The sequence below is a fragment of the Saccostrea echinata genome, unplaced genomic scaffold (assembly GCF_033153115.1).
Source record: "Saccostrea echinata isolate AGI-Se365-2 ecotype Australia unplaced genomic scaffold, CSIRO_AGI_Sech_v1 ptg000002l, whole genome shotgun sequence".
NCBI lineage: Eukaryota > Metazoa > Mollusca > Bivalvia > Ostreida > Ostreidae > Saccostrea > Saccostrea echinata.
This window is the reverse complement of record NW_026889751.1, coordinates 28,069,981-28,142,069: the sequence shown is the minus strand read 5'-3', so window position 1 is coordinate 28,142,069 and position 72,089 is coordinate 28,069,981. Positions and strand designations below refer to the sequence as shown.

General features: G+C 32.9%; 4 protein-coding genes and 1 long non-coding RNA gene across 6 annotated transcripts in view; 3 read left to right on the top strand and 2 right to left on the bottom strand.

Annotated features, from left to right (window-relative positions):
• The window catches only part of LOC133178222 (uncharacterized), a 16,927-nt gene extending 3,490 nt beyond the window's left edge, over positions 1–13,437 (bottom strand). The window contains exons 1-22 of the mRNA XM_061312969.1: positions 13,347–13,437; positions 12,355–12,452; positions 11,679–11,804; positions 10,951–11,190; positions 10,211–10,667; positions 10,059–10,084; positions 9,675–9,952; positions 9,326–9,501; positions 9,144–9,196; positions 8,925–9,005; positions 6,965–7,093; positions 6,771–6,866; positions 6,302–6,391; positions 5,367–5,485; positions 5,129–5,224; positions 4,916–4,987; positions 4,598–4,708; positions 4,226–4,376; positions 3,329–3,472; positions 3,013–3,101; positions 2,238–2,320; positions 1,967–2,001 (exon numbers count right to left, since the gene is read on the bottom strand). Coding sequence (XP_061168953.1) covers positions 1,967–2,001; positions 2,238–2,320; positions 3,013–3,101; positions 3,329–3,472; positions 4,226–4,376; positions 4,598–4,708; positions 4,916–4,987; positions 5,129–5,224; positions 5,367–5,485; positions 6,302–6,391; positions 6,771–6,866; positions 6,965–7,093; positions 8,925–9,005; positions 9,144–9,196; positions 9,326–9,501; positions 9,675–9,952; positions 10,059–10,084; positions 10,211–10,667; positions 10,951–11,190; positions 11,679–11,804; positions 12,355–12,452; positions 13,347–13,360 — 2,764 coding nt within the window. The 5' untranslated portion in view covers positions 13,361–13,437. The remainder of the gene's footprint in view (positions 1–1,966; positions 2,002–2,237; positions 2,321–3,012; positions 3,102–3,328; positions 3,473–4,225; positions 4,377–4,597; positions 4,709–4,915; positions 4,988–5,128; positions 5,225–5,366; positions 5,486–6,301; positions 6,392–6,770; positions 6,867–6,964; positions 7,094–8,924; positions 9,006–9,143; positions 9,197–9,325; positions 9,502–9,674; positions 9,953–10,058; positions 10,085–10,210; positions 10,668–10,950; positions 11,191–11,678; positions 11,805–12,354; positions 12,453–13,346) is intronic.
• An 826-nt stretch (positions 13,438–14,263) lies between these two features.
• LOC133176091 (uncharacterized) lies at positions 14,264–32,244 on the top strand. Its single transcript, XM_061311262.1, has 23 exons — positions 14,264–14,373; positions 14,707–14,870; positions 15,756–15,929; positions 16,388–16,522; positions 16,611–16,889; positions 17,081–17,140; positions 17,334–17,387; positions 17,500–17,622; positions 17,722–17,844; positions 18,205–18,276; positions 18,426–18,550; positions 18,710–18,799; positions 19,370–19,459; positions 27,518–27,625; positions 27,907–28,477; positions 28,755–28,931; positions 29,614–29,666; positions 29,788–29,828; positions 29,990–30,354; positions 30,621–30,765; positions 31,676–31,749; positions 31,960–32,024; positions 32,133–32,244. The coding sequence occupies exons 2-22, from the start codon at positions 14,726–14,728 to the stop codon at positions 32,010–32,012; spliced, it is 3,057 nt and encodes a 1,018-aa protein (XP_061167246.1). The 5' UTR covers positions 14,264–14,373; positions 14,707–14,725; the 3' UTR covers positions 32,013–32,024; positions 32,133–32,244.
• Positions 20,297–24,646, top strand: LOC133202271 (uncharacterized). Its single transcript, XR_009723239.1, has 3 exons — positions 20,297–20,389; positions 22,005–22,205; positions 24,046–24,646. It is a non-coding gene; the product is annotated as an uncharacterized LOC133202271 (long non-coding RNA).
• Positions 32,245–38,907: 6,663 nt separating the features above from the next.
• LOC133176291 (nicotinamide riboside kinase 1-like) lies at positions 38,908–58,698 on the top strand. 2 transcript variants are annotated; one of them, XM_061311434.1, is made up of 7 exons: positions 38,908–39,267; positions 41,111–41,201; positions 42,175–42,232; positions 42,458–42,605; positions 43,627–43,698; positions 44,049–44,152; positions 58,583–58,698. In XM_061311434.1, exons 1-7 carry the CDS (start codon positions 39,230–39,232, stop codon positions 58,675–58,677), a joined length of 606 nt encoding a protein of 201 aa, XP_061167418.1. In that variant the 5' UTR covers positions 38,908–39,229; the 3' UTR covers positions 58,678–58,698. The 2 variants fall into 2 exon arrangements, with proteins under 2 accessions (XP_061167418.1, XP_061167412.1); XM_061311428.1 differs by lacking the exon at positions 58,583–58,698 and adding an exon at positions 44,546–44,985.
• A 6,965-nt stretch (positions 58,699–65,663) lies between these two features.
• LOC133202259 (tripartite motif-containing protein 2-like) lies at positions 65,664–66,558 on the bottom strand. Its single transcript, XM_061338060.1, has one exon. It carries the CDS (start codon positions 66,519–66,521, stop codon positions 65,670–65,672), a length of 852 nt encoding a protein of 283 aa, XP_061194044.1. The 5' UTR covers positions 66,522–66,558; the 3' UTR covers positions 65,664–65,669.
• Between the last annotated feature and the right edge of the window lie 5,531 nt (positions 66,559–72,089).

Sequence of the window (72,089 nt, the reverse complement as noted above, 5' to 3'; positions counted from 1 at the left end):
AGCCAATATGCAGACAGTGTGTGGTCTGCTCAAAGGCTGCTGTGAATGAGCAACCTAAAGGAAGGAAAAGGCCAGGAAGACAAAGTGCATACCAGTGCCTTCAGTGCAAAGTGGCGTTGTGTATTGAGCCCTGTTTTGAGCTTTATCATACCAAACAGGACTACATTCTGGCATTTAAACGAATGCACCAAAATTATGAAGAGTGATTAATGAAACAGAGTTTTTCTATCCCTTTCAGGGCTACATATTCTATCTTTACACATGTAAAATATCAGGTTAAATTATCATGACAGTAGGATTACTCTTATTCATGCAAAACATAAAATTTGTGAGTTATATATTGTTAATAATTTTACAAATGTTGAGATTAAATATTTAATTCTGGTTGTAACATGCCATTTCATTATTATCAATTAATTACGAATTATCATATGAACTGTGTTGCCAACATCGCAATGATACAAAAACAATATCAATTGGCCCAACGTTTATGAATGGTATTTTGCCCAAGCCCACCAGGTTATGCTGCATAGATTTGGTAGCTGCTTAATTCATTTTTTAAACCAGAAGTCTCTGAAGAAACTGAAGTTCTTCTGGTGTGTATTTGGTATATTTTGGTAAAGTGTACTTATATACTGAGTCTTATTGAAAATGGAACAAAACTGTAAGAGGCATAGCGTTTTGAAAGAATTTCACAGAAATTTCTATTTTTAGTAACCATGGCAACTTATTTTGTCAAAATCAAAAACTGGTAAATAGCATTTTGTATCATAGTACAGTGTACTTGTGTACCAAATCTTCTTAAAATTGGACCAAAACTGTAGGAGGAGTAATGTTTTGAAAAATTGTTTACAGATGAAAGGATAAACAGGTTGACAAACAGACAGACGGATGGACGACGGACACCCTACTCTCGTATAAGCTCTTTTTGTCTCTGACAAGTAGAACTATAAATTCCTTCAGATCATCAATTCGGTTCATTTTTTCAATGCATTTTTTGCAACAGCAATTTACAATATATAGAAACTAAGTAGTTTTATGCTTTTAAATGGTGGAAATGAGTTGTGTTTTTGCTAAGTTGCGTTGCCATGACAACAAAATTGTGGCCAATTTTGAAAAAAAAAAAATTTTAAAAATGGATGAAGTATTTGTAAGTGCTGTTTTAAATTCCAACAAATTTGGTCAAGAGTTAGTAGAAATATTTATGGTTAAATTAAATCAACTGCTATTAGCCTGAATGTTCCCAAACAACCCAGTACTGAGACTACTTGACTGCAGTAAACATGTCAGCACACAAAGAGTTAATTATATTTTATATCTGATAAATATACATACAAAGTGAATGTATTTAATTATATTTTATATCTGATAAATATACATACAAAGTGAATGTATGTACATAAGATATTTAGCATTGGTCTGTATATTACATTAATGGAAGAGTCCCCTTCTAAAGAAATCTAATTCATAATGTCATTGATGGCTATAAAATCTGGTACATGTACTAATTAGTTCAGAGTAAATCGATTGATAAACAGGAATCAGTTTTTATGAGATATCATCCAGAGTAAATCGATTGATCAACAGGAATCGTTTTTATGAGATATAATGCAGAAATAATTCAGTGAATGTAAATATTATTGGTTGTATCTCTGATTGGCTGAAAAAGTTAGTTTATATTGTATAATCTGTGATGCCTACCAAACGTCACAATATGACTTTTGATAAAAATGTATCAATCAGTATGGCATTATTCTAAAAATACATTTTTAAACCAATTTTCAGGACATATTGTCTTATTTTTTCACTTAATGGTAAAATATTCAATCATTTTTAATAAATTTTAGCATACAAACTGCCCAAACCCAGTTTAAACTCCCAAAACCTGGGTAACTTTTTAAAGTCATTTCTTCTAAGTATAAGAATGTTTCAACATTGATATACTGTAAAAGTGATAAATCATTACCAGTTAGTCCCGTCAAGTCAATGAGTGGAGGTTCCCTACAAAGAAAAAATGGTATTACATAAGGTACGAGTATCTTTCATTACTGGAAATACACATGTATTAATATGAAAAAAAATTCTCCTAAAATCCCCCCTCCCAAACACAAACAAAATATATATGTCGACTGAATAGTAAAAATATGTGAATGTAAAAGGTGAAAATAACGACCAGTGATCCGTCTCAAAAAATCTATAAACAATACAAATCTGTGAAAAGGTCATAAAACACTTACACTTTTTCTATGTCAAATCTTTCTTGATCTCCGTATCTATATACATTCAATTCATGAGCAGCTGAAGGTGAGCGCCAGCACACCTGTTGTAAGGAGAGATTTAGAGAACAAAACTGTTATCCATGTAAGAGAATGCCAAGTCACCATTACTAAAGTGTCAGGTAAATGTATGGATAATATAAAAATTGTTGATAACATTTATAATTTATTGATCAATTTACAACACAATAAATAAAGTGTACTACACTTAATACAAAATAATAAATGATGAAGTTAATTTTTTCCCAGTTTTATACCCGTAAATCAGCTTTATTCTATCAAGTTTTTAACAAACAATATGAAATTCCAGAAAAGCTATTTCTTTGCATAGAGTACAAGTATTTTAAACATGGAAAAAATTGTGAGGGTAATTTCTGCAATTTATCTACCTAACCTTCAATTTAAGGTTTTTTTGCAAAAAAATAGGTTCATCCTGCACTAATACAATAAACAGGATTATGATTTTAAAGAAAAAATTTGAATATTTCTCCATCTTTCCAATCATGACAAGGAACACATGGCAGATGTGACTGGTTGACAGGGGATGCTTACTCCTCCATGGCACCTGATTCCACTTCTTGTGTTTTTAGAGATTTGTCTTTGCACTGCTCCAAATCTGTATTGTTTCAATGGACTTTCAAGCTTGATTACTGTTCGTTATCTTTATAATTCATTTTGAGTGTCACACTTGCAAATCTTCTCTGATCGCATTTCACAGTGGTTTGATTTCCCATACCTTGACTAGTCGTCCTCCATCTTTGTTGATGATGGCAACCCCTATTTCATCTGGACCACCATCTTGGTTGTTATAATTCCAATGTCTGCCTACAAAGGTGTTTTGAATAATAAAATTACCACTGATCAATATTCAAAACCAGTGTAATGATTTTGAATTTTTTAAAATTGCTGAGAAACCCCAATTCAAAAACATATACAGACAAGTGCATCAGAATAAACCTTGTAATATAGAATTTGATGGGTTATTTTGTAAAATTTAATAATCAGTTTTAAGTGCTTAGCCACAAAACATTGAAAAATGCCCAAGAGTTTACCTCGATGGACCAGTGTTCCTACGGGTATGGCTGCATGACCCGAGTCCGGAGAGGATTTGTAGAACAGTAGTTTTTCCTGGTCAAAGGTCCAGCGGTAATATTCCTTATCTCCAGTGTCCAAAACAACAAGTACATACTTTGTCTCTGAAGGTAACAAGCCAGGAAATGATTATAAAAATTTCATCAAAATTTGATTTAGTCAACCGCAGAAAATTACATTAATACACCTCATTCAGATAATGTACATCAAATGCAACTTCAGACGCATGTGGATATCCCATGATTATATCATCTGTATTTAAGTTTGGGTAGGTATATATGATTACTTGAGAATGGATTTTCCTCTACAACTTAATTTATTCAGGATGCCAATAAGGATCTAGCACCACTCTTGGCCCACCTGGGATTAGAGCTCTGGGGCCATGTGACATGAATTAACCAACTTGGAAAATGGAATTTTATTTGTTATTACCACTCAAAGTTTATTTTGGTGTAAAGATGCATGAGGCTTGATTGCTTAAACAAAAATTTCAATCACGTACAATTTGCTATTTAGCTGATTGTTTTATATGTAGGAATAAAGATTTTTAATGATACAATAAATTAATTATTTTATTTTAACAATATTTTATTCACAGAAGTGAGTTGGATTAAGCCCTCTCCCTATAAGAGCCTCAATTTATGACATATATGTGGCCCCACCCTAGAGCTGCAACCAAGGTGACATAATTTTTAGATTTTGGGTAGAGATCTAACTGGTTTTCTCAATTTTGGAAAAGCGCTGGCTAAAAGTCATCATAACCATATATGCAAATATATATATATATTATAACCATAATTATTAAATGTAATATATATATATATATATATATATATATATATATATATAGGATATACTTGTGTCATGTTCCCCTTTCTGTCCTTTGATGTGTTGTAGGATAGTTCCTGTTGGCTGAGACTCTGTACCAGAAACCTTCACTCGTGTTCCGATGGGTGGGGGCTTTTTAAAATGTTCTGTGATGAACCATTCAACTCTATTGATCTCTTTCTGCAATTGACATCCACAAACATATAAGCCTAGCTAGGCAACAGTAATGCTTTTTTCTATTTAGCGTCTTTGTGTGTATATAGAAAAAATCTAAATAAGAACCCATTCAAGTCATGGACACACTCTTAGATTTAACATTCTTCAAGGGCAAAGTGATTACACTGATTTAACATACAAATCACAAAAAAATACCACAGTAGAGTAAGACAATAACAACTCACAGTATGCTGTTTTTTCCTGATGAGGTCCTTTTTTATTGCCTGCCAGGATTTAGCAGGAGTCTGTGGTTCTTTGGGTTCCATGATGGCTGACATCACTCTTCCTGTTAATGTCTGGGTATAAAAAATTATGTATCCATCATCATGACTGGTGGTATTTCAATTAATCACATTTAGTTTTTAAATCTGTTAGAAATATTCCATAAAATTATTTTTTTCCAAAGCTTTTCTTTACTAATTCTTTACTAAATGTCTCTCCACATGTATGTATAAAATAAATACATCATTATATATATAACCTGTATTAAAAACTAACTTTACCTCTGTTTCCATGGAATCAGAAAGAAAATCTACATCCTTAACAACTGTCACCGTGTCAAACCAGCTTGAACTCTGTTAAATATAAATAATGGTTACTGTAAAATTGTAAAAGAAATATTTTCATTTTCAGCTGGAATGAAAGGAATTTTATGATTTTGTAGCACTAATATTGAATGAATTGATGTACAGATACCCTTTACTTTCATAACTTACAGTATCTAACTTTTCTCCAATAGGAACAAAGTAGATGGGAACATGAATATTCAAAGCAGCCATCACTTCCAAAACTGATCCAAACAGGCTGTCGGTCTACAAGTGAGACACATGTAAATTATTTCATCACATCATATAACTGTTTTCCACAAAAGAAAAGTCAGAGTAGTTTTCAATGTTGTCACTTTACATTCTACAAACAAAGCTATCACCACATTTTATATAACGCCAACCTTACCTTAGAACATGGCTGTTTAGTTTCTTCACTCTCTGGGGAGCAGTCATTGAACAAACCATCTGATATAATCACTATTTTGGGATACAGTTTGTGATGATGACCAATTTCTGTTGGCTTTACTGTATACCAATGAATAATGAAATAAAAGACAAACTGACAGTATACAGCAAAATAGCTAAAAACAATATATATACATGTACAACTGAACACTGATCTCAATAATGGCAGGGCTGTCAAAGTTTTAAAAAATCTTAATGTTCAAGGTATTGAAGTTAACACTTGAATTAATAAAATGTCGCTTTCACATAACCTAGGAATCTGACATATATATCCAACATATTTCTAGTAATTGACATATGCCAGGAATTTGACATATCCCATGTATTTGACATATCCCAGGCATTTAACATATTATGTCAGGAATTTGACTTATTGCAGATAATTGACATATCCCAGGAATTTGACATATCCCAAGTATTTGACATATCCCAGGAATTTGACATATCCCAGGTATTTGACATATCCCAGGTATTTAACATATGCCAGGAATTTGACTTATTGCAGGTAATTGACATATCCCAGGTATTTGACATATGCCAGGAATTTGACTTATTGCAGGTAATTGACATATCCCAGGTATTTGACATACGCCAGACTTACTGTAGGTAATTGACATATCCTAGGTATTCAAAATATGTCTGGAATCTGAGATATGCCAGCTATTGGACATATGACAGATATTTGACATATGTGAGGAATTTGACATATGCCAGGAATTTGGCATACTCCAGGTGGTTGACATATGCCAGGATTTGACATATCCCAGTAATTTGACATTAGCCAGGTATTTGACAAATGCCAGGTATTCAAATATCCATGTTTAAGATACCAAAGTTCAATTGTTAAGTGTTCAATTCTAACTTGCTCAGTTTTACCTCTCAGCTGCAGGAGCTTAAGTGCTGTCAGAAGGCCCTGAATTACTGGGGAGCTGGTCATCTGACCGTAGGGCTGTACGTGTAAATGTTCTACAGAAAAAAGAAATAGGATTCAATTATCAAACTTAGAGCAGAGAGTATTTTGTAAGGGACAATTTGTTTTACTTACTTTTTGATTATTTCACTTGACAGAGCAAGTGATGCAGGGTTGAATATCATATAAATGAATCTTAATTACTACAAGTTCAACACCACTAGCCCATAAAACAAAGTAAAGTAAAACTCGGTTGGAGCAAAAGCATGGGGACCTGGGAATTAACTTCACTATGTTCTTATTTGTGATATTCATATAACAAATTTGCTTAAGTACATGTATATGTGGCTAAATTATCAATATACACATTTTCCTTTAAGTATGACTACTGAATAATTGTTTGTACTAAAAGAGTTACACTGTAAATGTAACTACCCAGAATTTTCTTTACTGTATCTTTGTCCTGTGTTAGATCTTGTTCCACTTTGGTCTTATCACCGATGGTAACCACAGCAATTTGACCCAAACAACCTGTAAATTATTGAAATATTAAGAACATTATCTTCAAAGTGACAAACTATGTTCTGACTAGCACTTTCTTTACAACAAATTGTTTTGTCTTGACTTACTTTGTACAATTCTCTCTGCCTCTTTCCTCTGTTGTTTTATGGGGTTTCCTGCCATGCTGTGAGACAGATCCAAACACAACACAGTACAAAACTGGTCAGAAATCTCTCCCTTATCTAGCTTCTCTGTAGCTTCAAGTAAAACAATAGGAATACAATGTACTCTATATAACTGTTCTCATGATCACAGAGGAGCTGAAGGGTGTACAGTACGCAAATTTATGTGTATTATTCATACTTTTTATCACCATACTCTTTGCAAGTCCACACTATCTTTAAATCTCTACTGGTCAAAGACCAGAAAAGCTTATGCCATATAGTAAGGTGTCTGTCAACTGTCTGTCAGCAAACAATATTTAAATTTTGCTACTCCTCCTAGGGTTTTAGTCTGCTAATTTGAAATTCATTAAAACTTAGTACACAATAAGAGAGTTTGGGTATGATTTCAATAGGACTTTGTACACAAATAGATTACATTAAGATAGCATATATTTCTGTTTACTGGGTTCTGATTTAGATACACAGTGTTGCAATATTTACTGACAAGAGGCCCACGGGCCTTATAGGTCACCTGAGTATCATGTAACAACTTTCCAACCATTGAACTTGGTTCGTATTTTAAACCAGGGGTCATGAAATTCACAATTTTGGAAGAGGCACACTTCCTCATCATAACTATGTACTTAGATCATTGGCATAATACCCAGGAGGAGAGGAGAAGATTTTCAAAGCATTAATACATTTTTAGTATATAATCATTAGAGCTCCCCCCCCCCCTTCACAGTACCCCTGACCCAGGGACCATGAAATTCATAATTTTGGAAGAGGCACTCTTCCTCATCATAACTATCTACATAGTTCATTGGTTTAATACCTATGAGTAGAGGAGGAGATTTTTATAGAATTACATGTAATGCATTTTCACTATATAATCATTAGAGCCCCGCCCTAACACCAGAACCCTTGACCCAGGGGCCATGAAATTCCCAATTTTGGAAAACACACTTCCTCATCATGATTATGTACTTAGATCATTGGCATAATACCCAGGAGCAGAGGATAAGATTTTCAAAGAATTAATGCATTTTCACTATATAATCAATAGAGCCCCACCGTAACACCAGAACCCCTGACCCAGGGGCCATGAAATTCACAATTTTGGAAGAGGCACCCTTCCTCATTATAACCATCTACATAGTTCATCGGCATAATACCCAGGAGGAGAGGAGAAGGTTTTTAAAGAAATAATGCATTTTCATTATATATTCAACAGAGCCCCGCCCCAGCATCAGAACACCTAACCCGGGGGCCATGAATTTCACGATTTTGGTAGAGGACTCAATGCTTATTACAATCATGCCAACAGTTTGACTGCTTGATGTCCAGGAGTAAAGAAGAAGATTTTTAAAGATTGCATTAATTTTAGTGGATTTTGCCCCACTTCTCAGGCCCCAGGGGGGCAGGGGCTATGAATTTCATAATTTTTGTTCCCCTTCACCCATAGATGCTATATTCCAAAATTGGTTGAAATTGGTTGAGCGGTTTCAGAGAAGAAGCTGAAAATGTTCAAATGTTAATGCACGACGCACAACAAAGGACAAAAACAGATACATGTAGCAATAGGTCACCTGAGTAAACTCAGGTGACCTAAAAACAGGATAATGTTGAAAATTCTTTCAAAATGTTAATTTCTACCCCTCTGTTTTTGTTCTGAGTTTAAAAAAACCTGGTGTAAACTATACCAAATATCATTCCATGGGAATAAACTTTCAAGCCCAGGTGCTGCATTTCTCTTTCTCTTTTATGATTAAACTAGAGCTACAGTCTCATCAGAGACTTCTGGTCTCATGTTCATTTGTAATCTGATTTTAATTTCCATTCATTCCTTTGTATACAGCTACTGTCAGGGAATGCCAAAGGAGACATTTTTATAAGCTGCTCTGGATATAGACTAATTATATACCTTGTGTAGCCATCTCCATGGAGTGTTGCACAACCTTGACCCCATCCTCTCCCCAGATTTTCATGAGTTTTTCATGGAGCCCTACAACAGTAATCGTCTTCAAATTAATTTCCTGCATAAAGGATGCTTGACTTGTCTGTTTCAATGTCAGATCGAATCACACCACCAAAATTGAATTTGTTATAAGAATTAACAATCATACATGTATACTTTATTTACCAGCTCCTTTGGTGTCAGTATATCCTTCATCTTCCTCAGATTTCTCCTCATCTCTGAAACAAAAAAGATCATTTTGGTTAAAATTCAAAACTTTTCATTCTTTTTTTTTCGAAAGGCATTCACAATATCACTTATATTGTATATAGTGAAGCAAAATTTCTTTCCCAACAGATTTGATTTACTTGTAACTCAATCCTTGTATAGCACTGAAGAAAGCTAAAAAATCTACAGGTGGTCCCCTCTGTCTGACCTTGACTTCAGGAAGGACTTGTGGAGCCTTGGACTGTACAAAACTCACCAACCGACTTATTCTCTCTGCACTCGAGAGGGCTTCATCAGTTTGATGCTGGACTGATTCCTTAGAGTGAAAATTTTAAGAAATACATTGAATCCTTTCATGGCAGAAGTACATTGTCACTATCATTGCCTTACATTTTTACTCTCAATGTAATGTATTTGTGTTTGCCCTATACAATATAAGTTTGACTGTACCTCTGATGGGTGGCGACCACTAGATGGCGCTTGTTAAGGAGAGATGCCTGAGTCCTGTAGTTTAGTAACAACATTTTCATATAACCTCTGTTGTAACCCTGGCAACAGTTCCGCTATGGCATCACGTAAAACCTGGACTTGTCTCTGACGGAACTGATCCAGCTCCTCGGTCACGCACTGCTGAACCTGAGCTCCAATCTGTCTCGTGAGCTGTTCCTGAGTCATTATCTCCCTTGCTTGGCCTGCTCGCAGACTGGTTAATTCATGGGATAAAAATGATTTCAGCTCAGAAATCTCCTTACCCATTCCACTTGATACTGATAGATATAAGAAATGGTTTTTGTTGTCATAGTTTATACTAATTATTATTCAATGTCAAGATTCTAACATTATTCATGTAATAATAACACTGTTTTATCCTACCTTTCTCACTTGATGTCTTATCCTCCCTGTAAAAAAAAAATCATTGATAAAATTAGTATTGGTACTCCAAATAATCAATATTTTTATAAATTCTTAGAAATTTAATGCATCAGCAAATTTTTATGTAAAGGGCATCATAATAAAGTGACAACCTTCTGTATAAAGTGGTGACCTCTAGGACCTCTTTGTATGATATAGCTGCTTCTTCACCTAAGACAGTCACAGAAAATCGGACATCCTCAACCAACTCTTGTACTTTCTCTGTAACAAGTAAACTCTCCAGAAACTTCTGCATTCTCTGAAGGGAATCAGAAGAGGTGGCTTTCTCTAGCTCCTCCTGACTTGTAAATAGCACCGTGAGTTGGAAACACCCCAGGGATATATCTGCCAAATGGCCCCTCATCTCCTGTAAGAGGAATGTCACCAGTTTCTGACATTTGTCACAGTCCTTGTTCACCAGGTCCTCTAGGACTGTCCTCTCCAGAGCTTGCAGGTTCTCTGTCAGTGAGGAGGTTAACTGTGCTTTTATCCTGGTCCTCAGTACCTCCTCAGTTTCCTCAATTCCTCTCCACCTCAGTGTCACCACAGAGGCACCAGTGTGAGTGTCAACTTCCAAAGAAAAAAAACATCAGCATAATACACACATTACCTACTGTACATCTTTGTGCTACATACATGTCAATTATTAATATAGGAGGAAAAATCTTACTTATAAGTTCTCACTGACAAAAATTTATTGAAGGAAGACAAAAATATCTTTTACTTAACAATATTTATTGTTATCTTTTTAAACATGCACCACATATTTTTTTTAAAAAGACATATTCTTCATTAGTGTAAGCATTTAAAATGAATAAACACATAATTATCCTAATGCTGGTAAACTTTTAACCTTCCAGTGTTCCTTCTTTCTTCAGCTTCTCCATAAGTCCATCATTAACATGCAGCTCTACAACAACACAACATTGTCCTATCTGTATGTACTTCCCCTTCTCATGGACAAAGAAGTGAAGAGTTGTGGCCCCTGATGGAGAACCCCCTGTGACACTGATGGATGGGGAGAGGGGGACAGTGTCTGTTGTAGGACTTGGGGTCTCGGGGTCAGACAGCTGCTGCTCTCTCTCAGTGACACCTAAATAAAGGACAAGACAAAAAGGATAAACATTAGGGAATTATAAAAAACAATATTTCACATTTATTACTTAATTGATAGCAATTTAAAGAATTGAGAAGTTTTTTATGCAAATAGACAAATAAATAGCCATGTAACATTTCCTAACATCGGTGATATATCTGGGTACATGTATACATGTATGTGATGATGCATAACTAATTAATCAAAGAGGAATGGTGTTACAGTATACAGAGACAGACAATACTTTAATTCCTTTTTATTTTATCTGAACATTGATATAACAAATAATTATATTGTTTTGAGATTCAAAGCTTTATCAATTTACAGAGGTAATTAGTGTTTCAGTAAATTTTTAAAAATTTTATGGTATATTTTTTCCAAAAGTTTAAAATTCATTCAGGAAAAAACAACAGGTCAGGTTATTTTCAGAAGCACTTAAACTTCAAATTTTTACTCAACAGTGAAAATACAGATGTAGGTATTACTGGAAGAAGGAGTGACATTGAGGTGGACGGCTGTTTCATGTGCACATGAGATGTCGGAGTCCAAGGCCTCAATCTGCAAATTCATGCTGCTAGACACCTGACCTGGCTGATTCTCCCCAGACACCACTTAAACAGAAATATATAGGCTATGTTCTCATCAAGTATCTCATAATCAATCATATTTACAAATACGGTAGAATTATCAATGTGCATGGGGGACCAATGTTTGAAGATTTCATAAAATAATTTTGTTGAAATCTTGGTAGAATATTTCCTTCTGGAACACTTCCTGTCAACTCAGCTATAATACATGTACTTCCTTCTGGAATATTTCCTATCAACTTTAACTTACCTAACACCTCAGATTTCTTCTCATATATTCCCTGTCTTCTCTGACACTTGAAATACAGGACTTCCTCCTGGTATATTACCTGTCACCTCTAACTCACCTGACACCTCAAGTACAGGACTTCCTCCTGGTATATTACCTGTCACCTCTAACTCACCAGACACCTCAGGTACAGGACTTCTTCTGGTATATTACCTGTCACCTCTTACTCACCTGACACCTCAGGTACAGGACTTCCTTCTTGTATATTATCTGTCACCTCTAATTCACCTGACATCTCAGGTACAGGACTTCCTTCTGGTATATTACCTGTCACCTCTAACTCACCTGACACCTCAGGTACAGGACTTCCTTCTGAGATATTTCCTGTGACTGTTCTTTGGCCTGAGGTGATGGACCCTCCATGAGCTTTAATTTGAACATTCCTAGAATTGAAACAATTACAAACACTTTAAAATCCTGAACAACTGATATCAAGATACATGTAGTTTAATGTTTTACCTTACAAAAATGTTAATAGCAAAGTTTAAAACTGTTTTGTATTGAAACTGCAAAATTGATTCATGAATGAATTTCTGCAGGATTATCAACACTGGCCTGTATAATGAATCAGTGATTTAAGGGGATGAAGGACACATGGTCACATGACTCTATTAAACTACGTCATACTCTCTGTTTATATAAGTTCAAAACGTGTAAAGCATTAGTTCTTGTACATTTCTTTGACAATTTTTTTTCTTTAATTACCATCTTATATTTAAAAAAAATAAAAAGTTTTAACATTCTTGTAAGCATTAAAAAATTCTGAAAAAGATTGATCCACTCCTCTGTTTCCCTAAACTGCACGTCCAGCAAGTGGGTGACGTCAAACAAGATCTGTTAGTACAGCAAGATCATACTCGGTGAATGCAGGCACGGTATTAATATGTAAAAACAGGTCATAATCAGTATATGATAAAATATTTTGAGAATAGGGGAACACAAAAATTATTTTTGCATGGCTGATGACAGAAATCTTATGTAGGTATATCTTATTTCACTTATTTAGCTTACTTATGACGTCATAGTTTTTCACCTACTTGAGAAATGTAAACATGACATGATTTTGTCGTGCTTATGTCCCCTTTCACGATGTCCTGTGCAATATTGAGGTCAGCTTCACCATTCGAAATTTTTATAGTTAAATTAATATGAAGGACTTAATTGCATTTCAATGTAAATTTAAAAATATTGAAAGATAGAATTTTTTTGTAAATTAAGTTTTTTGTGCCTTTGGTGTATCCTTAAGAGGCTATAATACATGTATATATAAGACTCACCTATGGTTACTCATGGTATTGTTTCATTCATTTCGACTGAAGAATATCAAGATATCCAATATCTAACAAAGGCAGAATATTCATTGCTTTCCTGAAAAAATTTACTTTTAACGTTACATAAGAAACATAAGAAATAAATGATTGGGATATCATTATGATGTAAATCCCCCCCCCCCCCCTCAAATACCAGCACTCTGTACTTTCCCACGTCTAGTAACACTATGCAGATATCTCTGCAGCAAAATTAATATTTACCTTCCTTTAATAGTATTTAAGAAGATCCTTTACTGCTTGTATGCTGAACACTCCAGTGCATTCTGGAGTACATACACTGTACCAATATGCAGCTATTTATCCAGTCTTCTGAAATTTATAATGACTGTACCTGTCAATTTACTAATTCAAAAGACGAAATATCATCCAGTAGCTCACAATTTGGCTAGATTATATACATGTATACATAACTTTTCAACTTCCTTAAAAATAAAATATTACAAACTTAAGGCTCAAAACAGATTAGACCTACCGATTGGTTTAACAGTTTAGTTTTAAAATGTTACCTTCTTACAGCATATTTGGTTGTGTGTAAAATTGTACATCAATTAGTTAATTAATGATTAATCAAATGAAATACCGCTACTATACAAATCAATAACGAACACACAGGAAAATCACCTTTCTTTGGTTTAAATAATTATCCTCCCAAAATGCCTACTGTTTATGACATCTAGCGTGAAAGGAAACCGAAAGTAGACTTGAAATATTTAGTAAAAACAAACAAGATAGACATTGCAATTCATAATTTTTGCTAACATTAAAAATATTTTTGATTACTTTCCCTCTTTTTTCTAGGATAATGAATTTCTATCAAATAATTCGGTGACATATTTAAAAATAAAAGTCTACTTTCGTTTTACATATTGACACCATAGTCTTTTGGAAATCCAAACGTCTATTGATAGAAGCACGAAAAGTTCCAAGACTAGAGGTTTGGAACTTTGAAGAAAATTTTGAGATTTGGGTAAGAGTAAAAACATTCATTTCTGATCAAAACGCTGCATTTTGACTAGATGCTAACAGTAGCAGATTAGTACAGTTGATATTTTGAGTTTCAAATTATGTTGTTGTTGAAACTGTACCAAAAGTGACATTTTTAGTGCTCTTCCTACATTGTTTATCTATCAAGGAACATTCTATTATCTTCCTGCTAAAAGTATAATTTTTACCCCTAAAAAATTATCACAAACAGCTAGCGCTAGTGTAAGTGGGAAAACTAATTTCTTACAGAAACGAATTGAATGAATTCAGGATTTTGGATGAAAAAAATTACTATAAATCATTGCTTAATTTTTTACAGCAGTGTATGTTAAAGCTATAAGATGGCTGGTCAGTCTGGAGGTAACCCTATCAGGCCAGAGGCCCTGGAGGGGATAGACACTAATGCTCTGTTTGGGAACAATCCAACGGACATCTTTGGACAAGGTGGAGAAAATGGCCTGGCAGCAATGCTTGAGAGGGGTGGAGGTAAGGTGAAGGGGTCAGAAGTCTGGTAGCATCTTAGAGAGGAGTGGAATTAGTAAAATAAAGGGGATCAAAAGTATGATCATGGCATGTCGAGAGGGAAGGGGTGTGTGTGTGTGTGTGGGGGGGGGGGGTTGATTTTCAAAAGTCTGTAGCAATCCTAGAGAGGGGAGAAGATAATTAAGGTACAGGGGTCAAAAGTCTGGCAGCAATTTTAGAGAGGGGGAGTTCAGGATATGGGGGTAAGATGCCTGACAATATAGTTCAAAAGAATCAATTAAGGATTCAGGAGGAGGCATAAAACAGGGTCAAAATTCTGGTAGCAGTTCTATAGAGAAAAGAGGATGAAGTAAAATAGACAGGCTCAGAAGTCTGGGGTACAATACTACAGAGGGTCAGAGATGAGACAGAGGGGGTCAAAAGTCTGGCAGCAATTGTAGGGAAAGAAGGAAGTAAGATACAGGGGGTCAGAAGTCTGGCAACAATTCTAGAGAGGGAAGGTGTTGGTAAGATAGAAAGGGTAAAAAAATTTATAAATTATAGTATATTTGACAATGAAGTAGATGATTGTGACCTTGGAGGCAAAACATCAAGAGTAGATACATGTACTAATTAGTAACATTTGTTATCTCAGAGCACATGCTATACATTAACTTCCTTGAAAAGCTTAGGAACTGTAAGATCAGGACTTATTAATTTTCATTTTCTGTACTTACATGTATGTAGGTCAGACTAATTCTTGTGAATGAAATTTTCAGATTTGTTTTTATTATACATGTATATATATAGATACTAAGTGCATTGGATTGTAAACTTTCTTATTCCTGAATTACATGGATCATTTTATTTATTAATTCTAAAGGACAAGATCTACTTGATTTACTGTAGTTGGAGAGGAAGGACTGGGAAATCTACAGGGTCTTTTGAATCAAGGTCGATCTGGAGGTCAAGGTCAGGGTCAAGGTAACCAGATGTTTAACCCTTCCATGGCTGGAGGTTTTGGTGGGAATTTGCCTGGTATGATGGGAGGAGGACAAAACATAGATCCTGCCATGTTACAAGGTTTGTCTCTGTCACCAAACTGAATATCAGCAGTCAAACAAGGATAACCACTGGATAGCCAAAATCACACCTCTGTATCTGTTATTTGTTTTACTTCAAGTCTATTTATAGTCACTATGGTGACTTTGATTTGACATTTTTCAGGGCAATATCAAACCATATTTATTACCCAAAGTCAGTAATTGAGAAACATCCATTCAAAATTTCATTGTTGACAAAATATGACATTTTTTATACAAGCATATGTTTGCTTAATGCATGTTTGCTGTTATGTATTGTGTAAGGTTTTCCATTCTTCAATACATGCACTGCTGGAAACACAATTAGAGTCTGTAAACAGCCACAGATACTGTGTATTTTCTTTATGTTTTTGAATTCATTCACATTAATTAATAATTTTGTATGAAATTGATAAAATGTGTACTCTAAAGACAATTACATGCTCAATATTTTTTTAGGATTAGGTTTGGGAGGGGGAGGATTAGGAGGAGCAGACCCCAACATACTGAGTAACCTTCAGGGAATGTCAGAAGAAGACCGTAAAGCTGTACTGGCCGCCATGCATGGGGATGATTCCCCTTCACAGTCTGATGGTACTTATTTTTCCACATACAGAGGTGTCATACCTTATGCTGTAAAATCTTTAGTTTCTTGATCAAATCACACATTTTTTATAAACAGGAGGAGGAATACCAAATCTTGGAGGTGGTGGGATTCCAGGACTAGGAGCAGGTGGCATGGGATTAGGAGCAGGTGGCATGGGATTAGGAGCAGGTGGCATGGGATTAGGAGCAGGTGGCATGGGACTAGGAGCAGGTGGAATGGGACTGGGAACAGGTGGAATGGGATTAGGAGCAGGTGGAATGGGATTAGGAGCAGGTGGAATGGGATTAGGAGCAGGTGGAATGGGATTAGGTGGTACTGGACTGCAAAATCTGGGATCAGGAGGACCAGGACAAGGTACACATGGAGTGTATAGTACAATATTTATGTTGGGAGGAGAAGTTTACTGTAAAAAGTTTTTTTTTGTCAAATTTGTGCTTCTTTCTCTGATCTATGGTTTTTTATTTAAATAAAGATAATTCTTCAATTCGTGCAATTGCTTTTTCAGTAAATAAGAAGTGTATATAAATTTATTTACTTGAGAACAGGAGGAAGACCTGGAACGTTTGGAGGTCAAAGACTCCCAGGAAATGTTCGACCAAGAACACGTAAGTCACCTTTGTTTCTACAGGTCAAGGTTCAAAGTTCATCAGGCCCACATGACTTCACAATAACCTCTTATTGCCATTAGTATAATATGTAGAATAAATATATTTTTAATGTCATCATTATGGAATCATTTCGGGCAAGTTTTACTTTCATATATGTACATGTTCATGTAAATCATATTTTATTTATCAGGGGTTTATCCAACAGAAGCTTTTGCACAAGAAGTTCAGCAAGAGGTTGAGAAAGGTATATGACAATAATCTTAATTTGTTCTGGACATTTTACTTCTCTGGGTATATGAATAAGAGTTAAACAGATTAAGCCATGAAATACATGAATTTTTTATATCTCTCTGCAGCCAAGGCTTGTAAAGACCCATATGTCAAAGGAATGAACACGATCATTGTTGTTGATACATCCGAGAGTATGAAGGGGGACGGCATTGTACAGGCAAAGGAAGCTATAGAGAAGCTCATGTCAGGTCAGAGGTCAAGGTCAAATATAAACTAAAGGGTTGTTTCTTTTCTGTATTACTAATTTGACTTCCCTCTAGATCAATTTTGATACAACTATTTTACAGAACTTGAGAGTATATCTATGGACTATGGTTTGGAAGAAAATTTGTGCATCATCACATGTGGAAGTGACACTCGAGTAGCACAACATCTGACCAATGACTACCAGCTTGTCAGACAAAGTTTAGGTAAACCAGTTTTTTACTGTTTTAAGATGATATTGTACTCTATGTGGACTTATTTTAACTTTTTAAAATTTAGCACAAACCTAGTTCAGGAATATTTGGCCTAGACTTATTAGGTCTAAATGTTTTATCTTCAAGTGTAATATATACATGTATAAAATCATATTTTGGTGATATTCATAGATTAGCATACAAAGGAATGTGAGATGCTAATGTATTGATATGAATCCAACTAAAATAAGTACTTACCCTGTAATTAGCTGAAGAATGATGTAATCTTAAATTAGTACATGTATTATTTGCTTAAAATAAAGAAAGAGTTTAATCAAATTAATTCTTGTCCATTCTATCAATAAATTACAGCTCAGATCCGGACAGGGGGCAGTACTCCTCTGCAGCTGGCCATATCCCTGGGTATTGGTGCACTCCAGAGAGGTAACCTTAATCCAAACTATTAATACATCCTTCATTTGACTTACAGAGAAACTTGTTTTTCCATTCACAAATTAAGGTAACATAAATAACTAGAAAGGGCAATCATTTTTTGCCAGCAATGATAACTGGTTTTAAATCTATATTTATAGTACAAGCTGAAACAGTGGGATCTCACATTCTACATCCGAGGGTGATTGTTATCTCTGACGGACACGCCACCAATCCCTCCAACCCTCAGGGTCCTGATTCTACCACAGAGGAAATCTCTCAAAAGGTTGTCATGGAAACACAATGATTTTAGAATATTACAATTTTATGGAGTGTAGATTTAAGATTGATTCTATCTGATTTCATTTTAACATTTTTTGAATTTTTATGTAATTGTTCGAGATTTTCTTTGGAGCTTGTTATGATTTTCATTATGTGTTTGTAGGAGACGCCAGGTGTTATAAACATTATTCAGAGCATGATCACCAACAAATGTCTTAGGTTTATTTACATTCCGGTTGGAACCCCCGACAGTGTAAGAAACATCTTATACAGTACATCTCTATTATTCAATCTATTTCAAAACTTGTTATATACTGTCACATTTACAGAATCACAGAAGTGGCATTATTATAATATGAATGTTTGACTGACTGTAATGTAACTCAAGAAGATTCTATTGAGTAAAACTCCCAATATCTATAAAAAAAATATTATATAGTCTATATATAGTCCTTATATTGAATTGAATTTATAGTCCTTATATAATTTATACAAGTGTAAACATTTATAAATTAAACTATATTAACCAGATCTGAAGCTAATAATACAATCAGGAATATTATGCAAGAAAAAAGATGGGGTTATTCCTAAAATTACTGGTAATTAGGCTAATTATAATCGCCCACTTTTAGAATAAAATTGCTAACTATGCTGATCCCTAAAATAACCCATTGTACATATTAAAGTACAATTACTATTACACTTTAAAGAATCCAAGTCATTCCTCAAAATATCTTTCCCATTCAGTAATAGAGTTTTTAAAAATTGCCTTAACTGGTCTACAAACTGAAGATGACTTAATGAAATTTTAAAATTTTAACAGACATTTTCCACTTTTGTGGAGTCCATGCCAGGAGCCCACATTGTATTGGCAGGTGATGTCCACAGTTTGGCTCAGTATCACATGCAGCAGGTAATATATAAAGGCAAAGTTTAATGTAACACATGTAATAAAACTCACTTATAAGGAAGTTACAGGCATCTCAAAGTCTGCTTCCTTAAAACCCTATAGGGAACATAGTGAAAATTCTTCTATGGGATTAGTAAAAAGTTCCTTATAATAATAGTATATAAACTAAAGCAGCATTGAATGCAATGGATACAGTTCAACTCGGTTATAATGAAGTCATTGGGACCTCAAAGTTTGTTTCATTATAACCGAGGTTCTTTATTTCCTTATAAGCAACAAAGTGATAAAGTTTTCTACAGAATTTGTTAAAAGTTCGTTATAAACAAGATTTCTTTATAAGTGAGTTCTTAATAACTGAGTTTTACTGTACTGTACAACTGGAAATATTTGTTTGGGTAAGTTTTGTTTATTTTGTTATAAAAACATTTATCAATGATATTAAATCCTTAAGTGATTTTTACCCAGAAAAATTTGATATCAAATGGTTTATTTTTAAGGACGTATGGTAGTGACGATTTTGAATCCACCGCGCAACTCCGAATGACGTAAATGAATCGTATGTCGTTCATCTCTTTAGTAGAGTTGGAAATAAAATTTACAATGCAACTTATTTTAAAGATATACTTGATATAAAATCATATAAAATGTGACTAAAATTTCATTGGATTCAAACTAACAACAAGTCGAGGTAATTTTACGACTTATCTTACTTTTCGGTAATGTAAACAAAGCGGATGTTTCGAAAAGAATGAAATGCGGAGAAAACGAGGATTTTCGTCAACCAAATCTATTCAGCGGCACAGCAAGGCTTCGTTGACTCAAGAAAGGCGATGATGAGCTGCGTCTGACTGAAAATTACTGTGCAAAGATTAAACCCATCATTCGAATCACAAACGCATGACAACTCTAGCCTAGCAAAAACGATCTGCCCAGGTTTGTCTCTAGTATTTGACACCATTTAACTAACATTACCTCAGAAATTCAGTAAAAGTGATTGTGGCTCAGCTAAATACCGGTATTAGATAAGATATATATATATTTATATATATATATGAGTGAACTGGGTACTTTTTTCTGAATTGGGGGCATGAGTGAACTCACAACATTATACACTGCATGATAGATCATTTTTAGCAAAAATTAGGTTAAGTGCACATAATTTAGAAATTGAAAAAGGTAGATATGTTGAAATTAATAAAAATGATAGGTTGTGTAAAGTTTGTCAAAACCTTGATATTGAGGATGAAAAACATTTCATTTTGCTCTGTCCGAAATATGAAGCACAGAGAAAAATATTCAAAATAAAATTATCTACTTTCCCTAATTTCAACCAAACAATCCATAATAATGACAATTTGTTAAAATCATTGATGAAAACCAGGTGTAAAAGGGTTCTTAAAATATTATCTTCATTTTTATGTCAAATATCTGATATTAGAAAAAAATGTTTTAGCTATAAATGAGTAACTACATTGTTATGAATCACCTAGTATCTGATGAGTACACTACATTATTTGCTACACCAATTGTTTGTATTCTAGTTGTGTTCTACTGTATTATTATACTTATTAATGTGTTCTGTATGGGCCTTTACCAATTACTGTAATTGTGTTTGTGCCAATAAAATATTTGTATTTGTATTTATAAATTAGTGACGATTCATGTTAAAGTTTTTTTCAAAAAAAAAGCAGAGATTTTGTGATTAAAAATTGTTATATTCTTCCTTAGTTGTTGTTTACAATATAGATTCAAAAAAGTGATAAAGAGCACTACACTATATTATAATAAAAACAATACCACTGGTTACCAGTGCACACATGAGGGGGTAATTTACATGATTTATACACAATTCTGTTTTGCAATTTATTTTTATATTGTGTGACATGATTGCATTCCGGAATGTTGGTGAATCAATAAAAATTCAAAAATTTATAGATGTTATTCAGGTGCGCTTGATTTTGGAAAAACATTTCGAGTTTCATGTACTCTATCATGTCTACATGTATGTATTGATGCTTTTAAATTTAGCAAACATAGAAAATATATTAAAAGAAACAATAATTTATTATAAATGTTAAGTCATATGAGACACAGTTATAACTCAATGAAATTTGAAGGTAACCAGATGCAAGGTGTTGGACACTGTCTAGACAATTTTCTTCCAAAACATACTAGATAAAAAATTCACTACACTACAACACAAATAATACTTACCACTAAATTCTTTGGCCTAAAACAGGACTTTTCTTTTTATTAAGATTATTTCTTTCCTTATTAATTTCCAAGTTATGTTGATGGTAGAGTGTCTGAATTGCAATTTTGACTATAATCATTTTTTTTAATTGAATTTTCTTCTGAGTTCATGAAAGCTAAAAGCATCAATACATATTATAGAGTATGTGAAACTCAATCATAATCATGTAGACCACACAATATGAAAATAAAATAAAACACTCGTTTATACTGCATCTACATTTACATATATGCAGTGATAGGGAAGAAATCTCAGCTATATAGATTTAGTAGTACATGTATATTATTTGAATAGGTATCCCTAATATTGTGGACATTGAACATGAAGTTGAGATGGAACAGGATCTGGAACCCTTAATATCTGCTATCTGGAAACTTGGAAGGAGGGTTATGGAACTGGGGGTGATATGACAGATGCTCTAAAATGTCCATGCCATTTCAGCAGCTCTTTCATGCTGTGGATATCCTAACTTATGGATCATCAGCTACCATTAAGGTACATTTACATTTGTCAAAATGTTAGGCTGTGGTGTTGTTAGGCAAAATTGTTTCCACTTTCACAACCCAGTGAACCCACCCTATTTTGCAGCTGACCCCAATTTTTTTTAAAATGCTTTTTCAAGAAAAATATGAATATTCATTTTAAATTCCCCAATAATAGCATGTATAAAAAAATTTCCACCATAAATAAAACACTATTTCTTTGACTTCCAGTCTATGCAAAAGACATCGGACCGTCAGACCTGACCGATGTGTAGTGCCTCTGGTCCGATGCGTCATTTTTTACACCGGACCAGAATGTCCGATGTGTCTATGTCCAGTTTTGAGCATTATTATTTTGATGGGGAGTCATGTAAATGTTCGTTATAAGTAAAAAATTTCTCACAAATCCAAATACGTAAATGAAGGTGATTAAAACCGTATGGACCATCTACAGTACTATGCGGGAGCAATCCCTTGTAAAAGAAAAGGTGTTAGGCTTACTACTCTGCATTTTCATGTTTTTCACTTTTTTACATTAGGTTTTTTGGTCCAACAAAAATTGATTCGGTCCTGTGTGTTCATTGATTACACAGGACCCAATGTCCTGTGTGGTCCAAAAAACTTTCGCATAGACTGGACATCAGTGTTACTTGGTTGTTTTATTTAAAAAAGTCCACGCAAAAAAAAAAAATTAAAAATATGCCTACCAGTACCTACCGGAACTCTAAATTTTTCAAGCATGAACATGATAAAAGTGGAAACAAAGCAGGTTTAACCAATCATTTTCCTTGGCTTTACTTACTAGATTATTTTCTTTGATAATTGGCTAGATTTCACAATTAGTAAGCAAGTAAATTGTATTTTATACATGTAGTGATATATTACAGTATGAAGAAAAACATAAAAATACATGTAATCAGTCAATCAGACCTATGTGTCACTTTTAGACAAATACATGTATATCATAGTTGATACCCATGACAAGTTTTAGATAAAGTTGAAAGTACCATATGTAGTGATGTAAAGATTAATCGATTAAATCAATTATCTAATCGAAATGGTCCCCGATTATAGATAATCGATTACTCAAAATATTAGTTAAATGCAAATTATTCCTTTAATTTTTGATTCATTCTTCTTTGAATTTAACTAAATCCTAAATAATAATCTAATAAATGAATCCAATGATACAAACTATTTCAAAAATGTATTTTGGAAATCACTCCAGAATTTCTAAACAATTTATTCTACATTTGAAATTGAAGAAATATAATATTTGAAATTAATCAATTTTTTTTTTCGATTATAGTGCATCCCATTATTCCAATAATCAATTATGAAAAAAATCCCAATTTCCCATCACTAACCATATGCAAGAATTGTTTGATGAATACTAACTGGTATATTAGGTTTGACATTAAATATTATGAATTATACATAAATACAAACATACTTAATTATTGTTTATTTATAGTATCATAGGGACATACAACTTGTATGTTTCATAGTTATTAACTTATTAAACATTTCATGTTTGAAATAAAGCCAACAGGTTTAGGTATGTGAAATCACTAACTGCCCATATACATATAACAAGTTTATTGATGCAGACCTCTAGTAAAAAAAAAAAAAAGGGGGGGTGCAACTGACATCTTAATGAAAATTTACTCTATAGCCAAATACTATTCTCAGAAAAAAGTTAGGAGGACAGACCCCCACCCCCCAACACACACAACCATTCTGTAGGCCTGTATTGACTAGATCAGGTGGACAAGATCATTTGATTGTTATTAAAATGAAAATTATTTTATCACCTGCACTAATAACTAAAACAAGATTATTGTTTCTTACAGAGAGCGGGAACATCATGATCATATAAGCAATGAGACGAGAAAAGTTTTCAACTTTTTCCACAAAGAACAATCAATAAACAGGCAGACAAAATTCCAGGTCTAAAAATAAATGGAATGAAGGTGTACAATAACAAGTGAACATAGAAGTTTCTCTTGTAACAATCAGAATTAGACTAAAGTTTTGAGTAACGACAAGAAAAGTGTAGTCACTGGATACACTATCATTTCCTATGATGTCCCAGTATTAATCGAATGCAGTTTAAAACTGGCATTGCCAACAAATTCGATATGGAGTTATTGATGGAAGATGTGAATTGAAAACTGTGTGTGACTCGTTATAAAAAGTAAAGTGGATTCTATCTCAGAATGCAGACTTTTTCAGTTGAAAGACCCCAGAGTTTTATATGAAAAGAGTCATATATCTTCAGTCTGTTTGAAATGTCCATGACATCAGTTGTGGATACAATATTGGTGTTATCAGAATTTGCCATGTCTGTAGCATCATTTTTAGATACAATGTCAGTGTTTGGTACTAAATGTAATAAGTTTTCATTAATTCAAATTTGGTCAAATTACAAATTATTTTTCTTTTTTTTTTTAATTGTAGATAGAGCAAATAAGTTTTCAATATGTTAATATATTTTGATTCTCATGAAATTTGCAATATTAAATACATTTCATTATAAAAATTATTTCATTACCTTATCATTGTATGAACAGATGCTAAATACACTGCATGTTAAAAAAAAGAGTAGAACCTGGGAAATTCATGTTCCTTATTTTTAACAAGGTTTTCCATTGGAAAAATGATGAAAATGGCACACAAGGACTGCTAATGACCCAAATGTGTGCCATGACCTTGACTCAAGATCCTTTGATCAAGTTAAATGTCATTTTAAGAAAAACATTGAATTCCTGTATTTTGTATGGAGAACATGAGATGCTCATACTGATCGTAAATATTGCATATAACCTAAGGTTACATGTATGTATTGAGTTACTGACCTTGACTCAAGGTCATTCCAGCAAGTTCAAGGCTTCTGGCAGAAAAGGTGTGTTATTTGTACCTGGTCTATTACTCTCAAATGGAGGCTAATTGGTAGTTGATACTTGACACAAAAATTGCTTATGACTCAAATCTGTGTCATAATCTGACCCAATGTCATGAATGTATAATCTCCTACAACTTTCTTGTATTAATAATCTCCCGTCCCTCATGCATATGGTTACATTGAGGAGGTAATAAGCTGCCTCACGTCATGTACTGTAAGTTTTTATCTTCATTTATAAGCTCCTGTCAGTGTGTGAGAGTTATGTCAGGTGCAGTATTACAAAGCTGCTCAAGCCCGTAGAATGCTGGGGGGACCTACTTTTTCCGAGTATAGTAGTTTGCTATAGTGATTGCCCCCCCCCCCCCCCCCCCCCCCCGTTGCTACAAGGTCAAGCACTGTCAATTTCCACAAAATGGACATTTAATAAGTTTGGTTTCTTTTTTTTTTTTTTGCCCATCAGATTATTTTGGGAAGTTGCCCCTCCCCTATTTTTGGTGAGTTTAGTTTTTTTTTTTTTTTTTTTTTTTGCTTGACAGATTTTTTTGGGGGAAGGTGCCCCCCCCCCCCCACTTTTGAAACTGTTGCTACAAGCCTACTGCTTGACTTGTAAACTTATGATACTTATTATTAGAGAAACAAAGGTTATTTTAACCATAAAAAGAAAACTAGAAAAAGATATTTAAGATAAATAGTTTAAAACCCTTCAAATTATAAAACATAAGTTCATCTATTTTAGTGAAGGACTATTTTTGTACTTTGTGGTTTTAGCTCTTAAAATTTTATCTGATTTTGTTAAATATTGCTGTTACTCTACACCATATTGTACACATGCATAGCAAAGTACAGTGTAGTATATTGTGGTGGTGTCACTATTTTACCTAGCTTCAACAGCATGTATGATGGTTTAGTCAGACTTGTAGCAACAATTTCAAAAAAAGGGGGGGGGGGGACAACTTCCCAAAAAAAATCTGATAAAGGAAAAAAAGACCAAAAAAGGGGGCAATATTTCTCAAAAATCTGACAAGCAAATATAAAAAAAACACCTAATTTCACTATCCAAATCCTGGAATTTGCTAGTGCTCGACATTGGAGACTAGCATCTAAGGAAAAATTTACAACAATATACTTTACTCAGACCCCCCCCCCCCCCCCCGCATTCTACGGACCTCGGTTTAATAGCTGATTAGTTAATAGTTACTGAATCATATCTAATCTTTCAATATTGCTCAAGATGGAAAATATTCATTCAAGACAAAGATTTATTATTAATTAAAATTAAACATGGAGACATAGAACGAATGTACAATAAGCCTCGAGCATTCTGTCTTCGTCAATTCACTTTATTTCATCCGTTCCACTAAAACGTTAGAAATTATAAGCCGGAGTTTCAAATTCTATTTTTGTTTTTGTTCAAAACAATTCATAGATAATTGTAAACACCTCCTCCAAGTCTACTTTCAACTTTGATTCCGATTCGGCATTTTGTATACGAGTTGCAAACTGGAAGTGACATGTACACGATAATGTACAAAACCAAACCGGGAAATCGGAAGATTTTCGGATTGTTCGGCAAAAATCTGGTGAAAAGCATTGCCCGCCGTGTCACAAGAGAAAAATAATAACTATAATAAAAATTTGAGTTTAAAACGACAAAATCAGGAGAGTTAGAAACTATAAGCAAGTAAATAAATTGCAATCTCATTATTTTAACATTTTATAACAGCTTTTTGAGCAGAGGAAATTCGGGTCAGGAAATTCGGGAGCACATTACTCCAAAACTACACACTAACATTATAATTTTTTATTAGCAATTTGTAAAGCAAGCAAATCACTATAAATATAGCATAAGATATCAAACTTTTAATTATTCTTTCATTATTAAAAAATACGTTGTACATATACATGAACCCATTTTCCCAATAAATTGTCATGATATAAATGAATCAAAATTAATTTGGCTTTTTGGCTTTTTTCTTGCACTATTTTGTTTTGAAATTAAAATTTCAATATTGTGGATGACATCGTTTTCAAAAAAATATTTTTATGTTGTTTTTATTGTTGTTCTCAATTTTTTAAAAATTGGTTATAAAAATATCACTTTATCATATAGAGTTACCCCCCTTATTTTAGTGCGTCATAATTTTTAATTTACTCACTAGAACCTTTTCTTATAATATTTTATGAAATATATAAAGGTACTTCTTTCATTTTATGTGGATGTTTTAGAGTTTTAATTACTCTGAAATTAGGACTTGTCAGTACCATACTCCCTTAAACAACAAAATTGAGTCATCCTTGAAATCATTTTTGTTCATTAATCAACAAAATTTTATCACTAAGATTTCTGATTCAGAATAATTTCCAATAAGATTTTCTGAAAATGAATGGAGTAATGTCAGTTCATTCTCGAAATTTTGTAGAGAGTGGTTGGAGAGGCTAAAGAAAAAAGAAAGGAGGGTCAAGTTACCAAGGAGACGGTCAAGTCCATAGTTCAGTCAAAATACCCGTCACTGGGGGAGAGAGACATTGTAGGTTTTATGATAGATTTGAAATTGTGTTGTCTTGGATATATCATCTTAAGGATAGTTATTGCATTAAAGAACATAGTCTTAGTAGTTGATACTTAATCTATTTGACTTAAGTAGTGCACCATACCTGTTTAAAATCGGATTTTCTTGCAGAACTTAAAAGTTTAATTATCACAACAAGAAAAGATACTGGTATTTTGATGAAAAATTTTAACCATGTTTTCAATCTCCAGAAGGTACCTTTCAAGAATGTAATTTTAAAACTTTCCTATTTCTTCCAGGAAGCCATCATGGTGCAGATTAATGAACCAAACAGTCAGATAGAGTTCCAGGCAATGGACCCTCAGTTACAGGCCCTGGCAGAGCTGGGGATGCCCCAGGGCCTAGGGAGAGGAACCTCAGGTGGCCCACCAACCAATCCTCTGGGAGGAGGAGGAATTCCAGGGGTCCAGCAGGGGATGACGGGGCTCAATTTAGGGGGAGGGGCTGCAGGTGCTGGTGGGGGTGGGGCAGGTACCCCAATCACTGAAGAACAGATGGCGGATGCCCAGAGGCAGATTAGAGAGAGACGGGAGGAAATACAGAGGATGAGAGAACGGGGAGAGTGGCCCCCAAAGGATGACAGTATGCCTTTTCAACTACCGGGTCTCATGGCCCGTCCCGATGGACCCGAAGCCCAAGCTGAGGAATCAGAAGAAATTACACAGGAGAAAATTAATGAGCTCCTGGAGAAATATGGGGGTGGGCCTCCAAAGAAAGACAATTTACCTATCCCACTGCATCCAGGGATTCGAGTCACTACAGGGCCAGACTGGATGTGGAGGATGAATGAAGTGGAGGTGGGCGAAAAAGGTGGGTCAAAGGTCAAAGGGGAAATGTGTCACTATATACTGGGAATTATTTAAATCTGCATTTTCTTTAAAGGGGAACATATGTTGTTCTACACCAGGGCATAAATATACATTTGCAGAAGGGCACGTTACAGAAGCAAATTTTTGCATGTCTGCTAGACACTTCTTGTCTAAATATTTATATAAGTACTATAATAGATATTTAAGTGCATCGACATTACTAATTCTTTGGTTAGTTACAATCTTTTTGAAAGATTTGTTTTTCATTTTGTTAACAGGAACAGTGGTAGAATCTAAACCTGATGAGGAGAACCCGACGGGAGAATTTGATGGGTGGATCCGAGTTAAGTGGGATAATGGTGTGGAGGAGGATTACAGATATGGACTCGACTATGAGTTTGACATCGAGCCTGAAATAGGAGGAATGGATGCTGTAGAGTGGCCACCAGGAAAACGTAACTGTTTTGTAGAGGGAAGGAAGGGGAAGGGCAGTGGGTACTGGATGAGGACGGGGAACTGAAAGTTTGATGATATTAACCAACACAAATAGTTGGATGCTATAATATGGCTGCCAGGCAAATATATTAAGTGTTCTTTTGTGTAGGAGGAGGGAGGAGGGGGGTTGGGTGAGGGGGATGGAGTAATACACTATTACTTATAATGATGGATGAGCCAATGATTTTTGTGATGAGCTAGTACAGAAAGGTTCGATTCCCTAGAATGGCTGACAATGCTACCAATTGCTAAGATGTATTCTGTTAGAAAGATTGGACAGAGACACCAATAGTGGCTAAGATATATCCTCTGACTAAAATTTTCAAATGTTTGGGAGATTAAGATTAAATAGCAATGAGGATGACAGAGAATTATTAAAGAAGTATGGTGGCTTCATTCTTTAGTAGCGGAGAGAGAGAGGGGGGAAAAGGGGTCATTTACATGGTATGATTCTCATTACTTGTGAATTAACACATGTTTTTAGTTGATAATCATTTTAAACAAGAGGATATGATTTAATGTAATATATATAATTGTAATAGTTTTTTTTTAAAACTTCAGTTGTAGCTAGCATATTCATCATATTGAAGCATAATGAATCTTAGAAAAATAATTTAATCAATATAAATGTTTATTTTTCAGAAAGAATCATTGTAGAGGAGGACCCACTATTAAATGATGATGAAGATTTCTTGGTTAGTTCAGTTCTAAATTGAAACTGATTTATTAATAAATACTTAATTTGAAAATACTAAATTTATTTCCAGTTTAGCATACGGTGGACGATTTCACTTAAGCTATTTTTTTTTATTGCAGGAAACCATGAATAAACTTATAAACAAGGGAAAACCTGCAGAGTCAGAGATTTATTCCCGGTATTCTGAAACTTCATTTTATTTATTTATTTATTTTTTAAATTGCACACAGATATTAAGAGTTGAAATATTAAGTGAAGTTGACAGTAAAATTCCTGGGAAAAGTGAAAATGAATATTCAAATACAATTGGTTTATTTTTAGAACAAATAATGCCAGCAGTCCTGCAGGGGCCTCAGGCGTAGACCCATTCAATTCAGAGTTACGAAACCCCTCTGCCCAGGGCCCTCCACCTAAGGCAGAAGATATCCCCTTCCTAAACCCCGCCCATGCTAAAGAGTACGAAAGGTTGATGCAGAACCCCAGGCCTGACCCCACACTCCCGTACCTGTCAGAGAACCAGTTGCCAAATCAGTTTGATGGACCCCAGTTCCCCCCTTACAATCCAGAAACTTTTCCAGGGAATTTTGAACAATTCCAGAATCCACCAATTCCAGACCAGACTGGTTCTAATGTGACACCATCGACCAATCAGAACACAGCTGGTGCCACCAGTAAAAAACCTTCAGGTGTCTAGTAGTGATTATGTTATAACAATTTGAATAATGCTACTGTAACTTTTTTTTTAATCTTATTCTGTACAATATAAAAAAAAAGATGATAAATTGTTTATGAAATAAAATTCCGTATTTATCATTCAGGAAACACAAATTAATGCTTACAGCAAAGTGATTTTCATTTCCTTTAGTTGTAGTCCCTGGTGCTTTGCTATAAGTGTGTTTTACTTCAATTATTTAAGACATGACAGAGTTTCATTTTGTTTTGTTTTTTTCAGACAAGGAGGTGTGTTATGTTTGGCAATACTACACAGACGAGGGGGACTGGAGGTCATACCCCCCTGACATTCAGAAAAAGGCCGAGACCGAGTATCTGAAACGACAGCAGAAGGGCAGTATTGTCATTAACATGGGAAGTGGATCGTAAGTTATATACAGTATTGTCATTGACATGGGGAGTGGATCGTAAGTTATATATAGTATTGTCATTTACAATATGGGGAGTGGATCATAAGTTATATACACTATTGTCATTTACAACATGGGGAGTGGATCATAAGTTATACAGTATTGTCTTTAACATGGGGAGTGGATTTTAAGTCATATAGTTTTGTCATTAATAACATGGGGAGTGGATCTTAAGTCATCATTAACATGGGGAGTGGATCATAAGTTATACAGTATTGTCTTTAAGATGGGGAGTGGATCATAAGTTATCAAGTATTAATTGTCATTGACATGGGGCGTGGATCATAAGTTATGAAGTATTGTCATTGACATGGGGAGTGGATCATAAGTTATACAGTATTGTCATTTTTTTTGTCATATGTATTGTCATATTTTGGTGAGGGTTTAATTGTTTTTGAGGTATGATTAATGTATGAGGAGACCCATGAAATCATGTCCACCACGAAATGTAAAATATCAGGTACATACATGTAACTACTTAACACTTCCCCAACCATGAAATTAAATCCTCCTGAATCAATATTTTTTCTTCAAACCTCAAAAATTTGACCCCACAAAAATATATAATTTTATAGTATTCCTTTATAAAATTGTAAAATAAAAAGCTAGACAATTTCTAAGCATTAAAGTGATATTTTACATGTTCTGATTAGTGGAGGAGGGGGGAGGGGGGATACTTAGAAATAATCCCATAGTTATAAAGTATAAAAAAAAAAAACATAACTGAAGGGTAAAATTTTTGTGAAAGAAACATGGGGTAAAATGTGCCAGGGTACAGTACTGGCAACTTTCGAATTTTGTATGAAAATTTATTCTCTGTTTGCACGAATGGTGTTAAGCTTCTGTTTTTTCATTAATTTGCCAGGGAAAGGATAATTTTCAAAAGCATGGAACAGAGATGTGTAGAAAAACGGAAAATCCGACCAGTTCGAAGAATTGGTAGGTTTAATCAACTCTCATTATTTGTATATTTTGAAGATTAAAATACTTTATTAAAAGTAAATAAAAACCTTTTTGACCTCAGCAGGAGATCTAGACTACAAAGTATCAGTTTTTATTTTAGAAATTTAAATCCAAAATTTTTTAGTAATAGTTCAACCTCAAGACTTTGCAGTTTATTAATGATGATTTATTTGTTTTTCCTGGCAGAGGCTGATGCTGAAAAATTAAGAGAACTCCAGGAGATGTGGTCATCTACCTGAACAGGAAGTGATATTATTACTAACTGAACAGGAAGTGATGTCATTACTAACTGAACAGGAAGTGATATCATTACTAACTGAACAGGAAGTGATATCATTACTAACTGAACAGGAAGTGATGTCATCCTTTGATATTAATGACTTTAATTTGATTTGATGATGTTTCAAAAAGTGCCATTAAGACTATCACTCTGTTTCACTCATATAATGACTCTGAACATGTTTATTTTTTTAATTTGGAACACTTATTAACATCATTATTAATTGTTTTTAAAAACAGATTGTTTTTAAGGTGTTATTGCTCATTTTGATGATCAAATGTAAATATTCTTGTTTTTGCTTGTGTTACGAGTACTTGTAGATGTACGTCATATGAAAATGTCATTTTACCTTTTTGTTAAGTATTAGCAGTATTTATTATACTTATGTACATATCCACATTTTTGTCTTATAGATTTTTGTTTGAAGTATTTGAAATGTTTCTTTTTCCAGGGAATTTTATATTTCCTGTTAAAACTGGACTGAAATTTTCATTTCATTTTTGATAATCTCTTTAAAATGATATTTAACTTAAATTATATGTCCTGAATAAGACAATAAAAGATTTGTGGATGCATCATTGAATAGATTTAATTTATGATAATAAAAAAATGTAGAGGATTAATTCTCGTAAAGCACATGACAGTTATGTAATTTTTTCCAGATATTTACAACTGATCTGATAATTAATACATGTTAAATATTTGGTCTTCTTTAAAACTTATTTTTAATTATTATGGATATGTCTCTACATGCATGCCATTGGATGCATGGAGTAACTGTTATGAATTGTAAATTTTCTTGTTCATTGAAGAAATTTTATATGATGACATTCTCCCAAGCTCAAATTAAAGACTTTTGTATTTGTCTATGATAGTTTCCTTGAACTTTTCTTTTGCCCCCCCCCCCCCCCCCCCCCCCGGTTCTTTATAATATGCTTTAAAAGCAGGTATACCTCATACTAAATTGACCTACTTTTTTCCATTGATGGAGTAAGAAGCTGATAAGGGGGCAACGATTTCATTCTGAGGGATGTAGGGTGGGGCTTGAAGATTTTGGAAAGAAATATTCCGTCCTTGAAACTTTTGAAAATAAATAATCTTACCCCCACCAGTAAGAAAGTAATCTAACCTTGACTGGACTTTAACCCCCCCCCCCCCCACCACCACCACCACCACCACCGAAATATAATTTATGAGTTCGAGTTTATTTTCGTGTAATTTTTTATTGAAGAAAAATAAATTTTCTCCTGTCATCTTTGAAAAATAAATACTTATAACCCTCGATTTTTCAGGAAAAATGCGAAGTAAACTAATGCGAATTAAATTTTTATTTCTACAATAAGGCTATTCAGTAAGGCTATTATGACGTCATTTTGCGAATCACGTCACATTGTGCCGAGCAGATACATTTGACCACTGATTTGACATAATGTCATAGTGTCTGTACACATTTTAGTGATGATTATCATAATTTTCCTTTGTTTTCCACTCAAAAGTAGCACAAGTACCTATATCTGACCATCGACATGTGGCCTGTGACTTGATTCTGCCCTGACGCATGCGTCAAAATTTAATTCGAATTAGCTTCGCTTAGCGTTCACACGGAGCTAGGCCTAATGTACGGAAGCGTAATAGGGCCGCAGCAGTATCTTTTATTAATTTGTTTTAACAAATTACTAATTTGTTATAACAAATTATCAATTAGTTATAATAAATTATCAATTTGTTAAAACAGATTACTAATTTGTTATAACAGATTATTAATTTGTTATAACAAATTACTAATTTGTTATAACAAATTATCAATTTCGTTATAACAAATTATTAATCTGTTATAACAAATTACTAATTTGTTATAACAAATTATCAATTTGTTAAAACAGATTACTAATTTGTTATAACAGATTACTAATTTGTTATAACAACTTTCTTATTTGTTATAACAAATTATCAATTTCGTTATAACAAATTATTAATCTGTTATAACAAATTACTAATTTGTTATAACAAATTATCAATTTGTTAAAACAGATTACTAATTTGTTATAACAGATTACTAATTTGTTATAACAACTTACTAATTTGTTATAACAAATTATCAATTTGTTACAACAAATTATCAATTTGTTATAACAAATTATCAATTTGTTATAACAAATTATCAATTTGTTATAACAAATTATTAATTTGTTATAACAGATTACTAATTTGTTATAACAGATTACTAATTTGTTATAACAAATTACTAATTTGATATGACAAATTATCAATTTGATATAACAAATTATTAATTTGTTATAACAAATTATTAATTTGTTATAACAGATTACTAATTTGTTATAACAAATTACTTATTTGATATGACAAATTATCAATTTGATATAACAAATTATTAATTTGTTATAACAAATTATTAATTTGTTATAACAGATTAGTAATCTGTTATAACAAATTAGTAATTTGTTTTAACAAATTAGTAATTTGTTTTAACAAATTAGTAATTTGTTTTACAAATTGATAATCTGTTATAACAAATTGATAATTTGTTATAACAAATTAGTAATTTGTTATAACAAATTAGTAATCTGTTATAACAAATTAGTAATCTGTTATAACAAATTAATAAAAGATACTGTTGCGGCCCTAATACGCTTCCGTACTAATGCGAAGTAATTTAATGCGCAGTAAATTAATTCGAATTAAACTAATTCGCATTGAATTCTCCGTGTGAACGCGGTTCAAATTTAATTCGCAGTAACTTACGTTTAATTCGAATTAAACTCTCCGTGTGAACAGGGCATAAGATTTTATAAAGTTGCAAGTCCGCTTAAACATATGATATATCTTCCTTTATATTTTGTCTTTTCACATACATGTACATCTTCGCTTGCCAAGTGTTTCTGATCCGCTACTCTCCTCTCACACAAGCGTTTGTGAGGAGATCGATGATCAGAAATCTTGCATGGGTTAGCGAAGTTCAAGATGTTTCACGCAATGAAACAAAAAAAATCTCTGTATCATAAATAAGCAACGATATGAAAAAATTTATCGAAACCAAGTTGAACGATTCAAAATGATGCTGAATTTGTATAGAAAATGAATCTAGCTTTTATCAGTTGATCAAACAAATTGATCAGGTGGAAAGGACGAAGATAGTAGCCCAGCTATACATGATATGATGAAACTTAAAGAAAGAAGATAGTAGCCCATGGCCAGCTGTAGACCTGATATGATGAAATTTAAAGAAGAAAACAAAAGAATAAAACAATGTATTTCTGCAATGTATTGTATGAAGAAAAGAGGCTTTTTAATGCCAAAAAGCGCATTTTTTCAAGATAAACCAATTCTTATACAATAAATTCCATATGCATGCAAACTTTAGTATGGAAGAACGCCTAATAACTCAAGAACGAAATCTGAAGAGATTCCCGGTAAAGGTATACTTAATTTCTATACATCTATACAGAATTTCAGTTGGTCATAAGCGAAGTTGTTATTCATGGAACAAGATAAACGATCCAGAACTTAAGAATGACCTCTTGATTGACTACGTACAATACGCTAAAATTTAGTGGAAAATATTAAAGGTGTAACCTGTCAGTCTGGTTTGAAAGGCGGGTGGGGGTGGGGGTTAGGTTGCAAGTAAATAAGGTAATCGATCTATAGAATAGAATACATGTAGGATTTATTACCAAATCAGGGCCCAATGGGTATAAACATATAACATGTATAATTACAGATAAGATAACAGACAGAATACAACATATAATGAAGAGCAATTCTTCCATTTAGTACATTGGTGGTATTTTGAGTTTCATATGTATAAACATATAGGTTGTCTTGATTTAAGATATATCTGTACTTTTAATTGATACAACTTAATTAAGGAATAACTGTCTAATTTTTTGGTTTCATGATGTGATCAATCGATTGGGTTGCGTGATAATTTGCATAAACGCCAAAGGCGTTTATGCATAAAATTATCACGCAAGCCAATCGATTGATCATTGTCATGAAACCAAAAAATCTGACAGTTATTCCTTATATTTACATGCACTTGATTCTGCAAATTCACGTGCTACAAGTTCCGCTTCTGTCTCTATTTGTCCCGCCCCGCACGTGATTTTTTTCACGCCTATCGATGAACCAGTAGATTTATGTAGAAATAAAGTATTTTTACTATTTGAAATTTTATCTCCGACAAAGACATTGGAAATGTAAATATTGTGCAATCATGTGCATTATTATTACTAATACATGTATTATATATATAACTGAACACATAAAAAATGTCTGATACATCAACAAGAGGCAGCAAGAGTCGGTGCTAAAGGAATACAGAAATCCACTTCTGCCTCACCTGTATGATTTTTAAAGGCGGATTCCGCCTGGAATATGGATGGAATCTAGCAGGAATTGGCAAATTCCGGGCGTACTTGAGGCGGAGACGGAGTTTTTGAAAAGTTACGCCTGAGTATAAGAGACGTCTTCCAGGCATCAGTTCTACTTTCAGGGCGTCAAGTTCAGATTTTCCCTGGCGTAAAGTGGCAGGAAAATGGAAACAGAAATTACGTCTGGAACTTTCAGGAGGAGTAAAAGCGTCTGATTGGTCAATTTAATTATCAATTAAGGGTCATTTCAGATAGGAGGTTAAGTTTGAATTTGATCAGGAAGGAGGGAGTTTAGTGTGAGTGAAATAGGGAATACAGATATATCAATGTTAATTAAGACTTTTACACTTGTTCTGGATGACACAGTATCTGCTGGTAGGTGTGATAATTAATATCTGGTATCAAATTGAGTAGATCCTTTGATTATGATTATGTACAATGATCATATAAATTTCACAAGTCTAGTTTTTCGTCTCTTTCTCATGCAACGAATTTACATGAAATTCATGTGAATTTCACATAAAATTTATGTAAGCCATTTTTGCCTGTGTAATGACCTGTCATTATGTTTTCTTCCAGTTCAAAAGGCTACATTTTTAACTTTAACAATTTGTAAATCATAACCTAAATGTTTTTTCTAGGTTATATAGGTTTTTAGGTCACATAGTTTTATATAAGGACTTTCCAGGCGTAATTCTGCTTCAGGCGTCATTTTAGTTTCCAGGCGTAAATTTTTTCCGGGCGTCATTTATTTTTCCGGGCGTAGCTCGTTTGCATTTTTCGCCTTAAATTCCTGCTCAATTCCTCTTGGTTTCCTCTTAAGTTACGCCCAGAACCTGTATATCACCATATATGTATTGAGACAAACTGACGCCCGGAATCCCTTCTCCAAGTATGCCTCTATTCCCCCTATATTTCGGGCGGAACATTTCATACAGGCATGTAGAATAATCAATCAATCAATCAATCAAAACAGATAAACAGATACATAATCTATGGAAAAGAGTATGAATAATAATAATAACAATAGCAATAATAATAATAATAACAATAGCAATAATAATAATAATAATAATAATAATAATAATAATAATAATAATAATAATAATAATAATAATAATAATAATAATAATAATAACAATAGCAATAATAATAATAATAATAATAATAATAATAATAATAATAATAATAATAATAATAATAATAATAATAATAATAGCAATAATAATAATAATAATAATAATAATAATAATAATAATAATAATAATAATAATAATAATAAATTATGTATTGAGTGGCATGCGTAAATTATATTAAACTGCAATGGACAGCAAGAGTCGGTGCTGAAGGATAGTATTATTATTTTAATTAATCCACTTCTGCTCATTGCAGAGTATACAACAACACACGCATATTAACAACATAACATACTGTAGTATAAGTATTGAATTAAAGTACATGTAAATGAAAGTCAAGATCAGAATGTGACTTTGAATTTGTCTAACTACACATGACTTATAAATTCACACAAATTGCACAGTATATCAACATCTTCACAGTTCATTAACCATAAAAATTGGTTACTTTTAGACATACTATTAAAAAGATGAGATCTCAGAGATATTGTGGAGAGTAATTATTAATTCTTGATAGACTCTATGGTTGGACAACCCAAAAGAAAATTAATGTATTTCATCTTCTACCTCTTTTAATTTACAATTGGGGCATATTATCTCTTCTCTTGGTATACCATTATGTCGACCTTTTTCAATCATCAGATCGTGAGAAGAGATTCGAAATTTTGTTAAAATCTTCCTTTTCTCAAATTTTCTTAATTAAGATTAATAAATAAGGTTCTAGTCCAAAGTTTTGTTTGATTGTGCAGTAAGTGTCTAGATAACTTCCCACATGTACTTAATTGTTCCTTCTTTTGATACCACTTTTCAAGAAAATATGAATTAAGAATGCGTTTACAATGATATTAAAAGACTGATGTAGATGATTTCAGATGAGGCATTAACTGAGGAAGAAGTTGTTTGAATATATCAATAGAACCAAACCATGTTATTTAAGGTTTTTGATAGATATAATAAATAACCATTAAAAAAAATCAAAGCCCACTTAAGGGTTTCCTGTGACCAGAAGGTTAAGGTCACACACATATGCCCACATATATCTCTGAATTTTCAATTTCCTGAACTTTAAAATTTTGGCCTTAACCTTCTTTTAAGATCTATGGTCAGGACGGGATTTCTTTGCATTATTATTTCAAACTAATGTTAAATTTTTATTTCATCCGATTTTAATAAAAAATATATATTTATTTTTCTTAGCAGTTTTATTCATCTTCTTCTTAAATGCAGATCCACTGCAATACTGACAGTTAATTATTTTTTTAAAATGATTTTAAATGCGTTTCTTCACGTCATGTTCTTCCCCCATCTCTTCGGATTAGTGTTTTTCAACCGTGTTCGGTTTCTTCCGGATGTAGAATTCGGACATGGCTGACGCAAACATCAACAATCGGGAAACAAATTTAGAAGACGTGCAAAATCAATTACATGAAGCGACTCTAAGCAACGCAGCAACAGACGGTCAACCAGCAAATGAAGAAGTGGAAGAAAGGGAAATAACACAAACTGACCATTTAAATAAGCGCTTACTGGCCGCATTTCTCGACCGGATAAACGGACCAGGCCCGTCGCCAGAACTTCCTCAGGTTGAGCCGGTGGATAACGAAGGTTGGGAGGAAGAGAGCGAGGAGACGGAGAAGGATAAGTGAAGCATGACCGGAAGGGCACCTGTTATCATTGGGATATCTGGGTGAGTGTTAATGTCAGGTACACGTAACCTACAAACTTATATAACCGGTTAAACAGAGTATTTCACAATAAAAATCTAGTTAAAGGGAACACAATTTTTAGGGTCGCGAGTTTTGAATATATTAAATTGAATAGTCTTCTAAGAATGAATGTTATCATGACATTTTGTCCTAGAAAAGATGATAAACATGAAAAGTAAACTTTCAAATTAAATTTATGATTAATATTGCAAATCACAGGACTTGAAAAGAAAAAAGGCTTTTCCAGATTTACTCTGACTATGATTTATTTTTAGCCACTTTTCAGATTTTGGTACGTCATATATAAGTCCCTTTAGAAGTTTTCAACCTTATTATTCTGTATTTTTAAATTAACATAAGTTAGATACCTTCTTCTCTTTATCTTGGTAAGGAGTCATATTTGATTTGTGCGATCAGCTAGTATTAATTTTAACATCTATAATCGTACAGATAATTTTTAGCTTTAAAAATAATAACAATCCTAAACCTAAATTTATAGTAAGCAGAGCTTTTAAATTGATGAATCTTTTCAATTCATTCAACACTAAACGTTAACAACATCATGTTTTTGAAAATTGCTAGTCATTTAAATAAGTATTTGGTATTATTCAAAATTAAAGGTCAACAATAATAGTATGTGAATAAAGTATTCAGTTTTTTCAAAGCCCAGAAATAACAGGAACAAAAGAAATTCAATACATGGATTTTGTCAATAAACAGGTATATTTAATTGATTTTTTATTCTCTATAGAATAACTCATAGAAAGGTTTCAGATAACTGCATGCACATTCTACTATCTAAATGCTACAATTTAACTCTGATGATCATATGACAATGTACATACATGATGTATGTTGTAACTTTATGTATCATCTTTTTTAAGGACCCTCTCTACACTCCACCCTGATTTCAGGGTACTTTTGTGTAGTTAGACTGACCCATCATTTGATATAGAAATAGAATAAATTTAAAGCTGCACTGTATGACATAATTTGAATTAAATCCAAGTATTCTAAACATTATATTAGACCAAGATAGAGTAGTTGAAAACTTTATTTGCTTGTGTTTTCTCCATTTGAGTTAGCAAAAGTGAATTTTCTTTATTATTACTTCATTATCTTTGAAGATTTTTCCTGGACAAAAAAAGGCACGCTCCCTATATTAAAAATGGATTAGTTAATTTCAAAATATCCTCCTTTACGCTATATAATTTTCTCAAAGTCCAAAAAACATTTTTCATCAGTGTATAGAGGGTCCTTAAATTCATCTGATTTTATGTTAGGCCAAAAAAAATAATAGTCTTGTTTCCTGCTACCAGCCTGAAAAAAATAGGGTAGGTAGGTAGGAAAATTATTTTATTTAATATTTTTATTTTATTTTTTTTCTGACAGCATTTTTTGGATATGAACTAATACAAGATAAAATTAAACATGTCACAGGTCAGTATTGTCTTTTAAAATTGAATTTCATGTCTTTTTATGCACAACTCAAGTGGTATTTTATGAAAGTCCATATTTAAAACAAGAATTTCATGAAATGTTTGTTTTGTGCTAACACGGAAACCGATTACAGGGACAGAACGATGAAATTCCGGAAATTCTCACTTTTTTGCTTCCAAAACTTAAAAAAAAAACTTTAGGGTCGGGTGCAAAAAAATAGGGTAGGTCGGGTAGCAGGAAACAAGACTATTATTTTTTTTGGCCTTATTGCTATGTCCTTTGTACAATAAAAGGAAATTGAAATGCATTTTCCAATAGCAGTTAAAAGAGAAAACTTCACAAATAATAGTTAGGTAATTTTTCACAATCAGTCTCCTTTTACAGGGTAACAAATAGTGGGAAAACGTCCCTGACCAACAAAATCCGAGCTCATCTGCCGGGATGTCGAACAATTTGTCAAGACACCTATTTCTTGGTAGGTTTGGACTACATATGCATTGTACAATGTATGGTTACTAAATTTGTCCAGCAGCAATATATACAATATATTTATATCATATTGAAAAAATGCCTTCTATTGTATTATCAGAATAAAGTATCATGAAAACTTTTAAAATTATGAAATGAATGTGATTTTTTTTTTACACTTGACAGAGAAAAGTTAAATGATATCGAGATATACATGTGCATTCATGCATAAAAATTTATAAGATATCATCACAAAGATAAAATGTCAATGATTTTATTTGTTAAAATGGAGGCATTTCCTTATGTAATTTTTTGATTTACGAAAGGATTCTACAGGTGTTAGCTACATCATTTTATTTCATGTGCAACATATACCTATAACTAGGACAGATACTTTTAATATATCATACTAAAACTTGTTATCTAAATGACATCCACCATTTCATACTAGTATTTATTTGACAAAGGAGTTGAAACCCTCTTGAAAAGCCTCTGGTCAACTTTAATCTGAATATAAAATTAAACATGGAAATTTCTGTTAAATTTTAGAAAATCTACACAATATATATGTACAGTCCACAGTAAACTACTATACAGTTGAACATCAGTATCTCGGACATTGATACCTTAAATACTATGAAAGCTTTTTCTCTGTTCTCTCAAACCCTTGGATATTTCAAAGCTTTTCCTCTGTCCCATTGAGTTTGAGATAACAAGGTTTGACTGTACATGTACATGTTATTGTAACATTTTTGGTGACAATGAAGCACAAATGTGCGAAGCATTTAATGGTTTCCTGCTGATCAGTGAATGTATGTGCCTATTTGAAACATTTAAATTTAATTACTTGATAAAGTTAGATATAAAGAACATTGAAATATGAATGTGTACCCTGCATGATTGTTGTTCCTGTTTATTAGAATGCTGATATTAACATTTATTATGCTTTATATTATCATATTCTACTCCCTGATTCACAGGACCCCCCGGATCCTCGCCTGACCCCAATACCAGAACTAGACCATTACAATTTTGATGGTTTGTATAACTATAGATGTACTATTGTTTTCATTTCCTCTCTTGTATATATCAAGACTTAAAGGGTCTCTGTTTCAAAGCATTGTGTATATTATTTAACATAAATGCATGTTTTTAAGAGCAAGAAACAAAATAGGCAAGAGAATTATTGGAGAGAGAGAGAGATGTGAACTTCAGTGAATTTGTTAAGAATACAGAGGAATGAAGAAATGCCTATATTTTTAGAACTGAATGCCCTTGACATGGAAGCAATGGTAGCAGATGTCCAGTCATGGAAAGATGCACAAAGTAACTCCACTCCAGTGGGATCCACCCCTGATGATATGTATAGCAATGTACTAATTGTAGAAGGATTTAGGATGTATGCTTTGAGGTAAAGAACCCTAATATATTTACAGTTTTACACCCTGTAATGAATGTAATGAATGGGAATGGGTCAGCAAAAAAAAAAAAAAAACCCAAAACCCCCCAGACTTTTTTCTGACCTACACATACAGGTGCGCTTAAAAAAAGTACAGAAATAAAGTTCTATCCATGCATACAGTTTTGTTTGTATCATGTGTTAAATGTTCATCTAATTGTTGTGGTATATTTAACTGTATATAGATTTAATGATTATGTTAGTAATCAGTTCCATTCAATTCCACTGTGTTAGTTAGTTAATTAATAATGCTTATTAATAGTAAGTTATAGACTATTGAATATTGTTAGCACAAAATTATGTCAATCCAACTTGTTTTTTAATTGGGAAGAATTAAATCTACATCCGACTTAAAAATACTTATAGAGTTTATGTCTCCCACTTGATTTAATACTCAAGAGCATGCTCTACATACGAACAATTTCTGAAATGAGGCAAGCTATTGACAAATAAGTTGATGAAACAAAGATATCAACAGTCTCATTTAAAGTCAACATTTCGCAAATTCTATGGTCATAGAACAAAATATATGTATACTAAGATGATGGCTTTCAAAGTTTTTACAGAATTCTTTCTCACCAGAGACCTCTCTGGAAAAGGTGTACCTTATATTTGGATAAATATCACTCTGTAAAGTTAAGGGATAAGATACAAGATATGAGATTTCATTAGTTCAATTTGGGCCCCTGGAGGAACAAAACATTTGTACTAGTACCGGTACTTGAATTAATTGCTAAGAGGATCAGGAGAAATGGAAAATTATAGACTTGAGTGTCCTCTTACATTATTTAGATATGCCAAATTTTTCCTTTACAAGGTGGATTTTGCTTGAATTAGGTATTAGGGTAAGTGAAGAAGGATTAGGGATTCCACACTTTACATAAATCAGTGAAACTCTTATTTTGGGTTGCAGTTCAATGTTGTACTGTACTGTAAGAAATTGTTCATTGTTTCATGTTTTTTTTTTTTATAGAGATTTGGAACAGCTCTTGATGAAGAAATATTTTTGTACAATTCCATATGATGTGTGCATAGCTAGAAGGGGGTAAAAATTCCAAATTAATAACAAATATTACTTTAAATATCAAATGCCATACAGGCATACACTTTATGAACAATTATTATTTTTCATATTTAATTGTCTTGTGATTTTCATAAATCTTTCATTGAGGTTAACCAGAGAGACCAGAACAAGTGACAAATAATATATAAAATATCAAATGTCGTACACTTCATGCACAATTATTATTTATCATATTTAATTATCCTGTGTTTTTCATAAATTTCTTACTGAGGTAAACCTGAATGATTCTCGGATTTACTAGAGAAATCACTTTCATTATTAGGAGTTAATTTTTTGAAACAAAAACTTTAACATTGAATTTTATTTTATAGAACAAGACATTACACCCCACCAGATAAGCCAGGGTATTTTGAGAAAATAGTTTGGCCCGAGTCTATTCTTCATCAAAGAGAAATACAGGACCAAGATGATATAGGTAACTGTCATAGTATAAACCGCAAGCTAAGAAATGCAATAACACAATATTGCATAATTTTTACAGAAATTCCTGTCAGAGTAAAAGATAATATGAATATTACTGTGGAATCATTAATGTTCATGGGGGATCAATGTTCATGGATTTCGTTGGTGACCTTTATCCATGAATTTACATCCCCACCATCAATTATTTATTCATGGAATCATCTGTGTATACGAGTTACCCACGAAATTACGTCCCCACAAACCAGTAAAAATTTTGCTTGCCCACAAACATTAAAATGATTTTACAGTATTTCTCAATAATGTCAACTGTGCACTCACCAGAGTATTAAATAATTAAACTTTTGTTAAAAAAATGATATCATTAAGTAAAACATTTTATTTTTAGAGTACCTTGATGGATCCGGTGACCAAGATGAATTGTGTTTGAAAATTGTGTGTGATATCAAACAGCTGTGTAATGATATAGGAAATTGTGTGTGATATCAAACATTTATTTAGTGATAGAAGAAATTGTGTGTGATATCAAACAGCTAAGTAATGATTGAAGAAATTGTGTGTGATATCAAACAGCTAAGTAATGGTTGAAGAAATTGTGTGTGATATCAAACAGCTAAGTAATGATTAAAGAAATTGTGTGTGATATCAAATAGCTATGTAATAATTGAAGAAATTGTGTGTGATATCAAATAGCTGAAAGAGGAAATTGTGTGTGATATCAAACAGCTTTGTAATGATAGAAGAAATTGTGTTTGTTGTTTTACATTGTTAGCACCAGGTTTTGAAATGGATTTGTGTATACAATAAAACATTTATTTTTAGATATAATTCTTTGTTAGATTTATTTTTCTTTGATGTAGGTGAAACGTTGGTTATAGAATTCTTTGCTCTCTGCTAGAATACTACAAGTAACCACGATTAAGAAAAAAAAAATACCGAAATCGTACATGTAATGGAAACAGTTTTTATTTTAATTATTTCTAAATCTTTTAACTCTTGTAAATGTAATGGAAATGTTTTTTCCTTTATTTCTAAATCAAATAAATATAATGCTAGTAGAGAACAATACTTGTTATGTAAGAGATTGTAAGGGTGTTAATATAATATTAACTAGGGAAAATCTTACAAATTAAAAAAAAAAGTTTTATATCTACAAACATTTGGTCCACGTTAGCTAAAAGTATAAACGTGTGGAATTTGTCAGGAGATTATTGAGAAATTTTGTTGTAATAACTATTTTTAATCTGTACCTTCTATCAAATGCATAACAGAGTAATTACTAGGGTAAGTCAGGGTAATTTCGACCACCGCTTAATTTCGACCACAGGAACACAGCACCACACAAAGATCTACTGAAGTATTGAGACAAGTTAAATTTATTTGCAATTCAAGAAAACTATTCCTCATATTGTGTTTCCTAATATGATTATTCATCGCAAATATGGTTTTATCAGAGATATAATTAATTTTTTACTATTATTTATGTCTCCAGTTTGACGTTCGAAGTCCCCGTCTTCAGTGCGCTTGATTTGATCAAGGAAATGCAAGAGAGACAACTCGTACAACCTCTTTTTAAGTTTAACCTTGTTCAACAGTCTACAGCACGAATTAAATTAAAATTGTTTTATTTTTTCTTGGAGTATCTTTAAGTTGCAGAATTTTACAAATTTATATTGGATTTCTCTCAAAATGCACAAGAAACGTCCATTTCATTTTGGTCGAAATTACCCCTACTGATTTTAAGGACGCGGGGTAAATTCGACCACTTATTCTGAAATATGTGCAAGTTGTCTTTAACAGCTGTTTAATGCAATGCAGAGTTAGATCTTCAAAATGAAATTAATTATACTGTATATGTACAATATTATGTATTATTTACATATAACCTTTTATATTTTAAAAAAAATATGTCAGATTAATTAACCTATGCATGCCTAGCTATATATATCGTCGGGCCGTTCACAAGGGTGCATCACTGATCGACGTGCGAGAGAACACCGAGGCGGCACTGACTATGAAATAACACATGACGATAGCAAACCAAAATAAATCCTTTCTTTCATTTTTCATGACGTACAATTGCACCATTCTGGTCTTTTTTTTGTATTTTTTTTTTCGAGGGTAACCCCCCTCCCCCTCAGGAGAAGTGAACTTACTTATATTGACACTTCTCGCCTGTTGAAGACTTCGCCTTTACATTATTCTACACATGAATAGAAAGGAATATACGCATATATATAGGTATGAATATTTTATCAAATTATATAAAAAAATCTAACTTACAACTTGAGTCGAAAAAAATTGATTAATCTTTAAATTATGGAGTGACATGTGATCAACCTGATTAAGAATATATTGTATTCCACGTGTTTAACGCGACTTAAAAGATACTGCTTACACGGTGGCTCTCCTCAATCCTTAGGTAATGCTATATCAGGGTTGGATTGGGTGAAAAAATTGGGGAGGGGATCTTAAGATAGCCTCTAGACATATGTTTTTGTTTTGTTTTGTTTGTTTGTTTGTTTGTTTGTTTTGCAACCTTACGTGCCTGTTTCCACTCGATAATAACCCCCCCCCCCCCGCATTCTCTATTCGCAATGCACATAAACATAAAATTGCATCACTCGAACAACAAATTAATATTGAAAAAATATGATTATATAGTTCAACGACTTTTATTTGAATTGAAATAAATCCACGATTATCTACAATTTATCAATATTTGATAATTAATTTCATTTATACATTGTTAATATAGACTGACATTTCGACTTTTACGCGTACGACTTAATATATAATTACCCATTGTAAATTAACAGTGAAATAAATATTATTTAAGAATGTTTCATTTCTTTCCGTGTACTAAATATCACCCTACGTAATGAGCACACTTATGAAAGATAACTCGTGCTCATTAAAGATAACTCGTGTTCGCCTACCTGTACATTGTACCATCTAGCGTTAACCGAAAACCAACGAACCAGCCGTATTAAGATCGTATCACACAGTCCAGGTACAAATCCAAAGAGTACCCAAAATATTAGAGCAACACACCAAAAGAGCTGCAACAATCTTGAAACAAAAAAAAAAAAAACACTATGATGTTACGAAATTAATGATTTGTTTGTTTGAGTTTGTTTTTTTTTTTGGGGGGGGGGGGGTTGGGGGGTTGGAGGAGGATTTCAGAGGACTGCTTCTGTAAATCTCATTTTATATGAGTGACTTGATCGAATTTCTCAGGATCTATCCGGCTCTTTTAACAATTAACTTAACACGTAAAATACGTAATACAACGCATTTCAAATGAATTTGTATATGATAAGAATTAGTGAAGAAAAATATACGCAATTCTAATGCTATGCTCAAACCTTATACATATACGTGTATATACAATTTGAATGAATCTGTTGTGAAAAGACGATATTAAATAAAGTCCCTTTTGGGTTGTACAATTTAAAAATCATAACAAAGAAATTATTTGTGGAATCTGAGAAAATTTTATCTATTCGCATAACTATATAACACCATTTTAAAATACAGAGTTAGCGAATTAAAATGCAGAATTTAGAATAGAGTAAGAATTAAGATGTCTATAAGGCAGCATTGAAAAGCTTGAGTAACCCAACCCATTTCTTTACTGTATGGGTACTAGTACTTATCCATTTTAATCTTTTTATTGAGAGAGAGAGAGAGAGAGAGAGAGAGAGAGAGACGTATTAATTCTCGGACCATAATTTTTTTTTTAAAAAAATGCGACAGGTAGAGTTTACATGCATTGCAAGTGTTATCTTTCTTTTTTATGTTTGTTGTGGTCGAAATTACCCCAAGTCCGGTCGAAATTAACCCATGCAACATGCTTACTTATTTTTAAACCAATTCATTACTTTTTATGCATTTTTAAATCCTAAAGCAGAAAAATATGAAGAAAAAATCATGTAATTTACTTTGAATCTTTTTTTAAACTAGTACATTTGAAAACATTCGTGTTTTGTGGATTGAAAGCCACAAATCAGCAAAAGTGGTCGAAATTACCCCACTCTACCCTAGAGGTAAAATAGGAATCAATATTGAGAAATTAATTACAATTTATGTAATTAAGATAAATCAAGGATGATTTGTTTAAATTTCCTTTTCTCTTCCAAACTGTCAATTACACATCTTCTAGTGATGAAAAATTCAATATGACTACATTTTCTTTTGGACACACACTGTTACTCCAGTGGAATGTCTCTTACACACTGAAATTTGATCACGAAACATGTATAATGACCACTCTCATGGAAAAAGGAATGTTCCGATATTTTTAAATATATAATACAAGAGTTATCTTTCTTCTCTTGCTTCTCATCACGATTGTATGCTACACACTTTTTAAGTAAGAAACCCATTGTTCTGACCATAAAGGCAATCTTTGATCTCGAGCAGAAACATGAAACATGTCTCTTGAACTACATACAGTGTACTAGTAATATGTATTTATAACACAAGAACACGTACTTCTCTCTCTGAAATGAAATGAAGTGGGTGGAATATCAAACACATCCTTTCGAATCGTGAAAGAATGTCTGACACGCTATATTTTTGGCGCCCTTTTATAGTTGATTTCATATGGCTTATATTTCATAGCAAGTTTGGCCAAGTCGGAATATATGGGTTGAATGAACGCTGAAAACGGACAATATACAATAATCTTCCCATTTTTATGGCAATGAGAAGACAAGACCTGTTCTTTATGTAAGTTCTGAAATCCACTAGCAATGACTAATACATGTACAATCTCTCTCTCTGTGTGTGTGAGGGTGTGTGTGTGTGTGTGTGTGTGTGTGTGTGTTGCACTCTTAAACACTCTAACATTGTAACACTGACAACCCTTTTGGGTCTGGTAATGACTTCAATACAAGTCTTGTTCTCTGGAATACACAGTGACTCTCATACATTGATACTCCATTCCTTCTACTGACAATATACAATAGTATACACTTATTTCATGACTACGAGGGGAACGGTCAAACTATTGTCCCGAGGTAATGGGGAAGACATGGGAAACTGTTGCCCGAGGCCGATTGATGATTGATTGTATGTTGTTTTACGTCCCGTTCGAGAATTTTTCACTCATATAGAGACCTCACAATATACCGGTGAAGGGCTTCAAATTTAGACCTTTACTCGGCACTCAGGGCCATTGAGCAGTGAGGGTTCTTATCGTGCCAACGCCTACCGTGACACGGGGCCTCGGTTTTTAAGGTCTCATCCGAAAGACCCGCAACTTTCACTTCAAAGTGCCGAGCGCTTGGCGAAGGAACAGTTGCTACCTATTTTTGATCAACTTAGGTCAGTCGCGGCCGTGATTCGAACACACGACCTTCCGATCACGGAGCGAGCGCTCTACGGCGACTGAGCTACCGTGACGGTCTGCCCGAGGCCGAAGGCCAAAGGCAACAGTTTCCCAGGTTTCCCCATTATTGAGGGACAACAGTTTGACTGTTTCACCGATCGAGTTGTCATGTAATAAGTGTTTTATTACCTAACCTACTATATAATTTTTTAAAATAATGATATTGACATAATAATCATTGGATTTTAAAATATATCGACAACAGTTTGTAGCATTTCTTGAAACCAAACTAACCATTGGCAAGGTGAATATTAATCAAATTCTCACACCGATTGGTGTAGAATCAGAAAAATTAATGGGGTAATATTATCATGCACTAATAAATTGATGTATACATTTATTGTTTAGTAAACAACGTAATGATGACTTGAAGGTTTGAATATGACACACTAAGTCAGACGTTTAAGGCAAAGATCTGTAGTGAGTGAAAGGGGCCTACATTTTCCCCAAAATTACCCTCAGAAAAGGTGTTCTTGGCTTCTTCTTTGAAATGATATTAAATTGAATATATATTTATAAGGATATCTTATCTTCATTTTCTACACAATTCAATATCATAGCTGTAAACTACAAGAAATTAATTATGGTGTCATAATGGATCTGGATGAATTCATTCTGGGTATAACAGTTTGACTGTTTCATGAAATGCAAAAATATTAAAATGAATCATGAAACAGTTCAAAATGCCTAATTACAATTTATATACATGGAGTAGGTTAGGTAGTAATCTTCCCTGTTTGTCCAAAAGAATACCATGGTAACGAGAAGACAAGACCTGTTCTTTATGTTAGGTCTGAAATCCACTGGCAATGACTCATACGTCTCTCTCTCTCTTTCTCTGTTGCACTCTTAAATACTCTAACATTGACAACCTCTCTCGGGTCTGGTAATGACTTCAATACATGGCTTGTTCTCTGGAATACACAAACAGTGACTCTTATATATTGATACCCACTTCTCTCTCTGACTCTTATTAGACATACACCTTATAGAGGAAAACGACGCCAGGCAGGACAAAGACAAGTTTAAGTATATTTATTTTTTACCTTTGATCTGAGGTGGTATCTGTTATGTTTTAGATTATATTTGATTTTCATCACTTGATTGTTTAGCCATTGGGCAACAAACAGATTGGCATTTGTATCCATACACAGTCCCAAAGGATACTCCAGTCCACAGTTTATGTAATGGAGAAACTGACCATCCTTGTCTAGGATGTGGACACGGTGATTGTCATGGTCAGATGTAAGAATGTGACTCTGACTGTCTGTGGTGATTCCTTGTGGATTGAATGGTTTGTTCTTTGGAGCAGGAGTATGTCCAGTGTACCTGAATCTCAGTTTCCCGGCCTGACTGACCACTACTACTGCATTAGCCCCCTCGTCAGACACACAGATATCCAGGTTCCTGTTCTCAGTAACGTATCTGTTATGACGACCAGGGGAATAAAGAGGTTTACCTTGATCATCAAACTGAATGCTCTGCTTCTCTATGGAACCAGAGTAACGAACAACTTTTGATTGGTTTTCGTCAACATGGAACAGGGTAACCAGGAGGTCACCAGAGGGGGTACAGAAGACACCATGAGGTTTCCAGTTCTGTAGTCTGATCATCTCCTCTATGTCCCCATTCCTCACAATGTTCACGGTTCTATCACTGTAATCAGTATAAACTAGATCTCCATCTCGTGTCACGGATAAATTAACTGGCGTGTTCCCTGACTTTGTTGTGATTGACTTGAGAAGCGATCCCTGATTGATGTTGTAGAGTTCCATAGTGACGCCACTTCCACTTGTCCAGATTTCTTCATCACTCAGACAGGCCACACTGTAGAGTCTGTCCAACTTAGTGACTAAGGTTGTGACAGTCTGTACTTCCATTATAAACAGATGTTTTGCTTATATTTTAAATGACAATGCACACAATTATTTCATTCTTTACAAAAAAAAAAAAAAAAAAAAAAAAAAAAATACCACTCAAACCAAATAAAAAATATCCTTCTTGCTTCGATTCATTGAGCTCAGTACCTAGAATAAAATACCCAATTACATGAATAAATGGCGGTCTCTTTCATCAAAATAAAAATATACACAATCGAGTCACGTGATCCACATTATGCGTATATATTACTTAGAATACCGCAAATATGTCAGGAATTCAAAGTATACCGGAGAAATAAGTCGTAGAACATAGTCGTAAATCTTATGCCTGCTATCGGTTTAAATAAATTGTAAAGAGTATATTGATCAGGTCTAGGCGGCCTCTGTTTTTGGAGGATAGATTTTATCCTCTAAAAACAGAGGATAGAGGTGTCGCCACCTACCAGATTTTTCAAAACAAAGGGCAGTTAACTCTTAACCAAACAAATAACAGCAACTCTTGCATTTATCAGTTTATGAACCGTAACAAATAAAACGCAAATTTCATGTGATGATGGATATATCTAGATATTAAATCAATATAACATAATTTATTTTGTAAATGCTGTCAATCAATTATTTAGTTTTAATTAAACTTTAAAGGTTAGTTAACAACGATTACCCTTACCTGTCTGAGACGTTAATTATTACCAAGCCGATTTTCCTGTACCGTAATTATGTGTAAAATGGTTTACAAATGTTGATAATTTTTTTTTTTTTTTTTTTTTTTTTTGAAAAATTAAGTTTAAGTATTACTAGTATTTCATTTAATGAATAATCCTGAAACACATCATTTTTGTAATATTTTGTTTTAATATATTATACATATGTATGTACATGTATATAATAATGTTAATTTCTTAGTAAACATGTTAAATTATCTATTTTATTTTATTTTTATATGCTTTTCAAATAATTTATTTTTTTTTATAATATTATTTATTTATCTGTTTAATTTATATTCATTCATTGCTTAAATTATAAGGCAGAGTATATTTTTTTGTTTAAAATACGTGTCCTTATGTGCTTCTTTTTTTCTTCATTTTTAAATTAAGAGAAAATAAGAAAGTAATATTATTTAAGTCCCTTTTTATTTGTCTTGATAGTGAAAAGCATTAAAATATAACAAAATGCCAAGAAATATTAAGTAAAAATGGAGTGCAAGAAGTGCCAACTTTGAAAGCGTATTGTAAAAATTCTAGACATAGAATCTCAAATCGCCACATACAATCGATAGTTTAATGTTTGAACTTTAATATACATGTACTCTGGTGCTTGCACTTTTTGATTAAAGGTAGGCACGGGGCGTTTGAAAATTACCTGTGTTATCCTCTGAAATTGGAGGATAAACTATCCCACAATGCAATGCGGTTTCCATATATGGTAAAAAATTTGGCCGCCATATTGAATTTAGCTATCCTCCAAAAACGGAGGCCGCCTAGACCTGTTGATTGGTTACTTCGGCATGTTCGGTGGTTGGAATACCATTTTTAACCTCCTAGGGAAAATCTTAATATCAGACGTAAATTTGTTTCTGGTGTGAAATTATTAATAAGTAGTTTAATATTTAAGTATGTTGGCGTATTACTACTGGGGGATCTTAACCTGCCCCTTACAAGATATGAAATGTGTTTTCTAGTTAGATAATACAGTTTAAAATGTGATAAAATAAGTGATCAGTACGTGATACCTGTCATATTAGTCTCTACCCTAGACCACAGCAAATTCAAAGAATAAAAAAGATCCCCCCACGTTTTGCATACATGTAATTAGAACGATGATGAAGGTATAATTTTAAACCGACACTTCTAAAGTGTTTATCTCAATAATGACATTCAGTATGAAATGTAAAAAACTGCTTTAAAAGTTTAAGATAAAAAGACTTAAGTTTGATGCTAAAAGTGTAAGGAGAAATAGCAATTAAAGACTTGAATTTCCCTTATAATTACTAGTAAACATCTAAATACCAAAATTCTTGTTTAATTTGATAAATACCACTTTTCCGTTTTTTCTCGTGGGAGAGGGGGGAGGGAGTTGCTATGATAATTCTGTAAAAGAATGTGATGTAGAATTAGGAATTTCATACATCACAAGGATAAATTATGAGAAAATACTCCTTAATTCGAGTTGCAGTACTAGTTTTATTATTTTTTATACCCCCGCTCCGAAGGAGAGGGGGGTATACTGTTTTACCCTTGTGTGTCTGTCTGTCTGTCTGTCCGTCTGTCTGTCTGTCTGTCCGTAACAAACTTTGGTCGCAGTTTTCTCAGCAACTACTCATCAGAGGTGCTTGAAATTTTAACACACTCTTTGTTTAGGCATGCCATATGGTGGGATTCATTTTTGTACGAATTCGATGTCAACTTCCTGTTTATCCGTGCGTTTGTCCGTACCATACATAAAAAAATTTGGTCGTAGTTTTCTCAGCAACTACTCATCGCAGATGCTTGAAATTTTAGCACAATCTTTGTTTAGGCATGCCATATGGTGGGATTCATTTTTGTACGAATCTGATGTCAACTTCCTGTTTATCCGTGCGTCTGTTCGTATCACACATAACAAACTTTGGTCGTAGTTTTCTCAGCAACTACTCATCACAGGTGCTTGAAATTTTAACACACTCTTTGTTTAGGCATGCCATATGGTGGGATTCATTTTTGTACTAATCCGATGTCAACTTCCTGTTTATCCGTGCGTCTGTCCGTATCACACATAACAAACTTTGGTCGCAGTTTTCTCAGCAACTACTCATCACAGGTGCTTGAAATTTTAACACACTCTTTGTTTAGGCATGCCATATGGTGGGATTCATTTTGTACTAATCCGATGTCAACTTCCTGTTTATCCGTGCGTCTGTCCGTACCACACATAACAAACTTTGGTCGTAGTTTTCTCAGCAACTACTCATCATAGGTGCTTGAAATTTTAACACACTCTTTGTTTAGGCATGCCATATGGTGGGATTCATTTTGTACTAATCCGATGTCAACTTCCTGTTTATCCGTGCGTCTGTCCGTACCATACATAATAAATTTTGGTCGTAGTTTTCTCAGCAACTACTCATTGCAGATGCTTGAAATTTTAGCACAATCTTTGTTTAGGCATGCCATATAATAGGATTCATTTTTGGAACAAATCCGATGTCAACTTCCTGTTTATCCGTGCGTCTGTCCGTACCATACATAATAAATTTTGGTCGTAGTTTTCTCAGCAACTACTCATCGCAGATGCTTGAAATTTTTTCTTTGTTTAGGCATGCCATATGTTGGGATTCAGTTTTTACAAATCCGATGTCAATTTCCTGATTATCACTGTGTTTGTCCATAACCGAACTTGTGTATTCACATCAGAGCGGGGGTATTATTAGTGAGCATTGGCTCACAGACTTCTTGTTATTCTAAAGTTGTACTATAAAGGCGTTAATTTATTATAAAACTTGAAATATAAAGATACTATTACTTATTTCTAGTGTTGAATATCTGTGATTTTTTTTGACATAAATTTAAAGTAACCTTGTTGAAGAAATATTTTTTTACAGTTACTTTTGAAGTGTTTATAGCCAGACGGAGATGAAAATTAAAAAAAGAGCAGAGTTTCCTTAAATAACAAATTAAGTACATTGTATATAATTATAGCAATACTATTTTTACTCTGTAATTCCATATATGATTGGTTTGTTTGAGCGAGGCTATATCTGTGTAATATACAACTCTTAATTTTCACAATTCATTGCTCTGTGTTTTTCAAAAATGTCATGTTTTTCAGTTGTGATTTTTTTTTTTTCAAAAATTGTTTTATAAACACAGAATTATTTCTCCATAGAACAGGACTTTGAACTTGAACTCAAATTATTAATATAACATCATTTTGGTGACACAGTCTTGATTTACATTTTGGGTGTGAACTGTTTCTTTTCCTCAGTATTCTACCACAATACGCAGATATTGACGTCTATTATAAGGTTTCATGATCACAGGCATTTCCATTTGATTTAAAAGTAATTTATGTAAATCATCCTTCATTGAAGTCAGTTTGCATTCCTTCTTAAGGTCAGACGACACGTTCCTCAAATATATGTTTTGTATAACTTGGTATTATATCAATATTTATTCATAATTGTCATTCTCTTGTGATTTCTAAATTGTTTTCAATATGTTTAAAAAATTAACTACACCAAAAATTGTGACATTGGCAATTCAAAAGATTACCCATAAGGATTATATAAGAAATATCACCCTCTGGTTTATCAAGGCTTGAAAGGTCTCTGTTTCAAAGCATTATTCATTTCATATACATAAATGCACATTTTCAAAAGTAAGAAACAAATTTCAGTGAAAAATCAGAAATCATAAAAATGAAGAAATGCCTATATTTTCAGAATTAAATGCCTTCGACATGGAAGCAATGGTAGCAGATGTCCAGTCATGGAAAGATGCTCAAAGTAACGCCACTCCAGTGGGATATACCCCTAATGATATGTATAGTAATGTACTTATTGTAGAAGGATTCAGGATGTATGCTTTGAGGTAAAGGGCGCTAATAAATTTACACCCTGTAGATGTCAGTAATGGGTCAGCAAAAACCCCCTAAACTTTTTTTCTGAACTTAAATGTACAGATGCAGTTAATTAATTACTATTATATTTTACTATGGTTTATGGTCTCTGAAACTATTTAATGCTGCATGAGTTTTAGCTCACTTGAGCTGAAAGCTCAAGTAAGCTTTTCTGATCACCTGTTGTCCGTCGTCCGTCCGTCTGTCTGTCTGTCCGTCTGTAAACTTTTTTCAACTTCTGATGAAGAACCACTGGGCCAATTTTAACCAAAGTTGGTACAAAGCATCCTTGGGAGTTTTAATTGTTAAAATAAAGGGCCAAGCCCCCTTACAAGGGGAGATAATCAAGAGAAGACAAAAATAGTGGGGTCATTAAAAATCTTCTTCTCAAGAACCACTGGACCAGAAAAGCTGAAACTTATGTGGAAGCCTTCTGGGATAGCGTAGATTCTAAATTGTTCAAATCATGAGCCCCGGGGTTAGGGTGGGGACACAATAGGGAATCAAAGTTTTAGATTAAAATATTTAGGAAAAACTTTAAAAATCTCCTCCTCAAGAACCACTGGGCCAGAAAAGCTGAAACTGGAAGCTTTCTGAGGTAGTGTAGATTCTAAATTGTTCAAACCATGACCACAGGGGTAGGATGGTGGCACAATAAGTATTACAAGGGTGAAAATCTGGTGAAGTGAACAGCAGGGCCAAAGTTTCTCAGGTGAGCGTTGTGGCCCATGGGCCTCTTGTTTATTGGGTGTCTGTGCTTTGCTAGATTAAAACAATTATTGCAGTTCTTGGGGGCAGTCATTTTGTTTTGTTCCTCATGTTCATTATGAATATGTGTAAAATATTTTCAGTGATTTTAATTGTTGAAGATCATACGTCCCCCCCTCCTCCTTCTCTTCATACAGGTAGACTGTACTCTTACAGTGTTTCTCATTTTAAAAGGCCTATTTAAACACAACTTTAGAAACTTTCAGTAGAAGACAGGTTGCTTTGAAAGGGGAAGTGTTGAAGTTACTTCTTAAGGCCACTTAATACAATTTTTTCAAAAAGTGTGAAAATAGACATGAAAAGTATGTTTATATAAGTTAAATAAATAAGTTAAGCCACATAAATCCTCAAGATTTCTCCAGAATGTTCTAGAAAGTGATTGAAAAATTATATACATGTAGAATTATAAGGAAAATGGCAAAATGTGAGAATTTAAAACATCACAGAAAATTTACAATTTCTTAGTGATTAAAAAGTCAAGAAATATAGATCTATCCATGCATCCAATATTTGGTTTGTAGCAAGTGTCCTTCAAATGTTTCAAATGTTCATCTGATTGTTGGGATATATTTAAATGTACTTGATGATTATGTTAGTAATCAGCTCCATTCAATTCCACTGTGTTAGGTAGTTAAGATGCTTATAGTAAGTTGTATACGTGTACCTTTGAATATTGTCAACACAAAATTATGACCATCCGACTTGTTTTTTTTTATTTGGGAAGAATCAAATCTATATCTGACTTAAAAAATACCTATCCTTACAGTACAAAAAATAGGTGATTGCTTTGAAAGTTCTTACAGTAATTCTTTCGAATTCTAATGGAAAATTATAGACTTGAGTTTTTAGAGAGGAGAGGTTTATCTTTATGGGTGGATTTTGCTTGAGTAAGATATGAGAGTGAGTGAGGAAGGATTAGGGATTCCAGACATTACAGAAATCAGTGATTAGAAACTCTATTTTAGGTTGCAATTCAATGTTGTACTTTAAAAGTGTATCACAGAATTTGAGGAAATTGTTCATTGTTTCACGTGTTTATTTTGCTACCTTTTTTGGGATTTGGAACAGCTCTTGATGAAGAAATATTTATGTACAATTCCATATGATGTGTGTATAGCCAGAAGGAGGTAAACATTTCAAACAAATAACAAATATTACTTTAAATATCAAATGCCATACACTTTATGAACAGTTGTTATTTTTCATATTAAATTGTCGTGATTTTCATAAATTTTTCATTGTGGTAAACCAAAGAGACCAGAACAAATGACAAATAATACTTAAAATATCAAATGTCGTACACTGTATGCACAATTATTATTTATCATATTTAATTATCCTGTGTTTTTCATAATTCTCTCACTGAGGTAAACCTGAATGATTCTCAGATTTACTAGAGAAATCACTTCTATTGCTAGAAGTTAAATTTTAAAGCAAAAATTTGATCATTGAATTTTTTTTAATTTTATATTGAACAAGACATTATACCCCACCTGATAAGCCTGGATATTTGGAGAAAATAGTTTGGCCCGAGTCTATTCTTCATCGAAGAGAAATACAGGACCAAGATGATATAGATATAACTCATACTATAAACCACAGGCTAAGAAATGCAATGATACAATATTACACAATTTATACAGATATTTCTGTTGTACAGTAGTAAAAGGTAATGTGTATTATTCCTCGATGATGTCAACTCTTCGCTCACCAGATTACATGTGTGAGAAATAAAGATATTTTACCCCCCAAAAATTAAATTTCTGAAGTACTAGTATTTTATTTTTAGAATACCTAGATGGAGCTGGTAACCAAGAAGAATTGTGTTTGAAAATTGTGTGTGATATCAACCGACTATGTAATGATAGAAGTAATTGTGTTTAATTGTTGTTTTACATTGTTTGCAGCAGATTTTGAAATAGATTTGTGTATACAATAAAATATTTATTTTCAGATAAAATAATTTGTTTAAATTCATTTGTGTGTGCTAGAGGTTAAAGGTTGGGTGTGGTATTGTCTATGTAATGAAGATAAATGATGAGCTGTTTAATTTTCCTTTCCTCTTGCAAACTGTCAACTATACATCTCTGTTGATGAAAAATATTAATTAATTACATATGTAGTACATTGTATGTGCATGTATTTATGTATAGATGTAATGAATGCATCCCTTTCTATTGCACACATTAAATCTTTGCTTTACTCCAGATGAATGACTCTTATAAACTGAAATTTCCTCAAGAAACTTGTATAATGACCACTTTCCTCAAGAAACTTGTATAATGACCACTTTCATCAAGAAACTTGTATAATGACCACTTTCATCAAGAACTTGTATAATGACCACTTTCATCAAGAAACTTGAATAATGACCACTTTCATCAAGAACTTGTATAATGACCACTTTCATCAAGAAACTTGAATAATGACCACTTTCATCAAGGAACTTGAATAATGACCACTTTCATCAAGGATCTTGCATAATGACCACTTTCATCACGAAACTTGTATAATGACCACTTTCATCACGAAACTTGTATAATGACCACTTTCATCAAGAATCTTGTAGTGACCACTTTCATTAAGAAACTTGTATATTGACCACTTTTATCAAGAAACTTGTATAATGACCACTTTTATCAAGAAACTTGTATATTGACCACTTTTATCAAGAAACTTGTATAATGACCACTTTTATCAAGAAACTTGTATAATGACCACTTTCATCAAGAAACTTGTATAATGACCACTTTCATCAAGAAACTTGTATAATGACCACTTTCATCAAGAATCTTGTATAATGACCACTTTCATCAAGAAACTTGTATATTGACCACTTTCATCACGAAACTAGTATAATGACCACTTTCATCACGAAACTTGTATAATGACCACTTTCATCAAGAACTTGTATAATGACCACTTTCATCAAGAATCTTGTAGTGACCACTTTCATTAAGAAACTTGTATATTGACCACTTTTATCAAGAAACTTGTATAATGACCACTTTTATCAAGAAACTTCAAGTTGTATATTGACCACTTTCATCAAGAAACTTGTATAATGACCACTTTTATCAAGAAACTTGTATAATGACCACTTTCATCAAGAAACTTGTATAATGACCACTTTCATCAAGAATCTTGTATAATGACCACTTTCATCAAGAATCTTGTATAATGACCACTTTCATCAAGAATCTTGTAGTGACCACTTTCATTAAGAAACTTGTATATTGACCACTTTTATCAAGAAACTTGTATATTGACCACTTTTATCAAGAAACTTGTATATTGACCACTTTCATCAAGAAACTTGTATAATGACCACTTTTATCAAGAAACTTGTATAATGACCACTTTCATCAAGAAACTTGTATAATGACCACTTTCATCAAGAATCTTGTATAATGACCACTTTCATCAAGAAACTTGTATATTGACCACTTTCATCACGAAACTTGTATAATGACCACTTTCATCACGAAACTTGTATAATGACCACTTTCATCAAGAACTTGTATAATGACCACTTTCATCAAGAATCTTGTAGTGACCACTTTCATTAAGAAACTTGTATATTGACCACTTTTATCAAGAAACTTGTATAATGACCACTTTTATCAAGAAACTTGTATATTGACCACTTTTATCAAGAAACTTGTATAATGACCACTTTTATCAAGAAACTTATATAATGACCACTTTCATCAAGAAACTTGTATATTGACCACTTTCATCAAGAAACTTGTATAATGACCACTTTCATCAAGAAACTTGTATAATGACCACTTTCATCAAGAAACTTGTATAATGACCACTTTCATCAAGAAACTTGTATATTGACCACTTTCATGGAAACCTACACATTCTGATATTGCTTGAGACTCTGATACTTGGGACTTTTTTTTATTTCACTAAAGCCCACAACATGGGGTATGTTAGTACGATGAGAATTTAAAATTTGAACAATCAACATTTTTACAGTAAACAAAGATCTATTGTATATGCATCATCTCAAAATGGTAAATATAGTATATATCTGCTAAAGTCAACAAAATAGCTGGGTTATGCACGCATACGGTATTATAATCATATTCTAAAGAAATTTTTAGTACGAAACCAAATCTGTTTCATATTTGGATAATTTTCTAGAAAAAAGACGTTAATGGTAATCTAACAACAAAGCTTTATGATAAACATGATGACTTTTACTTTTCAATCGTCAACTTCCCTTACTTATGCAGCAATATACCTTCATCACCTGCATACGGGGTTTATATCTCTCAGTTGATTCGATACGCAAAAGCATGCTCTACGTATGTACAATTTCTAAAACGAGGTAAATTATTGACAAACAAGTTGATGAAACATGAATATCAACAGTCTCGTTTAAAGTCGTCATTTGGTGAGTTCTATGGTCGATACAATGACCTTGTCAGCAAATACAATTTACCATTAAGTCAAATGCTGACTGACTTTTTTCATACTTATTGTTAGGCCATTATTTACATACTGAATTGTCGACGGATTTTTCCATTATTTCCCATTCATGACAATTAAGGAGCACACGGCGGGTGTGACCGGTCGGCAGGGGATGCTCACTCCTCCATGGCACCTGATCCCACCTCTGATGTTTTGGAGGTCCGTGTTTGCTATGCTCCAAAATTTGTATTGTTTAATGGACTTTTGAGCTTGAATACTGTTCGTTATCTCCAAATATTTCATCCTACAGGCAATCCTTGATCTCAGAAGCATAAAAATATTTCTTCATTATCAAGTACATATGTAGATTCCTATCTGAAATAAAAAGAAACGTATGTGATATCAAACGCATCCTTTCGAATATTTGTACATGTAAGGTATTTTGACACCTCTAATTTTGGCAAACTTTAATAATACTTGATTTTATATTGCTTACTTCATCGAAGAATACTCAAAGTTGGAATATTTGGGTAAATTGGGTTGCATGGACACTAAAATGAACTAAAAAAGGATATTATGCAGGATCATTCATAAATACGTAGGAAATGTTGCTCTTCGTCATATTATTTTTAAGATATTAAGGATCCACACATGATCATATGTGAAAACATTTATTTTTTATTTGATGTAAAAGGTGAAGAAAACGAACAGTGATCGAGCTAAAAAAATATGTGAAGAGGTCATAATACACGGACCCCTGGAAATTCCAATGGTGGGATCGGGGCCTAGGAGGAGTGAGCATCCCCTGTTAAGCGGTCACACCCGCCGTGAGCCCTATGTATTGATCATATAGACGGAGAATTCTGTAGTCAAATTCAGTACAGTATAAAACAAAGGCCTAGCGATTGGTATGAAACAAGTCAGCCAAAATACGACCAAATGATAGATCATATTTGCTAACAAGGTCATTTTAACGACCATAGAATTTACGAAATACCGACTTTAAACGAGGTTGTTGAAATCCCAGTAATATCAACTTATCAGTAAGTAGCATGCCTTGCTTTAAAAAATTGATCGTACTCAGAGCAAGCTCTTGAGTAGCGAATGAATTGGGAGACATAAACGCTATATAATCAGGTGATAGTGGAATATTACTACATAAATAAGAAAGGTTGACGATGGAAATGCTGTCGTCATCTCGGTTGTCATACAATTTAGTACGCTTTTCAACATAACGTCAAAGACATAACGTTATGACAATTTCGAAAAAAATACACCACCTCTGCATTTCAAACATGGTCTATGGCGCCTTACAAATTTCTTTAAAAAATTTCTTTACCACTTTCAAATATGGCATGTCAAACGTTGCAATATTCGATCTTTAAAAAATCCATTTATATTGTACAATTTTCCTTTCGTATTGTATAAGTTTTATTTGTATTGTATAATTTGTTATTTATATTCTATAATTTTCCATTTGTATTGTATGATTTTTATTTGTATAGAATAATTTTACCATCTGTATTCTATATAATTATACAATACAAATGGAAAATTATGCAATGCAAATGGAAATGGAAATTATAGAAAACAAATGCAAAAGATTGAATATTGCAACGTTTGACCACAGGTACTTGTGGACAGGACCCCCCCCCCCCCCCCCCTCCAATATGACCCACAGGTCAAAAAATATTTTTGTGTATTTTTTTCATAAATTATTCTTCTAGTACACATTTACAATGTATTCCATAAGAAAAATCCAAAAAATAACGCAGAATTAACGTTTTACTAAAAAATCATACCCGCGGTATTATAAAATAGAGAAGGTAAGTCACTTCCATTTGTTTACGCTGGACCCCTCTTGGATATCAGCCCCGAAATATCATTTACCTAATACATTTCACCGAAATGTGTCATGATGTCTTGTTTCGGTAGATATTTTTGTCTTTAATCGTGCTATTTAATTGCCCAGGCATCCCATAATAATCCGAGTATTCATCGTCAAACGTGAAAAATGCTACAAGATTTGGAAATGTCAGAGTAGAAATTACGGAAGTGATGCAAAAACGACACCTAGCGTGTAACTCTCGAGTTCCGAGTGTAATAGAACTAAGGGAAAAGTCAGAGGTCTACGAAAAAGTTCGGGAAAATTTTGATAAAGAAGTCGAAATTGATTTATTAGAATTAAATTCTGCTTAAGATTTTCGAGATGAGCGAGGGTAGTCGTCAATATTCCCTTTAAAGGATGTTATCATTGATACCAAGTAGCGGTTTAAAAATCGCTTAAACATTATAAACTTGACATGTAAAGCCCCCCCCCCCCCACTCCACCTCGGCCGCCTTCCCCATCTGCATGGACATGGAATTTTCATTAAATTGTGTCTGCGGAAAGGTGGATATCCGTTTAATTAATGTGGTAGTAAATATAATATTTAGAATGATAAACTAGTTTTAAAAATAAGTAAAGACAGAAATGTGATTATTTAAAACTGTACAAAAAATCTCTTTGTTTCCCCATTTGTTATGAATTCGCTACATGTATTTAATCAATATTGATTAATTTGGGGACGGGGGCTGTGCAACGTCATTACAAGTTACAGTTTTGGAGAAAAACAAATTGACCGGTTGATGAATGGTTGTACAACCCATGCAATATTTAAACGTCAATTGCTACGTAATACAAGTTGCAATTATCTAACTATGACTGTTAGAAAAGACGTACCTAAAGAACTTTTTTTAAAGTCTTTATTTTATAGAAGTTAAGCTTCCGTTTGTTCAATTAAAATAATAGCAGCTTGATATATATGTAATCAAGGCCAGAAATAAACTCAGCAGTGCGACGCGAAAGTAAAGAAAAGCATGAAAATTAATTTTTAAAAAAAATGGGATTCTGATTTTCATTTTTAAGAATTAATTTTGAAAAGACTCACATTTAAATTCCTTGGCAAATGATAATCATCGCATAAGAATATTAAAAAATACACATAATTATTAAGCTTAATATTATCGGAATTAATTGCAAGCATGTCCATGTAGAAGGGGAAGGGGGGTTAAATATCTTGTAAGTTGTAAATAAATGTTTAAGCGATTTTTAAACCGCTACTTGGTATCAATGATAACATCCTTTAAAGGGAATATTGACGACTACCCTCGCTCATCTCGAAAATCTTAAGCAGAATTTAATTCTAATGAATCAATTTCGACTTCTTTATCAAAATTTTCCCGAACTTTTTCGTAGACCTCTGACTCTTCCCTTAGTTCTATTACACTCGGAACTCGAGAGTTACACGCTAGGTGTCGTTTTTGCATCACTTCCGTAATTTCTACTCTGACATTTCCAAATCTTGTAGCATTTTTCACGTTTGACGATGAATACTCGGATTATTATGGGATGCCTGGGCAATTAAATAGCACGATTAAAGACAAAAATATCTACCGAAACAAGACATCATGACACATTTCGGTGACATGTATTAGGTAAATGATATTTCGGGGCTGATATCCAAGAGGGGTCCAGCGTAAACAAATGGAAGTGACTTACCTTCTCTATTTTATAATACCGCGGGTATGATTTTTTAGTAAAACGTTAATTCTGCGTTATTTTTTTGTATTTTTCTTATGGAATACATTGTAAATGTGTACTAGAAGAATAATTTATGAAAAAAAAAAACATAAAAATATTTTTTGACCTGTGGGGCATAATGGGGGGGGGGGGGTGTTCCTGTCCACAAGTACCTGTGCGTTTGACATGCCATAACTTTATACTTAGTTTGCTAACAATTTGACAATGCAGATGCATACATGTAGTTATTGATAATTCCTTTCCTTGGAGGCCGTGCGTTCATCGTCCAATACGGAGTCTCTTAAACTCAAAAAAATTTGTGACATTTATACATACATACACGGCTAACTTTTGATACATCTTCTGCATCCTCGGGCTTTTTGAGTTTGTTACTGAAATTTTCCGAGTGCAATACAAAATTGTATCGCCAATCAATGCTTCGAGACGTACTTTATTATTTTTTTAATTTTAATTTTTCGGATTTATAATTAAATTATTTCTGTCGAATTTGGTCATAATATGACTTTAAATATAAAAGTTACGACAAAAGAACGTATTTTTTTTGAGAATGAGCCTCGTACAATAAGCTTCCCTGTTTGTGAAGAGGAATACCATGGCTATGACCTGTTCTATATCTTTGGCTCTGAAATCCACTTACAGTGACCCTTATATGTGTACAATCTCTCTCTCTCTGTTGCGCTCTTAAATTCAATAACATTTGACAGCCTTTTTAGGGTCTGGCAATGACCATGACAATGACCATGGCAATAATTTTCTCTGTGTTGGAATCCTTAATGCACAACCAGTGACTCTCATGCATTGAAACCCTTCCTTCTCTCTGACTCTTAGACATACATCTTTAAAAAGATATGACAAAGCCAAGTTTAATTTATGTTGATTTATTTTTTACCATTGATCGGAGGTAGTATCTTTTATGTTTTAGATAATATTTAATTTTCATGACTTGATTTATTTGACATTGCGCAACAAACAGATTGTCATTTGTATCTGTACACAGTCCCAAAGGGTAATGCATCCCACAGTCTATGTAATGGAGGAACTGTCCATCCTGGTCTATGATGTGGACACAGTGATTGTCATAGTCAGATGTAAGAATGTGACCCCAACTGTCTGTGGTGATTCCTTGTGGAAAATATGGTCTGTTCTTTTGAGTATGTCCAGTGTATCTGAATCTCAGTTTCCCGGCCTGATTGACCACCACTACTGCTCCAGCTCCACTGTCAGACACACAGATATCCAGATTCCTGTTTTCATTAACATATCTGTTATGTGTACCCGAGGAATAAAGTGGTTTGCCTTTATCATCAAACTGAATGATTTGTTTCTCTATAAATTTACCAGAGTAACGAACAACTTTTGCTTGTGTGTAATCATTACTGAACATGATAACCAGGAGGTCACCAGAGGAGGTACTACAGACACCGCGAGGTCTCCAGTTCTGTAGTCTGATCACCTCCTCTATGTGCTCATTTTCCACAATGTTAACAGTTCTATCACTGTAATCAGTATAAACTAGATCCCCATTTTGTGTTACGGTTAAATCAATTGGTGAGATCCCTGACTTGGTTCTGATTGACTTGAGTAGTGATCCCTGATTGATGCTGAAGAGTTTCATGGTGTTGTCATCTCCACTTGTCCAGATTTCTTCATCATTCAGACAGGCCACATTGTAAAATCCTTCAAATCTAGTGTGTAAGGTTGTGACGGTCTGTTGTTCCATTAAAAAATGACGTTTTTTCCTATTTTTGAAGAACAATTGTGCCTGCACACAATTATTTCATTCGTTATAAAAATCATAAGGCTGTTTAAATCAAGTGAAAATATCTTTTTGCTTCAATTCATTGAGATCAGTACTAAATTTGTAAAATAAAATACCTACCGGTAGTTTCATACAGAAATGGGCCTCCTTCATCAAAATAAAAATATACACAATCGAGTCACGTGATCTACATTATACATATAAAAATAATACATATATAAAAAATAAAGAAATATAAAGAAAATACATATAAAAAAACTTTTTTGGTTACTCAATACTGAAGACAAAGAAACTCTTAATTCTGTGGGCAAATTCATAAATGATAACATGTTGTAGTAGTCATACAGTTTTATATATAGTATTCCCTTTAACTGAAATAGTACAATATTATTGTTGAAATGAGTAATGTCATTTACAAGTTGTTATACTATCCATTGGCATATCTTTTCTTTATTATTGTAATAATTTCATACTTGTCTGTTATGGGCTCTAAATTAGAAAATAAATGTTCTGTTCTGTTCTGTTCTGTTCTATATTACTTAGACTGGTACCCTGACATTGGTTAACGGGCGCAATTCCTAGCGGTAGCGACTGGAATCAAGGGCAGAGAACCAGTGCTATATATTACTTAGAAATTCAAAGTATAAATAAATGAGGAAAACATCTGCCAAAAAAACTCTGAAGAAAGAATTCATCAACTGCACGTCATAAAACCAGACAAGTGATATACGGTGTATGGCGATTAGGCACCTCCAACTGTCCGCTTTTTTCTTGTAGAATATGGATTCAAAAAATTTACTGTGCAACATACTTCATATATTTACATACACTCTTGAATAACGTATCACGCCTATGTACTACAAGTTTCTTAAGTGCCTAAAGATTAAAAAAAAAAATTACAATTAAAGTAGGTCCGGGCTTTCAAAAATTTCTGTGAAATTAATATTTCTTTCACTTAAATATCTCAAATAACTTACAAACTAACTAAAAAGCTCATAAAACACATGCCTTTGCATGCTTATTTTCATACAACCTTTCTCAGAGTACATACCTTTCAAAATTCAACAGCCAAAGTTTAACATAGAGAAGTATGATTTCATATTTTATTTAGTTATGCATCAAAACACATCATATTTAGTTTAAAACTTATTAAAATCAAAAATGTTCATATGCTAAGTCAATTCTTGAAGATTTTAAATGGAAAAGATTAACAAATTGATGTTGAATCTGTCCATGTCCTTCAGAGTTTAAAAAAATCTCAAAATACCTAAATTTTGAATAATTCTCAAAATCTAAACTAACTACATGCCATTTTTACCTTAAAATTATTTAGAATTATATCTTATATTAACAAAAACACAAATTTTATCGTGATTGACCACATAAAATTTACAAAACAGTCTTTTGAACATGGATACCCAATTTTAGGGATAGCAAGTTTTACATCTATTCTTTGCAAAATTTGAAAAAAAGTAAATATAAAAATGTGGAACAGTCTTAAAATTAATAAAAATAGATCTCGAGTCAATTTTTTATGAAAAATACTTAATATTTTAATCCATACAGGCAATTAAGATTTTGAAGTCTCTGTGTGTGTATACAATGACTTATAGACCCATTGGACAGAGTACCAAGTCTTAATTTCCATAAATAATGTATATTAAATGTCTTGTATGCACAGTGACACAATAATAAACAATTACATACTTGCTGTATTGTTAAGTACCATCTAAGAAAATCATTTCGATAGACAAGTGATAACCAGAATTTTACAATTGCTGTATAAAATTACAACCAGATTCGTAAAAGTATGGACCAACCTTAAAGTCTTGAGTTTCCCCTCCCTATCTAAATTCCAAGATTCTCGTTTTAATTTGAAAAATACCCCTTTTTCTTTTTTTCTGTGGCGAAGGGGTTGCTACAATTTAAGAAGAGAATGTGATCTAGAATAAAGGCTCATTTATTTATATGATCTAGAATGTATCAGATGTATGTTAAAATCTCGCATTAAGCGATTGAGGGGCAATATGAGAACCATCTTTCCTTCTGTGTTCAATAATTCAGAAGTGAAAAAAGAATTAGATAGACTACACGATCAGTATGTACTGGTCCCAGCTGACGAAGCAGGTAACAACATTGTCTTTGTTTGTAAGGCTCATTATATAAATTGTATTTTAGAGGAACTGGGATTTAATTCTACAAGTGGTAATCAAACTTATACCCATAGCTCCCTTTCTTAGGAGGAAATTCTTCAAAATTACATATCAGTTTTGAATATTTTTAATATTCCCAAAAACCAAAATGAAATTGAATTTCCATATTTATATTGGATTCCGAAACTTCATAAAAACCTTACAAACAAAGATACATAGCGGTTTCCAGTAAATGTTCTACCACTCTTCGCTAAAATATTAACAGCAGTGAAGGAGAAACTTCAGCAGTACTGTTCAACAATATATTCGAGAAGTGGTGTAAATCAGATGTGGATACATAAAAATTCCAAGGAACTTTTGGAAAATTTGAAATCACAAAATTTTGCAAAAATCAATAACATAAAAACTACGTCTTTTCAACTCTGTATACAACCATTCCCCACGATAACACGTGTCATAATTCAAAGAAATTGATTTCCATTGTTTTGAATATTTGTGTGAATTTTTTTTTCTTTTCTCACATGAATTTGGAGCTGACCTTGATGAAGAAATTTCTTTTTCCAATTCTTTTTTTCTTTCAACTTATAACCAGATGGAGATGAAAAATTAAAAAAAAAGAGAAGATTTTCCTAAAATACCAAAATCAAGTACTTGCATAAATAATAATATACAATTGTAAAGTTTCATAATCTATTTCTCTGTCTTTTTCATAAATAACTCAGATGAACCTGAATGATTTCAGTTGTTATTTATTTACCAGAAGTCTAATTAGCAATTAATTGAATTATTTCTCCATAGAAAAAAAGGCATTTCTGTTTAATTTAAAGTTTATTTTATATTAATCATTTCTCAATTAAGTCCATTTATTCTTCTTTCAAACTTTAAGATGAAAATTTTGTACAAAATAATCAAATTCCTGAAATACCATATTTAATTTTTAGAGTTTCTTATTGTAAAAGGTGATCAAGAAGAACTGTGTTAAAAAATATTTGTATCAAACGACAATGTAATGATAGAAGTAAATGTGTTTATTATCAAACGAATATTTAATGATATAGGAGTAATTGTGATTAATTGTTTTTACATTTTTAAATGGATTTGTGTATACAATAAATTATCTACTTTTAGATTAAATTCTTTGTTAAATTAATTTTTATGTCCTAACGGTAAAAGATGGTTATCGGATTAAACACTACAAGCAACTAGGATTAAGAAAAAGAAAAAAAAAATACTTGTACATAAAATGAAAACGTTTTCTTTTATTTGTAAATCAAAATTATAATGCTAGTAGAGTACATGCAAGTACTTTTAAAAGCTGGGAAGGTGGGTGTGGGTGTTGATGTAACGTTTATTGAGCAAAATTTAAAAACAATTTTTACGAGTTGATGGAACATCAACTCAGTTGCGCTCTTACTCAGGTTTTCCTTCATTGCAACCAAACAACACAGCTCATTTATTTAGTTTCTTCTACAATAATTTATCTTTGAGTTTGAAAAATTCAACATAAATGAAAACGAACATATTTTTTCTACACATTATACTTTTCAAAAAGCAAATTCATATTAGGTATACATAATATTTTTATCGAATTTCTTTATTGTGTCGGTCCGACAAAAAATATAGTGCACTTTAAACCGCTGAAGAAACAAAAGTGTATTTCGTCACTTCTCATATTCCTGTATATGCATACATGTATGTGCGGAGTCAATTTTTTTTAATTTCATTTTTTTCAAACATATGATTTATTAGATGAATCACTTAAGAATGCTGAAGAAAAAGGTTTGAGATTAAACACTGTTAGAATCTTCAAATAGACTGAGCTACTTTTCATCTTCCTACGCACCACGCTGTTTAATGAATTCACATTGGCACGAAAATTCGGCAGCGTTACTTCAAAAGAAAAAGACTAGAAACATACTAGGGGAGATAAAGGAGACACATCAAGGTAATTACATTTATGCATAGTTATATGTAATTCTGATAGATAATTAAGCTAAGTCTGTGAGTTTATCGATGGTCATACTGATCGAGTACACATGTTGCATGTTAATAATAGCGCCATCTTCTCCTCACTGCTAATGGCTCGGCTTTGTACAAAATTTTCTCTTCAAGACGATGCAGAGTCTATTAATTCAAAAAGCTATTTGTTTATTTAAAGAGCACGACTCTTACTACATGTATTAAGGCTGGGGTTGACCTGGTAAAATAGGCGAAACTTATCTCCATCACTGTCAGTGTAGCTGATAAGAACTACACTGAGCAAAGTCAGCTCTGTTTACAAATTAGCCGTAGTAATCTTCCAATAAATTGTGTACGTCATTAAATAATTATGTTGTACAACTGAAACTTGCGCACTCTTTGAATCTGTATTATTGATCAATTAATTTTGAAACAATTCGATCTGCTGTATATACAGATGTACATAAATCACAAGACATAAGATTCTCGAACATAATAAACCATTAATGTAAATCTCATAAAAAAGATACTTGCAGTTTCAAGTTATCGTCTTTTTACTTTGGAGAACATTGTTTGAAAATAATTTAAGACAACAAAGTATATACTGAAAAAGAAACATTTTTTTATTTATTTTCTGAATAGCACCATATTTACATTAATTAATCTTATCCCTAACACACGAAGAGGCACTGCCACAGAGTCTATACCACAGTATTAAATGTTAGCATCATATTTAAAAGGGGAATAACTCAATTTTCTCTTAGAATTAGTAACAAATTTAAAGTGTTTGGTTCATTTGGGTAAAACAATTATTTTATGCATACATAATCTTCTGGTAACAAATGATTTAAAATGAGTAGAAACTTTGTATACATTTTAAAGTAAATTAATTAATATTTGTCAATGCAAAATGCTTACTTGAAAAAAAGAGGCTTTGTTAAAAAATTGCCGACAATTAAATGTTGACAAGTTTTGTCCAGAAATTGGCTGAGAAATTGAGAATTTATTTTATGAGCTAAATAATTGTATTTTGTCTAGTTTTTAAATGTGAGTAAAGCATAGAAAAATAGAAACATTTCTGAAATTTCTAAACAAGAGGGAATTCCAAAAATCCTGGAAATTGAGAAAATTAAATTCAATCAAATATTTACTATATGTAAATATATACAATGCTATGTGCCTCTCAGACCCTTGATTTTACTTTTGTAGAAGCATAAACCACAAATGACAGTGCAAAAGAGATGGTCATTGCTTTGTGCCTGGGAAGATATGTATAAACCTTTTGCTGAAGTACTGGAATTTCAAACATAGATGTATTGAAGAATTCAGCTGTCAGTGTTTTGTATGTTGGAGGACAACCACCCCTTGATTTCAAATGTGAAGTGAAGAATGTCCATCTTTAAAATAAGGACTTTTC

Coding starts and splice junctions, on each gene's coding strand:
- LOC133176091 (XM_061311262.1), top strand. CDS start 14,726: ATGGCTGGTCAGTCTGGAGGTAACCCTATCAGGCCAGAGGCCCTGGAG. Junction 17,388..17,499: donor TCAGCAAGAGGTTGAGAAAG/GTATATGACAAT, acceptor ATCTCTCTGCAG/CCAAGGCTTGTAAAGACCCA. Junction 18,551..18,709: donor CAGAGGAAATCTCTCAAAAG/GTTGTCATGGAA, acceptor ATGTGTTTGTAG/GAGACGCCAGGTGTTATAAA.
- LOC133176291 (XM_061311434.1), top strand. CDS start 39,230: ATGACCGGAAGGGCACCTGTTATCATTGGGATATCTGG. Junction 39,268..41,110: donor GTTATCATTGGGATATCTGG/GTGAGTGTTAAT, acceptor CTCCTTTTACAG/GGTAACAAATAGTGGGAAAA. Junction 42,233..42,457: donor AGACCATTACAATTTTGATG/GTTTGTATAACT, acceptor CTATATTTTTAG/AACTGAATGCCCTTGACATG.
- LOC133202259 (XM_061338060.1), bottom strand. CDS start 66,521: ATGGAACAACAGACCGTCACAACCTTACACACTAGATTTGAAGGATTT.